The sequence below is a fragment of the Bidens hawaiensis genome, unplaced genomic scaffold, assembly GCF_021521415.1.
Source record: "Bidens hawaiensis isolate Kalapana, Puna unplaced genomic scaffold, B.hawaiensis_p1.1 tig00008566_1, whole genome shotgun sequence".
Taxonomy (NCBI): Eukaryota; Viridiplantae; Streptophyta; class Magnoliopsida; order Asterales; family Asteraceae; genus Bidens; species Bidens hawaiensis.
In genome coordinates, this window is record NW_027491617.1 from 164,372 (window position 1) to 235,408 (window position 71,037).

The following is a 71,037-nucleotide window of genomic DNA, read 5'->3' on the forward strand; positions in this document are numbered from 1 at the left end:
TTCTAGTCCTTTCATTTTACACATTTGCTTTATCTTTCTTTAACCTTTAACCTACTTGAATATATAACCAAAGCTAGCCTCCATCACCTAAAAACACTTAGAAACCCTTCATATGTTTGGTTTTGGACAAACACAAAATATTAAACCACAGCTTTAGCTTTTTCTGATCAAACAAACATCACAAATTACTTTCCCAAAGCACTTATTATTATTTTCAAGTGGGGTTTGTTTGCAATCTTTGTCTAGTGGAAGGAGAACAAGACCTTTGCTTTCTTGCAGAGTTTAGTAGCAGAAGTAGAAAGACTAGTGTTGTTCATAGATCTCTCTAGATCTTTCTGTGCTAATGGCTACAACACAGAAAGATTCAACTGTTGTTACAAATGTTATCAAGAATCTTTGTTCTTCTTATGGATGGTCTTATGGGGTTTTCTGGAGCTTTGACCAGTCAAATTCCATGTATAACTCATTACTTCTCTTTCTCTCTCTCTCTCTCTCTCTCTCTCTCTCTCTCATGTACACACGCATAGATTGATAGATATATACAATATAGATGTATATACATGCACATACATATATATATGTTTGTGTGAGTTAACTGTTAACCATTCATCCAAAGATCATAGTTTCATCATTTATGTAAATTTTCTTGTTTTTTTTAATTAATTATTTTTTAGGGGGGGGGGGGGGGGGGGGGGTTGTTAGCATCATGACATAATGTGGTTGAACATGGTGAATCCATACATTAATTCTAATAAGTGAATATTGCTCAACTTAACTGTTAATAAATTCACTTTTTTTCAAATTAATTTTACTTTTTGAATTGATTTCATTAAATAAATTTGTATATTCTCTAATAATAGTGTTAATTATATATTTAAACTTATCTTTATATATTTTCTTTGGTTTTGTTACCAGATTGTTGACTATACAAGATGCTTACTTTGAAGACCACATAAAAGGTCTAATTGATGATTTACTTTTACAATCACCTATTTTTGGAGGAGGGTAAGCTCATTTTCTTTAATCTTTGTGTAAAACAACAATAATAATATTAATACTTTCTTTAAATTTTTATAAGGTTAATTGGACAAGCTGCTTTAACTAAAAAGCACCTATGGATAACCTCAAAAGATAATTACATGGGACAAAATTCGTCAGGATCAATCTGGGATATGTTTCAGGTATTTAATTTGTTCGTCTATTTAATCTACGAATGCTTGTTATAAACTTAAAATGTACCTAAATTAACATGTTTTTTTTTTAATTTTCAGGATGATTCGAAAATTTTTCGACAATTTTCTTCGGGTATAGAGGTAATTTTTTTTTATTTAATTTCAACTTAAAGATGGTACCACCATGGTTGCACCTTGTGGGCCTATTTTTGTGATCTTGATTCATGACATAAACTTTTCTTTTACTTTAATCTTGCAGACAATTGCAGCAATCCCTGTGGAACCACAAGGTGTGATACAATTTGGGTCCACTAATATGGTTAGTAAGCAAAGTATAAAAAAATGCACAACTTTTATTTCTATGTTAACTTAGTATGTGTAGATCTAATGAACTGCTTTTGTTGTTGTTGTTCAGATTGTGGAGAATATTGAGTTTATAAATCATACAAAAAGAATCTTTAATGAAATTGTTAATGGAAATGTAAGAAATGTAACAAATGTACCAACAAGTTCATCTTTGATATCGTCAGAAGATCGGTTTTCGGTTAACCAAACTTCTTTTGGTTTTCCACAACAATCTCAATCTATGTTTCTTGATCATAATCAGTCTGATATGTTTGACATGTCAACGGATTTCGGTATCATGGATAACTTTTTCCAAGCAGGCGATTTCGATATCTCTCAATGGTGCCCTCTTGATGAACAAGTCAAACCTTTGACTTTTTCTAGTACAGATGTTGACTTGTTTGGAAATACCGGAGATTCAGGAGATATTATAACACCAGTCATAAATGGAAATGGTTCCGGTTTTGGCTTCGGTTATGATTCATACATATCGGGGTCAAAGTCAACTCAAAGTATCGAAAATGGCGTAAATGACTTGCTTACTCTACCTCCAAAGAAAGGGTTGTTCTCCAATCTTGGGATCAAGGAGCTTTTCGAGGGCGTTTCTGGTACTTCAACATCTTGTGTTGAGGATCAAGGGCTGTCATGTTCGAAAAGAAGGAAAACCGGGAATCCTTTACGGGAAACGGGCTCGTTACAGCCAGTTTTGTATAACAAGAGTTTTGGGCAGAAAAGCGAGCCCATTTTTAAGTCAGAGCCATGGTTGGGTGACGGTTATAGCATGGATGGTTCAAGCACTATATCGCAAGCTAAAAAGCCGGTCGAGCCCACAAAGCCCACTAAGAAAAAGGCCAAACCAGGCACTCGGCCCAGGCCCAAAGACCGACAAATGATCTTGGACCGTATGGCTGAGTTAAGAGAACTCATTCCAAATGGTGCAAAGGTAACATTAAAAAAAGTTAAACACACACAATATTATAAGTTTAAGTATATATAATATATCTATAGTTTTATACTCTTTACTAATTGTTTGATTATACAGATGAGCATCGACTGTTTGTTGGACCGAACGATAAAACATATGCTGTTCTTGCAAAGTGTAACTCAACATGCTGACAGAATCAAACAAGTTGATGAACCAAAGGTGAATAACTGAATACACTTCTTGTCTTTACAAACATCTTAATTTTAAAGTGTCGGTTTTCTTAAAACGATGAATCTTTGCAGCATATTGGTGTCACTCAGAACGAGTATTTAAACGATCCAAGCAATAATAATGTGACATGGGCATGTGAATGGGAAAACCAAACTATGTTTTGTCCATTAAGAGTTGAGAACCTTAGTACTCCAGGACAAATGCTCATAGAGGTAAAACCGTTAAAGTAACACGCATATTATTGATTATGTATGTTTGTGAAGTTGAACGAACTCTAACCGCAAAATGTTGTGGTGTAGATGATCTGTGGAGAACACAGGTTTTTTCTTGAAATAGCAGACGTAATCCGGGGATTTGGTTTAACCATTTTGAAGGGTGTGATGGAAGCACGCGAGGAAAAGATATGGGCTCGGTTTATAGTTGAAGCCGAGGTAAATTTTTGTACCACAATCATTTATAAAATGTTTAAAAATGGGAAATTTTTTGAGTTTTTATATTTTTGTTTCATAGGCAAAAAGACATGTGTCAAGGCTTGAGATATCTGCAGCACTTGTTCAACTTCTACAAACATTGGGATCTAATGAAAACCGTCTTGATAACAAGATTATGCAAACCGGGAACTCTCTACTTAACGGTTTCCATCATTCCGATATGCAACTTCTTGTAAGTTTAGCAGACACAAGATATCGCGTGGACTTGTAACCTTATAACAATATAACATTGTTTATAAGGATACCATGAACATAGATATCCATGATTGGTATTTGGGTTTCTAGTAAGATTTGTTAGTGTCTTTTTAGTTGATTTCTTTTGGCAGTTTTTAGAATTGAAGTGTTGATAGTTTGAAACTAACATGAAGAACAAAGAACCAATATAATTTGTAGGCTGATAGCCACTTTGTGATTAATTGTAACATATGGGCTTTGATTGCTTTTAAATGTTGCCATTGGTTATTTATGATTTTAGTATCAAGTTATATTGGTTAATCTGATTTACTTGTAGACCAAATGAGAAGTCTTGGTACACATTGATACGACTCGGGAGGCGTGGAGCACATGTTTGTTCAATGTTGTTATGACATATGTATCTAAGGTGGGGCACCCCACTTAATTAGGGATTAGATCGGTGCTATACCAGTACCAAGCTTCTGGAAAAGTGGGTACCAAATACCATACTGAATTTATCAGTATGGTACTGGTTTGGGTACGATACAATATCGGTACTCGTTACAAAAATTCGATAATGTATGGTATCGAATATTATACCAGTACCAGCACCAAAAATATTGATACCGAGTTTCCGGGAGAGTGAGTACTGAACTCTGTACCAAACTTTTTAGTACGGTACTAGTTTGGTATGGGTACCGGTACTTGGTACCAAATGTTCATCCCTACGGCTAGCGACCGTTGTCAAGTTGATCACTCTAAAACACAATTTAACCTAAATAGAAATAGCTATGATACTTAGGATATTCATGGATCTTATTTTGAATTATAAGAAATAAAACACATGGATTTTATTCTGAATTAAATTAACATTAACCTAACGATAATCACGTTAGATAGACGAATAAAAGGCACACAAAAACACGAGACAAGTAACAAGCGATAACATACGGGTTAAGGGTGATAGCACAATATGTAAGCTTAATTAACTATACTAGAAAGTTACATAGACCTAACTTTGTGTAACACAACTAAATGATGGATAAATACTAAACACTGCAATTATATATATCAAATCTGTAACGAATAATACGAATGGAGTTAAGCAATTACCAAAGTATTAGCGTGACACTACAATAAGATATTTAATCAGTAACGAATGAAACCGATAGAGTTAGTATAGATTAAGTTATCCTAGTAAAATATGTCTTTCATAACCACATACACATGTCAAACACACGTCCATAATCAAATAAGTTGCAACAAAATTAACAAAAGGATAATGTTACACCTATCTGTTGTATGCGATCATCTCTAGTAGTCTCATGTTTTATTTTCTCTCTTAATTAATTTGATATGGACTGATTGGTTTAGTGGGCTTCTTGGGCCAGCCCATGAGTTAATTTCGTGCATAATTCTTCAATATATTAAATTCGGCCCACTCTAAAATTTAATTAATACCTCCTATTTCTAATTCCATATTCCACACCTCCTAGTTTTTATTAATACCATCACATTCAACAAAAATTTAATACATAAATACGAGTATCTGAAATGAACCGATCAACTTTCCGTCGGCAATGTGCCGGCAGGGTCAAGTGGTTCGGGCAATTTGCATGGAAATTTTCGATTAATAGTAGTCATAAGAAACACAACAAATCGGCATGGATGATGAAAATTTATATGGAAAATGATCTTCAAAAGCAGGGCCGTCTATGAGAATTTAAATACCTCGGTCGAGCAAATATAAAAAGGCCCGATGCCTTAACGAAAATTTTTTATTCGCTAGCGTACATGGATAAAACTTTTATCGACAGGTTTATTATAAGCAGAAACCATTATGTACATGTAATTATCTCATAAACCATTACAATTAACCTTATTTTTAACACCAAAAAACATATATATATATATATATATATATAATATATATATATATATATATATATGTAATATGTATAAAAAAGTTTAATCTCCCGAACCTTATGTCCCCGGCCGATGGTGCGGCTCGAACATCCTTCGAGCCTCCCCTGTTCAAAAGTTACTAGAAATAGGTAGCAAGTTACCATTAGTCGGTAGCAATTAACTTGGTTGCTAAAGCTAAAGGTCGGTGCCAACTTTGTTCATATGGTAAACAATTAGTATATAGATAGCTAATGAGCTAAGTACCAAACAAGGTGCGGTATCATATTGTACTCCAATAGTATATTAGAATTTTGGTAGCAACATATTTGGTACCGTGAGTTCCCGAAATACTTTGCTACTAATGCAATTGTAGTGGTTGCATCTTAAATGCCAAAACTGTTTATGTAACGTCGCAACTTTCATTCTGACCATTGTATTGGTTCGACACCTATTAAAAAAAACATTTTGGTCTGATTTCGTACAACCAGTTTCATAAAAGAGAACTCTTGTTTTTTGAAAGAACATTTTATGTTTTATCTGATTATTAATTTCGTTACACGCAAGATAGTTTGATTTAAACCTTATGCTTCCAAGCAAGGTTTGATATGTGTTGGCCACAAGCATGACCTAATTTGGCATATCAATGACAATCTCGTTTTTTAAGTATCGATCTGCATTTTGAACACGTCACGGCCTTGTCGCAAAGCTCTCCCCAAAGAAAAGGCAAACCCAATACAATTTGAATTCAGTAACTATTATATGCACTTTTTTTTTGGTCTAAAATTAGTATATTTTTACTAAGCACAGTTAACAGAATTAGGTAAACGCGTTTAATACCCATATTACTAGAGGAAAAAAAATGTTTATAACCGAAATCAATAGGTTATGAAATTATCAAAACAAAAGTACATGACTCGGTCCAAACAAACCTATGTGACCGCCCTCCATCTGGGAGCCCAAAACTCAATGGTAACAATTATAGCGATGGCCTAGTACGTAGTAAGCGTTTAAGTCCCTTTAGCAGACATCTCAGGTCCGAATCAACATTCATTGTGTTATGCATTTAGTTCCTTGAAACCTACAAAAACTATGTTTTATTTAATCACATTGGTTAGCATGGTATTAGTTCACATCATGAAGTTAAAGGACATATATACATGGTTAATTATGTTATCGCCAGTTAACATCTTTGGATTGAGTTAAGATAACATATGGGCGAGCGTGTCATAGGTAGACCCGTCTGCCAATATTCATTTACCAAGCGACTCATGTTTAGATATAATTAAAAAATCATAAGTACTGATCATTTATCTAAACATCTAAATGTAAAATACAAGGTAGACGTGTTATACAAGCAACCAAAAATATCAAGTGATAAGAAATAGACCCCTCTACCAGAGTTATGCAGAAAGAACTAATTAACTTTACATGTGTGTTGTGTTTTTTCCAGGTGTAACTTTTATAAAATCCAGTGCTTTGGTGACAAAACATACTCAAATATGTCCAAAGAAACTCAAGAAAAAAAGTTTAAACTTTATATATATATATATGGGTCTAGTTTACCTGGTATACCCATCAAACATCACATCAAAATGTTTAAATTTTTTTATCTTTTCTTCATTTATTTTTTATTAGAAGTTATTAGATTTGTGTTTTTTTTAAAACGGTGACTTTCTTGTATTAGACTTGTGTTATTATTTGATTATTATATATGGTTATAATAATAATAAAAACAATAATAACAATATTAATAAAGACAAAGCATTGGTTGTTGGTGTATTTTCAGTTTGATAATTTCAGAAGGAAGTATAACTACATGGCCATTTGTATATTTCGGAGGCTTCGTGTGACTAATAAAACCTGTAAATAGGGCGATACCCGTTTAATTTGTAGTTACGATCGTTCATGAATAAAAAGCACCTTTGACTCTAACTCTCATAAGTGAAATTGCGTGTATGAATAGATCATAAACCTATTGTGGGATGAGTAAATCACAAATGGAAAAAGAGAGAGAAGGTAAACGTGAAATTACTAAAGCTATTAAGCCTCGAACCAATAACCTCACATGTGAGGTTGGAAATGTGTTACCAGTTCTTGCATCACTACTTTTTGTGATTAAATCATGAACATAACATTAAATAACAATTATCTTATGCATGACAGGATATAAAGAAAGTTTACCCACCTAAATTTTGTGAACAAGTAAAAGCAACACCAATAATGAACATTCATTTTTGGAACTAAAGAACTGAGGGGTGTAAAAACAATGATAATTTGTATATTTTTGTACTTGGAGACTTTTTTGAAACTATATATGAACCACAAGCCACTTGTATGACTTATTCAAAGAATCAAAATGATATGATATCTTTATATTAAAAGTGAAAATGCAAGATCATACCCACTATGGATGTAGACAGGACAAAGGTACAAAACCATATTCTCTCTTCACATTGGTGATATAGATATAATGCTAAGTTGCTAACATATATAAAATTAAAGGTGGAAACATGTGAAAAAGACATTACTTAAGATATTCAAGGGATAAAAGAGTGTGTGAAAAGTGGAAGACTTGCTTTTGAGCAAACTATAACTATGGGCTTGTACTCAATTTACATGTTAACTCCACTAAGAATTTATATTTTGACTCTTTTATCCAAAATCAACTATTATATCGAGTTCGGTCTCGGACATTGTTAATTGTGAATGCGTCCAGGGTGCTTTTCAGCTTCCGTTTATTACGAAGTAAGACTTTGTGTAGTGGGGTGACGCCCTATGACCTCACTCACATTTCATCTCTCACTCCATTACGGAATTACGTAACCTAATTACATGGACGCCAAAAGGGAAGGAGACCCCTTGGCCGCTAACCAGATAATTAGATAATTGTGCTGCTAGTTAAACCATTAGGTGTTCTTAATGGAAAAGCTAATGAGAGCCCATATGCCTATGTAGTAGTAACGCGGGAGTTCCGTTTTGCATATGTGTAGTTTACCTGTGTGCAATTTTTTTAATTTGATATATACTTTATGGTCATTTTCAATCAAATAAACTTGCAAGTTGAGCATAAGTCTAGGGGTGAAATATAAGTTCAATGTTGCTTTTGATATTTGGGTTTGCCTTTCAAGTTAGTGCATAAAAGTGAGATAAGTGCTCTTCCCATTCCTTAGTGAAGAGGCTAAACAAACCAATGACATTAATTCTTTACATTTACAAAATTTGGTTAAAAGTAACCTTGCCATTCATGGCCTAATTAATTCGTTTCCTTTTCAAATAAATCCAAAATTGACTTGCATTTTTCTATTGAATGAGATCAAATACAATATTGCTAGTCCACAAGTGTAAATAAAATTATACGCACTACTAAAAAAAAGGGTCCAATACTATAGAAATTTGTGACTGTTAACACTGTCGATTTCCTAGGAAAATTTGGAGGAAAAAATTGCTACTCATTTTCGTGCCATATACACGTGTTAACACCTGAAACACCACCTCGCTCCAAGCAAAGGAGGGTATTAAAGGGGGTGGATTCGTTAACATATAAATGGCTTGAATTGCAAAATCTATTGAGGTCCATCCTCAAATGTACCAATCAAAGTTTTTTTTTTTTTTTTTTATTATTTTAAACCCTAATTAACCCACAACATGATAGTCAAAGAGTTGGTTAGTTAAAACTCATTGTCTACGTGAAAATGACGTGACGGGACGTTATGCACTTTTTAGTTAACACATAGCCTAAAAGGGAAGAAAATGGGCTAATTCCGAAAGGGCATAAGCTTACCCTTCCTGCCCTCCGACTTTCGAAGTTTGTTTCTTTATTTTTTCTTTCATAAGTACAACGTCTGCATTCTGTCAATTTTTTCTTACAATATTTTAAGTCACCCTACAAAAGCAAGACGAATGTAATGGTTTGTGATTGAATCTGATATCTACTTTGTTATGAGATCGTTTTTTAGTTATTGTATTGGGAAAAAATACGATAGCCTCCTTTGCATGTATCACAAAAGATAAAATCTGGATCATGTTTACAAGGGAATTGTCACCATTACAAATGAAGATCGCTATTATTGACGTCTTATAAAACCTGATCAAGATTTTACTCTACGCATTAAAAATGTCCCCCATCCTATTTCAAGAACTAGTTTTATTGACATCTTATAAAACCTGATCAAGATTTTACTCAACGCATTAAAAATTGTCCCCAAATCCTATTTCAAGAACTAGTTTTCTTTTTGAAGTTTTCTTGAACAAAGTATGTTGGTAAGAAACCAACTAGCTTCTAGTATGTAGTTATGAATGAAATAAACTCCATCTAGGATCCCATTAACCCTTTAAAATATACCTAATCCAATTAGAGCTTAACCTGTAAGCCATGGACAAGAAAAAAATAGGTACAAGTGTCTTGAAAGAACATAAGTTATGCTAATTAGTAATTATCACATTTTACACGAAATTTAAGCTCCGTGTGAACGTGTCATCAACATGCGACATTACCTAATGACATGTAGAATATATGAAATTCAACCAATGTAAATGATCAGCTTAATTAATATATCCCATCCTCTAAAGAACTAAAAGCAGGCCATTTAGTGCATTAATTACGTAAGGAAACAACATTGATCTATAGTGCTTTGTGACTGTTGGGCATTGTTATTACTTATATGAGAGAATGTGACATATGTATGTCATGCACCCTATCTTGACCTACTTAACCAGAATATATGATGCGACATTATATTATCTAGCCATCTAAATTAATTAAAGCTAGTTTAATTTCTTCTTTTTATAATATTTGTTCTACATATAGAAAGTGGTCACACCAAATCTTGGGTATAAATACACTAGATGTCCCATAGCAAATCAACAAAAAGCATAGCTTAATTATCTAGCATTTGACACCATTCTCTATAGTCATATGCTTTTGTAACAATGTCTAACAAGAATGGAGTTGAGTGGAGTATCAGGGTGGGTGATGGATCATCAATGGTGCTAGAGACCGAGCACACGCATGGAGTGACAAGATTATGGGACCGATTGAAAGGTTTGGTGGTTCGCTTTGTGATGAGAGTGTGGATGTTTTTAAAGAAGGCATGGGATTTAGGGGTTGATGACCCTAGAAAATTCTTCCATTGTCTAAAAGTTGGGGTGGCTTTAATGGTTGTTTCTTTGTTTTACTACATGAGACCTTTGTATGATGGTGTTGGTGTAAGTGCCATTTGGGCTGTTATGACCGTTGTCGTCGTTTTTGAATATACCGTTGGTAGGTTATTTTAATTTGAAACCAATCTTACTTTACTTCAAGAAAAACATTCTAATGTGTAGTTATATTGTAATAGGTGGAACATTGTACAAGTGTTTGAACCGAATTTGTGCCACTTTTCTTGCTGGATTTCTTGCACTTGGGATTCATTGGATTGCTAGTCATACTGGCCACCAATTTGAGCCATATATTATGGGCATTTCTCTCTTCATACTAGTAACTTCAACAAATCATATCATGAAAATTTGCTTATTAAACAAACATATATGATATATCCTAAGTTAAGTTTCACCAACTAATGATAACTTTCTTAACTATAACAGCTTCCGCTACAACGTTCTCAAGATTCATCCCCGTAGTGAAAGCTAGATACGATTATGGTTGCACCATCTTCATTCTTACGTACAGCCTAGTCTCGGTCTCAGGGTACCGTGTTGATCATCTCCTACACATGGCTCATGAAAGGTTATCAACCATAATCATAGGGACTTGTTTGTGCATTATAACTAGCATGGTTGTTTTTCCTGTTTGGGCTGGTTTAGAGCTTCATCTTCTCGTCCCTCGTAACATGGATAAACTCGCAAAATCTCTAGATTGTAAGTACTAACATCATCCAACTTTCATAGTTATATTATATGACCAACTTTTAATTATCATTTTTATCTTGTAAAGGTTGTGTAGATGATTATTTTGGGCACGGTGACGAAGAAACTAAGAAAAGTTTACAAAGTTATAAATGCGTGTTGAATTCAAAAGCCTCCGAAGAATCCATGGCAAACTTTGCTAGATGGGAGCCCGCACATGGGCGTTTCAATTTCCGACATCCATGGAAAAAATACCTTAAGATTGGCGCATCATCGCGTAGTTGTGTTTATTGCATTGAAACACTCACAAGTTGCTTGGCTTCTAAGAATCAGGTGAATACTAAATCCTTATTAACTCAAGTCTTATCACTTTTGATACACGAAATTGGATATTAATCAAAGAAGCTTTCATTGTTCTTAAACAGGTTCCGGAATCAATAAAGAACCATCTTGAATCAGCATGCATGAATCTAAGCTCAAGTTCATCAAATGTTATAAGAGAACTAGCAACAACAGTGAGCACAATGACAAGACCAGTTAAGATAAACATAGCGGTTAAAGATATGAAAAATGCGGTTAGGGAACTACAAAATGACTTGAAATCACTTTCGGATTTGCTGATCCAACCAAATGATCATGAGGAGAAAAATGAGCCGAAGGACATTACAATAATGCCGTTGCTAGATGTCATTCCGCTAGTGAGTTTTGCATCTTTATTAGAAACCGCTTCTAGGATAGAGGAAAATATGGTGAAAGAAGTGGAAGAGTTGGCAGAATCGGCTCAGTTTAAGCAACCAGAAGATGAAGTAAAACTCAAAAAGATTGTCTCTGATGAAGAAAATGCGATCGCCCTTCAACGAGTATAAGTACATACACATTGGTGACGTATTTTTCGAAGAAACTTAATGATATGATAACATAAAAACATTCTGATGCACCTAGTGTAGGCAGTTCCTTGTTATTTTAGTTCCATTTTCATTCTTATTGCACTCATTTTGTGTACATGTGTTACAATCTTACAATTCAGTGGAAACTTACCAAATTTTTGAATGAAGTGTATAACTGAAATTAGGAGAAATATATATAAAAGTACACAAGTAATTCATACGAACAACTAGCTGACGATTATAACTAGTTATCAACTCGCTGTCTGACGTTAATAACAATTACGGATTTTTCAAGTTCATTGCACTTGATTAAATCGGTTTAGACATGTTCATCCAACCTCAAGTAAAGCTAGAAAAAATAATGATAATATCATATACAAATAAAATCCTGACTAATTACTAACTAATATTAAACCTTCTCTAATGTTAAACTACTGTCTAAATCATCTCCAAACATATATCTAATCTCACTAAACACCATATGTAACTAATTAAACTAAAAGGTTATTTGAAACCTAAACTAAACTAACTACACTAAATTATAAATTACTAAAACACTTAAAACCTAAATTATATACTTAACCCATCCTTTGTACAAAGATTTTTACACCACTATGAGATCACATCATTTCTAGCCACATATGAAAAATACGCAAGAGTTATTTAATATTTTTCCTTCCATTTAATTCTACTTCTATGAACCGGCTCTCAAACCCTTTTCTTTTTCAATCTTTTTATTTACTAATTGACCATAGAGCACCACCAATCATATGCCACACTACTTAGAAATATCATTCCACACTACCAACTAGACTCACCTTCCCCTCTTTGTTTTATTTAGATATACTTCCCCATTTCTTTTGACCAAATTCCCCGGCCTCGGCCCCATCCCCATATAAATTCATCACCAACTTCTCATTTCAAAACCCCACTTCACTTGGTATTTTACCATACTTGGTGTTTGCATGTGATCCAGGGTCGACCCAACTATCTTGGGAACCTAAAGCGATATAGAAAATCAGGCCCTTGTGGCAGGGCTGACAATTGGGTACCGGTTTAAGACACGATAAGACTTGTTAATCAAAAAAGTACGGTATGCGATTTTTTTTTTATTTCTTAAACAACTGAAATTAGTAGGCTAGACTCCATCACTTTTCTTTATTGGCATTGGTAGACCCAAAAAATTTTTTCTTGGTGGCGGAGTTTTTTGAAGTTAGTCTGAGTATCACTATTAATGATTTTTTCGGTCCTTACCAGGTTGGATCGAGACGATCCTTGTGACATAATAAAAAGATAAGACTAAATTAAGTTTTACATACATGACAAAAGCATATCAATCGTCATTAAAAAGGCTTAAATGTTTATTTATTGTATAGCTTTGAGCTTAATTATTTATATACGATGTTTTATGTTTATATATACGTGGTGGCGGCCGAAGCAATAGATTTTAACCCAAAGTTCGCAATATAATTTTCTTTGGTATTTAGACCATGCTCTCCTTTTTAACTCCATAAAATATATGTAGTACTGTTATTATATTTATGAAACGGAAAAAAAACAAATAAACAAAATCCAAATAAAACATAGCAATAAAATAATACAAAATAAAAAAACACAACACATGGTAATCAAACAAAATAAAGAATGTATGATATTTTTTTTTATTGAATTAACAAACTTAATGAAACGTTTATAACTTAGGTTATAATATAATTATTTATATTTATTAGTGAAGCATGGACTTTTAAATTACTATATATCATCATAGGCCCAATATTATTATGTCATATAGTTTTTTTATTTTTTAAGCTTTATTTGGGCTTTATTTTAAAAAGCCCATCTGATATTAAATAAATTCCATATTAACCCTAGCTGTAAACGTATTTTCTTCTTCTACATCCTCCTTACATCCTAACAGATATGCAGCAAAGAAACCACCATGTGCCGCCATTATTCGCCGGAATATTCTATTTTCTATCATGTTTAGGGGGGAATAGAGAGGCTTAATCAAAATTTTAAAGAGGGGGGGGGGGGGGGGGGGGGGGCAATTAGGATTTTTGTGAAAAGTTATACCAAAAATATTTTTTAAGGGGGCGGTTGCCCCCCTTAATATATGCCTCGGTCCGCCTCTGTTTATTGGTATATGAAACTTAAAACTGTCTTATAGTCATGCTAAATAAAGTAGTTAAACGAGTCGTATTCATGTTTGATACTTGTTAAGCGCGCCACTTCAAACATGTTAAGACACGAATTGTCGGCCCTGCCCTTTTGGTTGAAAAAAGGGTTTTCAGCCTACAGAATTTAAATATAACTAATGTGAATTTTCTAGTAAGTGCACTTAAAATGTTGAAAAATGTATGTCATATGTATAAATGATGAATTATCATACGTAGGAGTGTAGGGTAAAGCTAATTTCTTCCTTTCTATGGTACCAAAGCGGGACATCACCCCATGTGTGTAGTACCGGAATCAATAAAGAACCATCTTGAATCAGCATGCATGAATCTAAGCACAGCTTCATCAAATGTTATAAGAGAACTAGCAACAAGTGTGAGCACAATGACAAAATCAGTGAAGATAAACATAACGGTTAAAGATATGAAAAATGTGGTTAGGGAACTACAAAATGACTTAAATCCCTTCTAGATTTGTTGATCCAACCACATGATCACGGGAAGAAAAATTAGCCAGTAATGCCACTTTTTGAAGTCATCCCGCTAATGAGTTTTGCATCTTTATTAATTGAAACACTTGATCATATTTTATTGTAGGCGGCACCCTTTTGTCTAATGAAAGCCTTGGACAACAATCAAGTTATGTTGCAACCAATAGTATCATACGGGATCGTGCTAACCTGGTTAAGAAAATGGGTCGTGAGAGCTAAAACCAAAACTTGTTTTTTCCATGTTGTGCTCTGGTATTGTATGTTTGTTTTGATCGATTGTAGGTTTAAGGACCATAACTGTAAGATAAGAAATGATAGAATAGTTAGTTATTTGATATAAAAGTTCTGTTATACGAACATCCATTTTAGAAAAGAAACACTTGTAAATTTCTTAATTGACCCGTTAGATGGAAATCCAACTCTTAGATCAGCTGATATTTTGGTCTCTGAATGGATATGGAGAAACACGCATGTTAGATCTAACAAGGGTTTCCCCTTTTATGGGCTTGGGTAGTTGTGTCTTCACAGTGGTTCAGGTTAGGCTACATCAAAAGTTGTTTCATGCAAGGTGACCAAACACAAGGAAGTATGTCTTGACAACACTATGTGTTTTTACCCTTCGCATTTGATACTATTGGTTTCCTAGCGAATGAGGTTGTAAAAATACTTAGTCATATCCAAAGGGTCAAGAATTATAATGTTATAACCTCCACATTCTATGAATGCTATTATTCAATGACTTACTTTTGCTATCTAGAAAGGGCTAGCGGCGCAGATTGTGACCCGTTTGCCTTTTGTATCAATATAAACACTACTTTTTAATGAAATAAAATCTGTGTAAAAATAAAAGAAATAACTAATGGGTTTTAAAAACAATGGCAATTCTTATACTTTTTTTATTAATAATTAAGAAACTATTTTAAAGTAGTATACTTTTTCCACTTGAGACTATTTTAAAAGTGTATGTTAACCACCAGCCATTTGTATAAATTATTCAAAGTGATTTGATATGTTTATATTTTTAGTGAAAGTGCGAAATTATACCCACTATGGATGTATAAAGGACAGAGGTACAAAACCTTATTCTCTATTCACATTTGTGATATTAATATAATGATAACATATATTGAAGGTGTAAACATGCGAAAAGGACATACATTAAGAGTGTGTCAAAAGTTGAAGATTTTCTTTTGAGCAAACTATGACTTTGGCTTGTATTTAATTTAGATGTGTATAGTCCACCAAGAAGTTCTTTCTGCGTACTCTTCTATTCGAAATCAGCTATTTTATCTAGGCTTGGTATCTTGTTTGGCTTTCTGAAATGATGGAAAAGATCATATCATTGGCCTATCTTTTTATTAAAATAGATCATCGTACAAAACTTTGTTTTGGAATTATTAGTGTGTTTTTCTACTTTTAAGTTGTGTTTGTTATTTTGACTTCTTACGTCTTGTTGGTTGTACTGTTTTTAATAAAAGTTGTCATACGAAATAAATAAATAAAACAAAGATGGCGGGTGCATATTATACTTTTCTATTGTTTTCATTAGGTATTTTATGGTTGAAGTAAAGCTTGCAGATTGAGCATAAGTCTAGGGACGAAATATTAGGTTTACTCTTGCTTTTTATTTTTGGATTTGCCTTTCAAGTTGGTGCATGCATAAAAGTGAGATAAGTGTTCTTCCCACTCCATAGTGAACAGGCTAGACAAACCAATAAAATTAGTTCTTTACAGTTACAAATTTGGTTAAAAAGTACACTTGTCATTTATGTCCTAATTAATTCCGTTACATATAAATCATAAATTTTTATTTATTTTTTTTCACAAAAATTGTATATTAATTTATTAATTCAAACATAGTGATTACAATAAAACAGAATTCAAGCGGACAACATGCTGCGTCACAACCCAGTTTTTTTAATTGCAAAACTCAGTCTTTTAAAAGCTACATTATCTATAACTATAAATTAAATATAATAATGCACAAATGTAAATAAATCTTCATGTTCACTGTTGCAATAAAAAATTGTGAAATAAACGGAAAAAGAAAAAAAAACACGATTTTCAATGAATATCTTTAAGGAAAAACATCTCGTATTTTAAATGAAATCTCAGTTTTCTAGTAATGACAACAATTACTATTGTGAGAACTAAGAGCATATTTGTGTGAAATCAATAATAGAATTTTCGAGAGCTGGAATCCATTAGTAACTATATCGCAACTAACGAGCTTTGTAAAATAATGGAGTATGTGACGGGCAGAAATCCGTTGCTAATAGCGAGCTGAAATTCATTGACATTTTCAATTGTTTAATAACCGTGAAATTTGTCAAAACTGGTCATTAGTTTGGTTTTATGGTCATTTTTTTATTTTACTTTTCTTAACGCCTCATTTTCTTATCGTTGTGTTTCACTAACGTTGCGTTTTCTTAACGATGTGTTTTCTTAACATTTAGTTTTCTAAACGCTGGGTTTCTTATCGGCGCGTTTTCTTGACGTTGCGTTTTCTTATTGCCACATTTTCTTCATGCTTTAACACAGAGTTTTCTTAACACTGCATTTTCTTAACACTACGTTCTCTTAACGCTACACTTTTGTCAAACCCCAACCTATGAAGAAAATATCGGGGCGCGAATTGATTGCTCACAGCTTAAAAGACACTATCATATAATATTTATGACCACATCTAAATTATTTTATTAAAGCAACCACGTACAAACACAACATATCTTCACTTCAACCATGTATATAATCTGCAATCTGTGTACAAAATACAATAGATTTGACAACATAAAGTTGAGCAAGTAATCAGCAGTTGATAATAAATATAATATATGAGAAAGATGCAAATCAATATTATGAGTGTATGTTTATAATACCGGTGTAGGAACAAATAGCATATGTACTTTATGCAGGTTTATCATTACAGTGTAGGCTAATCATAACATCGTAGGAACACGTTGCAACTATGTAGGCTCAACATAAATTAGTGTAGGTCATCCTGTTATGTTTACATGTGTATGAGAGTTTGCATATCACATTGTGTAGGAGCTTGTGTAGGTTGTCAACTGGTATAGCATTTCAAAGTAAGTGTAAGTCTTTTTTCATTGTGTAGGAGTCTGTATACACAAAACTACAATAGTGTTTTTGTAAACTGGTATAAACTATGTATTTATTTCGAAGTCAATAGGATTCTCTTTAACATTTATGAGTTTCTATATTTGTTATAACAAGAAAATTACAACATCCTTTTTATTAAAACCTAATAAAAAACAGTTTTCAATTATTACAAAAATGTCATAAACGTTGTAGGCCTTAGATCAATCTAAATCAAAGGTTATATATCATTTCTCGCATTTCTGGCGCTAAGTTATTATATATATATATAATTTAGAGACTTTTATAAAGTTATATACTTTCTTGAGTTTCTTCCACTTAAGAGACTATTTAAAACTGTGTGTTCACCACAAGCCATTTATATAATTTATTCAAAGTGATATCTTTATATATTAAGTGAAAATGCAAGATCATACCCACTACGGATGTAGACAGGACAGAAATACAAAACCTTATTGGCTTATTCTCTTTTCACGATGGTGATATCAATGTAATGATAAATTTATTAAAGGTTGAAACATGGGTAAATGACATTAGTTAACAATATTCTTGGAATGAAGAGTGTGTCAAAAGTGGAAGATTTGCTGAGCAAACTATAACTTTGGCTTTGTACTTAATTAAGACGTTTATAGGGCACCTAGAGCTTCTTTTCTGAGTACTCTTCTATGAGAAATCAACTATTTTATCTTGATTTGGTCTCTGACATTCGCGATTGCGTGCCTTGAGGGCATTTTCGATATGTTCGTTATAAACGAAGAATAAGAAAGATGAAGATATATAAAAACAAAGATGGCTGTGTGGGTACGTGCACGTTTATTTTTCTGTTATTATTATTAGGTATTTTATGGTCGAAGTAAGCTTGCGGATTGAGCATAAGTCTAGGGACGAATTATTAAATTTACTCTTGCTTTTTAATTTTGGGTTGGTGTATAAAGGAGAGATAAGTGCTCTTCCCACTCCATAGTGATTTAAGTGAAGAGTCTAAACAAACCAAAGAAATCAATTTTTTACATTTTACAAATTTGGTTAAAAGGTAGACTTGCCAATTTGCCATTCATGTCCTAATTAAGTCCTTTTCAAATAAATAAAAAAGTAAACACTTGCACAAGTGTAAATAAAACTTTGTGTGCACTTTTGCTATAGAATTTGTGACTTAAAAGAACATAGAAAATGCCGATTTTCTATGAAAATCTCAGGAAATTTCAAGATCTTGAAACCCCTAATTTGGCAATCAAGTTTCGAAAAGAACCGAGAAACATTATCTATCCATTTCCAACAATATTTGGCATAGAAAATTAAATGACTTAGTTTCTAGTAGTGATAACCATTAATATTACGAGGACTGGCCGGGGACTAAGAGAAGAGATGTGTGAAATCAACGATGGAATTTTCACTAGCCGGAATCCATTAATAATTATGGCAACTAACCAGTTGTGTAAAACAACGGAGCTTGTGATGGGCATAAATTAATCCCTAGTTATATAGCAACTATTTCTATTACACGTTTATTTCCGTCGCACATATTTTCACTTTTTATTTTATGTTTTATGTTAATGGAGTTGATTCGAGAGGTAACATAATCTTATTTGGATCAACTAGTGAGAGTAAATGAGGCAAATCAAGGGCTTTATGCGAAATAGCATAAGCTTCTCCGTCATACCGAGGCTATCTTCTCTCGACTTTCATACTATTTTATTCTTTGATATTATTATATGTGTTTTTTGAAAAAAAAATTTATTTGGGGTACCCTCCTTTTGTATGCATCACAATAAGGGCCGTCATCATTGCCATTGCCATTGCCATTTGCCAGCTACTTAGCTAGGCGTTTATTTATTTTTGTACTGCATGAGTTATGCCACCTATCCAATTACAATTTTTGAAGTTTTCTTGATCAATTTCTGTTGGTTAGAAACCAATTAGCTTCTAGCATGTAGTTTTGGATGAAATAAACTCCTAGGGTCTAGTAAGACCAAGAGTAGTTAGAATGAGTTTAGTTAACCAAAAATAATGTCATGTAGGAACTGGGATATTAACTAACTAAATAACTCATAAATCATGTATAGTGTAGGGGCTTTAACTAACCAAGTTTATAATCAAATTGCTTTTTATAAATTTACGAATGAATGATTCCGATTGGTTGAAGTTGATTGTGGTCCCACTGCTTTGAGCCTCTTTGCTTGTTAAGGCATTAGCGCCCCAAGACCTCCGAAGGTTGTAGTGATGGTGGCGTTATTCCTTAGTGATGTGGCGGGAACATAGGTTTTGGCACCCACAACACTCAGAGGTTAAAATGTAAGTCTTGGACATCAATAAATATATGTATTTAAGAAGGAACATGCAGGTTCAGGTGTCTTGAAAGAACATAAGTTACCGCATATGACCTTACCGATATGTAAATGATCGACTTAGTTAAAATATCTCATGCTAGCTAAAAGCAATATTGATCTGTATTGTGCTTTGTGACTATGTTGAGCATTGCTATTTGAGATCGAGAAAGTGACATATGTATGCCATGCGCCCTATATTGACTTATCTAACCAGAAAATATGATGCCACATTATATTATGTAGCCACTTATTCTGCATATACAAAGTGGTCACTAAATCTTGGTTATAAATACACTAAATGTCATATAGCAAATCAATAAAGGCATAGCTTAATTATCTAGAACATTATTAGCCGTATTCTCTTCAGGGTCTTGTACTCTTGTTCTTGTTCTCCACACTTAATAATGGCTAACAAGAATGGAGTTGAGTGGAGTATTAGAGTGGACGATGGATCAACAATGGTGCTTGAGCACGAGCACAAGCATGGAGGGATGCGATTAAAGAGTTTGATTGTTCGGTTTGTGACGAGAGTGTGGATGTTTGTGAAGAAGGCATGGGATTTAGGGGTTGATGACCCTAGAAAAATTTTCCATTGCCTTAAAGTTGGGGTGGCTTTAATGGTTGTTTCTTTGTTTTGTTACATGAGACCTTTGTATGATGGTGTTGGTGGAAGTGCCATTTGGGCGGTTATGACCGTTGTCGTCGTCTTCGAATATACTGTTGGTAGGTATTTGATTCAAAACCAATATACTTTAAGAGAAACATGCTAATGTGTATAAACATTGTAGGTGGAACTTTGTACAAGTGTTTGAACAGAACTTGTGCCACTTCTCTTGCTGCACTTGGGATTCATTGGATTGCTAGTCACACTAGCCACCAACTTGAGCCATATATTATGGGGATTTCCCTCTTCATATTAGGTAACTTACAAAAGTCATATTATAAAATTTTGTCTATCAATAAACATATATCCTAAGTTTAGGGGCTGTTTGGTTAATTCAGATCTGAATAAGTCAAATCTGTATGAGCATCTGTCACATTCAGCAACAACAATAAGTCTGAATGATTCAAACCTAATTTTAACCATTCAAATGTTTTTCTGTTTGAAACCAAACAGTCTGAAGTCTGAAGGAAACATCTGAATGGTTCCATTCAAATGTAAACAAACAGCCCCTTAGTTTCACAAACTAATGATTTTCTTAACAGCTTCCGCTACAACGTTTTCAAGATTTATCCCAGTAGTGAAAGCTAGGTTCGACTATGGATGCACCATCTTCATTCTTACATACAGCCTAGTCGCATTGTCGGGGTACCGTGTTGATCATCTCCTACACATGGCTCATGAAAGGTTATCAACCATAATCATAGGGACTTGTTTGTGCATTATAACTAGCATGGTTGTTTTTCCTGTTTGGGCGGGTTTAGAGCTCCATCGTCTTGTCTCGCATAACATGGATATGCTTGCAAAATCCCTAGATTGTAAGTACTTCAAACATGCATGCAAATAACATCATTACAAGTTACATGATTTTAGTCTTTTACCATCTCTTAAACAACATTATTTTCTTATGAAGGCTGTGTAGCTGATTATTTTTGTTGCGGTGACGAGGAATCTAAGAAAAGTTTACAAAGTTATAAATGTGTGTTGAATTCAAAAGCCTCCGAAGAATCCATGGCAAACTTTGCTCGATGGGAGCCCGCACATGGGCGTTTCAATTTCCGACACCCATGGAAAAATTACCTTAAAATAGGCGCATCGTCACGTAGTTGTGCTTATTGCATTGAAACATTAACTAGTTGCTTGGCATCCAAGAATCAGGTGAATCCTTATATCTGATCTATTCAAATATTGTCACCTTTTATACACGAAGCCGAATATTAATAAACACATAAACACGCTTTCATGGTTGTAAACATAGGTCCCGGAATTAATAAAGAACCATCTTGAAACATCATGCATGAATCTAAGCACAACTTCATCGAATGTCATAAGAGAACTAGCAACAACTGTAAGCACGATGACAAGATCGGCAAAGATAAACATGATGGCTAAAGATATGAACCACACAGTTCGTGAACTACAAAGTGACTTAAACTCCCTTCTAGATTTGCTAATCCAACCACATTATCATGAAGAGAAAAATGAGCTGAGTGAAATTATAGTAATGCCAGAAGTCATACCGCTAATGAGTTTTGCATCTTTATTAATTGAAACCGCTTCTAGGATAGAAGAACATATGATGAAAGCAGTGGAAGAGTTGGCAGAAAAGGCTCGGTTTAAACAACCAGAAAATGAAGTAAAACTCTAAAAAAATATCATATAGCTAACAAGATTGTGTTAGTCGATCAACTCATTACATCGAGTGGGTTCGTTTATTTTATGTTTTTCGTTACTTGTCTAGTTCTTGAATAATGGCGTTGAGCTTTGTTACATTTGTGATATGCATTGAATAACCATAGCCTTGTTACTATGCAAGTTACTTAAAAATGTTAATGATAATCATTTTGATAGTTATCAAATATCCAAGAGTCGCGTCTGTTAGTTTCGTTTATATAAACGCAATTTCATATCAGTTTCAATAAAGTTTGAAGAACAATTACATAGTTTAAATGTGATTACATTTACAACTATGGTGTCCAAGAGCAAATACTGGATTATCATTCGATCAGAAAGCATTCGATCAAGAACCGGCCAAGAGATTGTTTCCAGTGAAGAACATGTGATCGTTTTTCGACGAGTATAAGTATATACAACCTTGATGACATGTTTTCTGATGTAATTTAATAATTTTATAACATAAATACATCCTGATACACCCAACATAGGCAGTTCCTTGTTATTTTAGTTCCATTTTTATTCTTCTTATGGCAAGAGTATTAATTTCGTTTTATATATACATACTTTTAATCGAAGATTAATTTATAATGTAACATCCCGAAATTTTTAATTAAATATATTTGGAGAATTAACTACGAATGTTTTGTTTTAGATGTAGCAAGAATATGTGAGAATGAGAGGGAGTATTATGTGTTGATAAATGCTAAGAGCATTTTCAGTCCGTTCTTTATAAATATATGTAAGTGTGGGTTTTGTAGATTATATGGTACATCGTCTTTCAACGAGCATAAGTATATATACAATGGTTATGTATTTCCTTATAGAAGTTAATAAGTTGGTAACATAATTAAACACGCCATGATGCACCTAGCGCAGGCAACTCCTCGTTGCTTTAGTTTCGTTTTTGTTCTTATATAGATAGTTGTGTACTGATTTTGTATATATACATGTGTTACAAACTTACAATTAAGTGAAAACTTATTAGTTTTGAAAGTAGTATATAAATATGAATATGAATATGAATCTGTCATATGAGCAACTAGCAAATGCTTATAAGTATAACTAAACGTAGCACATACAAGGACATGTTCTAAATAATTTCTCTACATAATTAAGTCTAGTTAGATAATTAAACACATATGTAAGCTCACTGCTACTTGAAGCATTTGAAATCAAAGTTTTATTGCTAATGGATCAAGAATAGTAATTTTAGTCATGTTCAACAGGTCATGAATAGTAATGTTATCATCCCACTTTTATGAATGTTATTTCTAAACGACTTACTTTTGCTATCTAAAAAGGGCTAGCGACGTAGTTTGTTGTCCGTTTGCCTTCTGGTCATTGATTATTAATGGACGATGCACAATTTACTAGCCCATCAAATTTAACTCAAGCCCAGTGGATTGTAGTTGTAGCCCGTGATATACGATTTACTTCTTTACTTGGTATTGCTAGATTTCAACAATCATTAATTTTGAGATTTTTTTCATTTTTTATTCTTAGATTTTACTTCACAAATCACCCATTTGTCTCAAATCTATTGATATAAAGCTTTGAAGTTTGAACTTCACTATACTACAAGCCCATAAACATTAGGCTTGATCGATAAGGATGCAAAATGTGTGTGTCTAACCTTCCTAACTTCGTTAACTTTGTGCATACTCTTTCTTTTTTACATCAACGTCAAATCTCTTTCCCTAAATAAAAATTTTATTATTTTATATATAGAGGTTACATTAACCTTGAGAACTTGCATATCATCTTCATCTTCCTTTGGCTTCATTAGCCAGAGAAAGTCGTACTCCCTCTAGTGACGGATAGTCGGATGAAAAATTTATTATAGGTATATATATGTTAAAATTCCAATCGACCACGATGAAATTTTGACGTCAAACTTCTTTCGACCCATGTGAATTTTTTTCCTGTGTCCATCACTGCTCCATCCTCCCCTTCCCTATCTCGCACACCCATCAAGAGAATTGTCACATAGGCCTTCCCTTCTCCATCTTTCAACTCCTTGCAGCCAAATAATAAAAGTGTATTTATAAGTTTTAACACTAAACAAATATTTGAGTGAGTTTTACTTTAAACGTGTAGAAATAATATAAAGTGGTTTCAAATTTAAAAAATTAAGAAAACCAATTTGGCTCTCATTTTGAAACCAAGCTAAATTCAAAAGCTAGTTTTGAAAAGAAAGTAAATTTAATAACAAAATTCAAATTTTTCGGAGCCGTCCATGAATGCATGATGGTGATGGGATTGGGCCTTAACATAATAAAATTCAATTAAATTTTACTTTATTCATTTGAATTATTCAAATAATTGTAAATTGGTGATATTGATATTTATCTCTCACTGGTACCCCAAATTGAAAATATTAAACACACATTTTTTATGTATTAAAGTCATTTTATGCGTGGTTTTTAAGAGCCATTATTTGGGAAGTATTCTTACTTTAATTAACGTTGTTAAGACCCTATGTGACATATCGCTAAACTTAACTTATCCAATTAACGTTGTTAGGGTATTTGGAGCCAAGCAAATACCTTACCAAATTCACATGCCACCTACTAAAATATGCAAACCGAATGGCCAAACCAAATCAATAGAGATGGAAGCCGAATGAACACGTAAAAGCCGATTAAACATTCACAATTGGTTCCACCAAACCAATTCTCCAACTTGAGGTGTCACGGCGCTTTTGACGAGCAACCAGATCAAACCGAAGCCCCTTGCAGATGCCGCCCTTAGCACCCTTATATCAACATGCCATTCTTTTTAAAACAAGCAGTGCCCACATAGATGATAAAATTACTATTTATGTATTAAAAAGCAACTTTTACACTATCACATAATTACAATTCATTTTTTTATCTAAATTTTGTTCGTATTTTAACGTCTTAACTTGCGAGTCAACGTGTCCAACATGCATGAACAGTTTAAATGTTTTCAAATTTGTTTGTGATACGTGGTAACAATCCCATCATAAAGTACGATTTAGAATGCTAGTTAGACTATGTGTAGTGAATGGGCTACAAAATGGGGTCATTTTATGCCATGTGACGCTCAATCAGTAAATAGTGAGTTTTTGTTTTAACGGTGTAATGATGTTGTAGCCCTATATACATACATACATACATACATACATAGGGTTGTTCACGAGTTGAGCCCGAGTTGAGCCAGGGTGATTTCGAGCTCGGACTTGAAATTAAACGTGGCAACTCAACTAAGACTCTAGCTCGATTTTGAAGTTAAACGAGATTAAGATCGATCCAACGAGCCGAGCCATGATCGAGCCGATCCTAGGTCAATTTTGGCTCGGTTACAAAAATGAGTCAACTCACCTCAGGATGTTTCAAATCAAGTTTTTTTCGCTAGTTTTATTCGAGCTTTTATCGAGCGAGCCACGAGCCCGAGCTTCGAGACTCGAGCTTTTTGAATAGCCCTATATATATCACACACATAATATATATAATAATAATAAAAACAAAACACAAACCGGCGACAAATTTTAGTCGCCCTCCTCATTATCGCCGGTTTTATCATCCCGGGACGGTGTTGTCGCCCCTCATCGCCCTAGATTTACCGCACGCTACATATAATCTTAAGGGGGAGGGGTGGTGGATGTGATGCAATTTCTCATCACACACCCCACCCAATCAAATGGTGCCACATCACCAACATCAAATCCATCACGTACATGTGATGGATTTTTACTAGGGGTGGTGTGTGATAGGAATATTTTTGTTTTTGTTTTGTTATTTTGTTTTTTTGCAACTTTAAAAAATAAAACAATATTTTACTAGAACTTAAGAAATAAAAACAATAATTTACTAAAACATAATTCAACTTAAAAATTATAAATAAAAATTAAAAGTTACAATAAACATTTACCCCATCCCATCTGAAATATAACTTGAAAACAAGAAGAAAAAAAATTGTATTTTACTCTAATGTTATTTATTGTAACTATTTACCTACTCCATTCACTTCCTCCACGTGGTAATGAAGTACATCATTCGTGTTCAAAATTTAAACAATGTTGACATGTTGTTAGGTTAGGTGGCTCTTCATCAAATATTCAAATCCTCTATTTCTATTTTATATTATATTCTCTTCATTTCATATTATTTTCCCTCCATAATAATAATATCTCCAATGGAACACAATCCCTCCGATGCCATCCATGTTCCACTTCTGTTGTCGTCCTACTCGTCCTCTGAGCCACCAGAGGACGACAACTCACCTATAGAACAGGTCGCGTTGACCGTACCTACAACAGACGACACAACACTCCCAGTACTCACATTCCGCATGTGGGTACTGGGAACGTTGTCCTGCGTCATGTTGTCGTTCCTGAACCAATTCTTCTGGTTCAGGACCGAACCACTCAGCATCACCGCGATCTCTGTCCAGATCGCGGTGGTGCCACTTGGCCGCCTAATGGAGGCCAAGATAACCGACCGTGTGTTCTTTAAAGGCACACGGTGGGAGTTTACTATGAACCCTGGGCCGTTTAATGTTAAGGAGCATGTGTTGATCACGATATTTGCGAATTCAGGTGCGGTTACGGTGTATGCGATTCATGTGGTTACGGGTGTGAAGATTTTTTATAAACAACATGTGAGTTTCTTTGTGTCACTCATTGTTGTTCTCACAACTCAGGTAAATTTCATTTTTATTAAATACGAATATCGTGAGAATCAAATAGAGTAATTATATAGTAATTATGTAATTAAATCATAGAGTAATTATGTTAATTACTTGATTTTCACAATTAGCACGTTAATTTCATTTGTATGCTAACTTTCACCTAAGTTTTCAAATGTTAGGAGTGTGCATGCAATCGAAAATATCAATATGAAATAGCCGACCCGAAGGTTATGTTTTCGTAAAAACTAAACTTTCGGTTTCGGTTTTATGTGTAGCTAAAACCCAAAAAATTCGAATTGAACCGAACTAATAAATTTTTGTTTTTATTTTAAATTTTAAATAATTTGTAATAGTGTAATTTATAGTTTAACCCAAATAAATTAACTACTTGCTAATAAAAATCTTTTTTGTACAATTGTTCAAATGGCAAAACCCAAAAATCCGAAATCAAACCGGACCCAAACAAAAACGGAAGACCGAAACTGAATGGTTTTAAATAACTTATAACCTAAGATTTCGGTTTTTGGTTTGGTTCTAGCCCAAAACCGAACCATGCACAATTGCACACTCCTGTTAAGTCTGGCTCATAGAGATCAATGGTTAATCGGTTATTCAGTTTTTTTAATTTTGCAACGGGTGTGGTGATGATGTGACGGTTTAAATGTGGTAGCTGCTAGGGTTTGGTTGGGCTGGAATATCCAGAAGGTATCTAGTGGAGCCAGCTGAGATGTGGTGGCCATCCAATCTTGTTCAAGTTTCTTTGTTTAGGTAACTACATATTTTTATTTTTATTTTTTTCAAAAAATTCAAATTCATTTTCAAAAATTCTATTTTTCAAAATAATGTTTTGTGAATGTATCTAAAGTAACCAATAATGTTTTTTTTTAAATGATACCAAAGACCAAACCAAAAAGATGTTTGTCACCTTGTTGGCCCACTACATGTTTCACGTGTAATACATAATGTGTCAAATTTGTGACATCATTAATATTCTCTCTTTTTATATTAAGAAACAAAAACATCTCGACTTGATGTTTTATGGAAAGGGCACAATGATTTAACAAGATGATATGTGTTTAGTCAAGAGAGGGTCTTGAAGTAAATGGAAAGGTTGCTGCTTTATAACCTATTGATCTTAAGGTCATGGGTTTAAGCCTTGAAAATAACTTATTGCACAAAAATGCAGGGTAAGACTGCATATAATAGATCGCAAAGCTAGTGCACACGCCCTTTATATATATGTTTGGCCAACCCAAAATTAAGTAGTTTTTTTTTTTCATTTATTTTCCTCTCACCAAATATGATTAAAAATTAGAGAATCAAGTAAAAGAGAATGGTTGATTTCATTTATTTTCCTCACATTTATTAGATTTTTTTCATATAATATAATATGAACTAGTTATAATTTTGGATACTAGTTGCATGTAGACAAGCTATGACATGTGTAATATTTTTTCCTTTAAAATACTAAATGATATTGGTTGCATGTAGACAGGCTTTGTAGTTTGTAATTTTTTTGTTTGCGAAAAAAGTCATTTAAGTATTTAACTTCTTGGAAAAAAATTTAAATTCTTGGAAAAGAAAATGTAAAGTTTTATTTATGTAAAGCTTTAAAAGTTTATATTCATTATTTTGGTTAAAATGATAAATGTGCAATAAACAATGCAAAAATAGTTAACGAAGATATCAATAATATTGTAATTAATTGTAATTTGTTATATAAATTTAGTAAAAACTGAATACTACAATTTATTTATTTTTTTAACAAAACAAGCTTTTTTTTAAAATTAAATCACCTTGTTCAGGTTTGAACCTAAGTTCTCACAACCCGATCACGAAACTAATTATGTGATGTACTCGAACAGGGCATTGCACGAGAAAGAAAAACGACCCAAAGGCGGATTGACACGAACCCAATTCTTTCTAATCGCATTCACATGTAGTTTTGCATACTACATTTTCCCGGGTTACCTTTTCCAAATGTTAACCTCACTCTCATGGGTCTGCTGGATCTTCCCATCATCAATCATGGCCCAAAAAATCGGGTCGGGGCTTCACGGGCTCGGTATAGGTGCTATTGGGCTAGACTGGTCCAGCATTTCTGCTTACCTTGGAAGCCCATTAGCAAGCCCATGGTTTGCCACAGCCAATGTTGCTGCTGGCTTCTTCTTGGTTATGTATGTGATCACTCCCCTTGCTTATTGGTTCAATGCATATAATGCGAAAAACTTCCCGATTTTTTCGGATGGCTTGTTCACAGCCGATGGCCAGGAGTATAATATTACAACGATCGTTGACTCGAATTTTCACTTTGATAATGATGCTTATCAACAACAAGGGCCTTTGTATCTTAGCACGTTTTTCGCTATGACTTATGGGGTTGGCTTTGCGGCTCTTTCGTCCATGGTGGTTCATGTGTTTCTCTTCCATGGAAGGTATGTTAAACTTCACATGTGAACTATATCAAGAATTTCTTTAAAAATTGGTACTTTAAAATAATGTGATTACATAGGACTATAGGAGTATTATTTTGAAACATTTTTATAAAGACAGAATTACATATTTTGTCCTTTAAACATACACGATTTATGGACCAGGTCCTTTAAAAAGTTTATTTGCATGTGGTGTCATTAACATGGCATGTTTGTTTGATTTTCGTCCTTTTGACTAACGGCATCCAAAACCCCCGTTAAGTCTCAGCATGCGATGACATTTAAGTCTTTTTTATGCATACTATTTAAGTATTTATAATTTAAAAACAAATTAAATATTATTATTAAAAAAAACTAAATAAAAATATGTTAAACAAAAACCCCGTTAAGTCTTGACATGTTTGGATTTAACTGAGTTTTTGAATGACGGTTAGTGTAAAGGACAAAAAACAAACGTATATTGTCATATACCCGAAAATAAACTTTTTAAAGGGCATTATCCATAAATCGCATATATTTAAATGACAAAATTTGTAATTCTGTCTTTTATAAATAGAAGGTGGCATACAACTTTTTTTTAGTTTTCATTTAACATTTAATTTAATTTTCTCAAATACCATGTAGTATATCTAATGTATTTAGTAAATCTAAATACAACTTTTTTTTTATTATTATAAAATGTGTTGTAAAATGTTTCAAAAGGTACCCCATGTAATCGTATTCTTTCAACTTTATACATCTATTAACAACAAATAATGAAATAAATCCTATATGAAGTTAACGAGTCGATTTGGGTGTGTTTTACCTCAAACGAGTCATAGTAACCGTTGAACCCGAACTCAACTAGTTTGTTTGTGTGGCATATATTGTAGGGAGATATGGGAGCAAAGCAAGTCAAGTTTCAAAGAGAAAAAAGTGGACATACACACTAGACTAATGAGCAAGTATAAGCAAGTGCCCGAATGGTGGTTTTGGTGCATACTTTTTGTAAACATATCATTAACGATATTCACGTGTGAATATTACAACGAGCAACTTCAGTTGCCATGGTGGGGTGTCGTTTTAGCTTGTGCGATCGCAGTATTCTTCACTCTCCCTATCGGCGTTCTCACCGCCATCACTAACCAAGTAATATTAAATATTCATCTTTTTTAAATAAATTTGTTAGCTTATAAAATTCTAAATTAACTATAAGGTGTGATTTTAATCATTTTAGGCCCCGGGTTTGAACATTATAACCGAATATATAATCGGGTACATATATCCGGGATATCCGGTTGCTAACATGTGCTTCAAGGTGTATGGTTACATTAGCATGACACAAGCAATTACTTTCCTTCAAGATTTCAAGCTTGGTCATTACATGAAGATACCGCCTCGATCAATGTTCATGGCACAAATAGTTGGAACCATAATTGCGGCTCTAGTGTACTTGTGCACCGCGTGGTGGTTATTGGAGACGATTCCAAACATATGTGACTCGTCATCTGACGTCTGGACATGTCCCGGGGACCATGTGTTCTATGATGCATCGGTTATTTGGGGTTTGATTGGGCCTCGAAAGATCTTTGGAGATCAAGGAACTTATACCATGATCAATTGGGCTTTTCTTATAGGAGCGATAGCTCCTGTGTTGGTCTGGCTAGCCCATAGGGCTTTCCCTGACCAACATTGGATCACACTGATAAATATGCCAGTGTTGATTGGTGCTACGGGGAATATGCCGCCGGCTACAGCTGTGAATTACACGGCTTGGATATTTGTTGGGTTTTTATCGGGATTTGTGATGTTTCGATATAGGCCTGAGTTATGGCAAAGGCATAATTATGTGTTGTCGGGTGCGTTGGATGCAGGGTTGGCGTTTATGGGTGTGTTGTTGTACCTTTGTTTGGGTTTGGAGGATATTGGTTTGTATTGGTGGGGGAATGATCTTGACGGGTGCCCTTACGCGTCTTGTCCTACGGCTCCTGGGGTTTTCGTCGAGGGTTGTCCCGCTTTGGCATTTTGAATCCGTTTGCCTTTTACTTTTATATAAAGAGTGACGCTGGTAAAAATTTTGGATCCGTCACTGATTTTGTGGTTGGATTTTCTTGCTCAACCGCATACGTTACTTTATATTAAAACACATGGTCGATGTGGCTGCTCACCACCATCATGTTTCTAAGATTCTGTGTTGCTTGTATGTCGTTATTTCCTGTCTAAGGCTTCGATTGTTTCGATTCTGTTTTGGTTAGTTTATGATTCTTGTATTACTCAGCTGCTTGCTGGCTTGTTTCTCTACATTAATTCATATATATATATATATATCTTGTTAACAAACTTTTTTTAAGTAGACTCACTAATTCTTGATTTCAAGATTGAAATATGATGTGTAGGCTATTGAAGTGAATAAAAAAAAATCAATAATAGACAACAAATGGAAACTTATTGTAATGTTTTATATAGATTGCCAATCCAGTATTAATTACTTATAGCTAAAATTAGAGGTGTGAAAAATGGAGGTGCCAATCCAGTATTAATTACACTGGGTGGGTATCGGTTTCAGATTTGGTCAACAAAATCAATAACCGGGTCGGAGCCAGTTCCAGATTTGGTCAACAAAGCAAAAAACCGGGTCAAGTGGGAACTGCCTTCGGCTATGGTCGGATTTTTTACTGGTTATGTCAGATTTTTATCGTTGTTTGGCCGGGCAGGTCAGGGTTTTGACCTGGCAAAGGGGGAAGTGTGTTGTAAAAATTCCGATTAATCGCTAGTCTCAACGCCAACGACTTGTCACCAATTAATCCCGATTTACCAAAAAGCGTTCAAAATTTATACATAAATTTGGAATTTATAATATTTGAAAATTTACTTATAAATTCCAAACCGATTAATCGATAGTCCCTACTCCCTACCCCATCGTCCAACTAGCGGGCGATTTCTAAGGTGGAACTATTCCTGGGTGTGTCGTGTGTACAGTTTCTCTAGGGAACTGAAACATGGTTTGTACCCGTGGGTCAGATACATCAAGTCCCCGGTTCCAGGTCGAGTACAGAACCAGGTTTTATGCCCAAGTCTAACTAAAATCAGATAAAAATAGAAAACAGTCAAGCATGTTGTTTCTATGCATGTTACCCCAAAATTGTAAAATTGGTTAAAACTAATTTTCTTACAGTTATTTACAAAGCTGTTAAAATCAAAGTAAACCTTCTTTATTTGTGAGATACAACAATGCAGAGCCAGTGAATCTTAATGACAACCCAAATGTTGCATTTTACTTATTAATGTTAACAAAACAAAGAAACACTACAACATAAAATTACTCACTCCAATACTTCTCATCACTATCTTTATCATTATTATCTTCTTCTTCATTACACACCATTGATTCCATCTTAAACTTCTTCACATCTTCCACACAAGCACTCCTAAACAACCCTATATCGACCGTCCCGGAGATCATGTGATACCCGCGTGACCTCATGTCTTCCGGCTTGTCATGTGGCATCGCGAACCCAGACAGATACGCTCCACTTTCCTTCCCCATCGTCTTCAACACCCCCTTCTCCGCCGTCCTTAACATCTCCTTCACTTTCTTATTCCCCGGGTCCCATAAATACCCCATGCTCGCGCTCAAATCCAACGGGCCCATTTGCACGCAGTCGACCCCATCAACGGCTGCGATCTCGTCGATTTTCTTCACTCCCTCTTCGGATTCCACCTGGCACATGATTAGTAACTCGTCTTCGTAGTTACTTAAATATCCGTTGTCGATTCCGTAATCGGAAGCACGAACGACGGTGTGTGCAGAGCCGAGAACTCCGTTTGGCGGGAATTTACAATAGGAGACGGCCTTTTTCGCCATTTTCTGGCTCTCGATCATCGGGAACATGATACCTTATTAGACACAATATAATTAGTAAATATTAGTTTTATCTAAATATGAGTCAAGTATGTTACGGGATAACACTCTGTCTTGTAAAACCTACGGGCGTGTATGAAATTGAAATAACCAAACCGAAACAAACCCAACAGTTTGGTTTTATGTTTTCATAAAAAACTTCGGGTTTGGGTGTAACTAAAACCGAAAAAACTGAACCGTAACAAAAACCAACAGTTTAGTTTCAGTTTTGGGTGTAACTAAAACAAAAAAAACGAATTGAAACAAAAACCAACGGTTTGGTTTTAAGCTTTTTTAAAAGCCGAACTTTCAGTTCAATTTTAGTTTCAGTTTAGCATGCAACTAAAACCGAAAACATCAAACCGAACTTATAGATTTTTTTTAAAATTCTAAAAAATTTACTAATAGATTAATTACTAACAAAATAAATTTAGATCCAAATTCAATCATTAATTTTTCGCCAACGTTTTCTTCCCCAAAATTTTCAAGCCAAAATAGTAAAACTGAAACACGAACGTTTTCAAAAACTAAGAACTGGCATTTCAGTTTTTGGTTCGGCTTTAACCCAAAACCGAAACCCGAATCAAACTCAAACCAAAAAAACCCAAAACAGTTTTCCATGGAACGAAAAAACCGATATTTCTTATTTTAACCCAAAACCAGTGGCTGAGTGGCGTAGCCAAAAATTTTTCCTATGGGTTCAGAAAATTTCGAGGGACGGATGACCAATTGTTAACCACTTAGATTTGGGTTAATAACGGGTTCAATGTCAAAATACACTAATATATAACACTAAAACAAAATTTTGTACGGGTTAGGCCGAACCCGTTCCCCTAAACCTTCAGAAACTAAAAAAAACCTACATTTCGGTTTTTGGTTCAGTTTTAACCCAAAACCAAACCAAACCAACCCGACCCGACCTATGCACACACCCTAGCAACTTCGTAACTAACAATTATCAATATTCAATACAATACAATACAATACACATTTAAACTTTTACACGCATCATTAACATACAAACTTAAAAAGCCTTTAACTTTACCTTGGGGCCCAAGATCAAGGGCCTTTTTAGGTTATTTGGTTTGGGTTTGGTAAACTTAAAAAGTCTGGAAGGAGTCTGTTATTTGGTTTGGGTTTGGTTCGATTCTACCCAAAAACCCAACTGAACCAACACGCTCCAAGCACACCCGAGTAACTTCCTAACTAACAATTATTTCCAATACAATCCAATCCACATTTACACACATCAGTAGCACAAACACTTACTAGTCAAACCCGAACCAAGAACCAAAACCGCACACTTTTCAAAAACTAAAAAAAAACTACATTTCAGTTTGTGGTTCGGTTTATACCAAAACCGAACCGACCCGACCCTTGTACACCCCTAGACTAAAAGCCCCTAATTAACATCATGGTTTAAAAAGGCGTTCCGAGGCGCGCCTCGAGGCTTACGCCTCGGCAGCCTCGGTAGAAAAACGCCTTAGAGGCTTAGCCTCATAAGGGTATACTGGAACCTAAGCCTCGACCTTTGTGAGGCGGTCCGAGGCGGTGAGGCGGCGAGGCGAGGCAGTGAGGCTTAAGCCTCACTAGAAGTTGTAAAATATGCCAAAAAAATTTATTTCTTGGACTTTTTTTTTGTTGAATATGGTATTAAATTATTAATAGAGCTACAAGGCACTTCTCGACTTCCGACGGCTGATTCCGGCGCCGGAAACCTACCGAAATTAAAAAGAGTGGCTGCAGGAATAAGTAGAAGCTGCGTGAAGAAGCGTTTTAGCCTTTTAGGTTTAATAAAGTATTGGTATTTTAAAATTTAACCTTCTATCTAACAAAAATTTACATTTAGTCTCTAAAAGTTGTAAATTTTTACATAAAAAGTGTAAAATTAGTGTGTGTATCTTAACATTTAGCCCGTTTATGTTCACTAGTTTATATTCGATCCACAAACTTATAAACTTTTACATAAAATTTATAAAACTAACATTATTTATTTAGATTATATATACATTTTTTATTTTTTAATATTAAAAGTGTGATTTTTATAGATTATATATTTTTTTTAATTATGTTTCGAGGCTTACGCCTCGGTCCGCCTCGAGGCTTACGCCTCTAGAGTCTAACAGAAAACGCCTCGAGGCTCGTTTCCGCCTTTTTAAACCTTGATTAACATTAACATTAGCAATCATCAATAACACAAACTTAAAAAAAATTAAAACTTTACCGCAATTTAACCCTCTATCTAGTATTAACAAATTATTAATAGTTCAATACACATTTACACGTATCATTAACACAAAACCGAACCCAAACCAAAAACCAAATAACAGACATTTCGGCCAAAATCACTAATTTTAGCCCAAATGTATAATAATCAGTTAAGTTTTATCTAAAAACTTTATGCCCAAATTCATTAATTTTAGCCAACTTTTTTCTAATCTACCGAAATTGTAAAACCAAATCGAACCCAAAAAATCGAAACCGAACACTTTTCAAAAACTAAACGACTGGCATTTCAGTTTTTGGTTTGGTTTGGTTTGGTTTTCAACCGAAACCGGACGGTTTTCAAAAACGAAAAAACCGGCATTTCGTGTTTTAACCTAAAACCGAAACCCAAACAAAATAATAATAATAATAATAATAATAATAATAATAATAATAATAATAATAATAATAAAACCGTCATTTTTTGTTTTAACCGAAAACCAAAACCCTACCGAACCCAGATTGAAAAAACCGATACCGAACATTTTTTAAAAACTAAAAAAAAACCACATTTCGGATTTTGATTCGATTCTAACCCAAAACCCAACCGAACTAAACCGACCCAAGTACCCCATAGTAACTTCGTAACTAACAATATACATTTAAACTTAAGAAGAGTTAAAACTTTACCTTGGGGCCCAAGATCAAGGGCCTTTTTGGCCCACGCCGGATCCGTATCCGGCAACCTAATAATCGCCGGCGTACGCGCCGCCGCAAGCGCGTGAAGACACGACAAAGCTTCAGGGATCCCACCGGGGCCGTGTTCCATATCAACGACGACGAAATCGTAGCCGGAGAGAGCAGCAATCTCGGCGAGAGTGGGAGAGAATGATAGTAAGAACATCCCGTACAGTGTTTCACCATTTTGGAGGCGTGACTTTAGGGTTTGTGTGGTGGTTGAAATGGTGGTGGTGGATGATTTGATTGGTGTTATTGAGGGTTTGTGAGTGATTAGAAAGTTGAAATTGGGGGTTTTGTGGAGGTTAATTAGGGTTTGAAATAAAGGATGTGAAGTGGGTTTTGAGTTTGGTGGTGTGATTTGGGGTTTGGAGTGGAGTGATGAAGATGAGAATGAAAGAGTTGCCATTGAAGACTACTGTTGTGATGATGCACCTTGTTGTGTTGTTACATTTGGATCTATAAAGCAGTAGTGTAGGTGTTTTGAGTGGCAAGTGACAGTGTACATTTGAAATTTGCATATACAGCTCGTATAGGCCAACAAGGGAATACCGAAATACCTTATACGAAAGACTAACAAGTATACGAAGGGGGAAAAACAGTTTTCTTTGCAATTATATGATCGTATAGACTTATATAAGTTGTATAGGTATTTACCTGCTCGTATAGCATGTGGTACACCACAAAACCTATACAGGTTGTATACGGCTATACGACCGTATAGAAAGCTTTTGTAGAAAAAGGTTATAATATAATCTTAAACGAAGATTTTCTGGGTACAACATTCACATCTGATCCATCAAAATATGTGAGTGGATTTTTTATAATGTAGGGAATGGTTTAGAGTGTTGTGAGTGGAGAAGAGATAAATACAGTGATTGTTATGTATATTACTATATTTGAAAAGTTACTTTTTATGTCATATAATTTTTTAATATATTTTGAAAGTCGTTGTGAGTGAAAGAAAGAGAATTGGAAAAGATAAAGGCATAAAAAAATATTATTTAACTGTAAAAGAGATAAAAAAATAGATGGATTTTTTAGTGTAATTTTGGATTTTAAGATAAGAGATTGAATGAGAATGCTCTTAGCCAAGTATGTTAAGTAAATTTAAATTTAATTTATCATATTGTATAATTCAATATTTCAATATTTACTCATCGTGTAAGTTTTTATGTAAATATAACCTCGTAAGGCAGTGTATATACACGCTCTCTACCACCTCACAGAATAAGGATAACAAAACACATTATAAAAGTGTCTAAATTATTTAATTTAAAAAAATGTTTATACGGTCCGTATAGGACTATACGAGGCACCAAAACCAATGACTAAGAACGTCTGACACAACTCAGATGTTATACGGCCCGTATAGCCCTATACGAGCCGTATAGGCAAAAAGATGGTGTGTGAGAATCCATACTGGTGTATGAGGATCCTAAGCCTTAAACAAATACAACTTGACCAAACGTGTTGGCACACATTTGAAGGGGAAAACACCCCAAACACCGCCTCCCGAGACGCTATAAGGGGCTTGGGGGGGAGGAAGAGGAATTTGGATTAGGCGTTTAGTGCATAGTGTCACTAATTCACCACTCTCATACAAAATTTGTTCAAGACAATTGAGTGGAGGTGGGGGCGTTATACTCCTTCACCACTACACATGGTCTTAGTTTTTATGTGAATGGCGTGGCATAAACACATGTCGAAGAAAATCAAAGTAGATTGGATTAGATAGTGTAAGTTCGACGTTTTATGCTTGTAAGCTAAGACTCTTGTTTTCTGGGTGTAGTTGTTGCTAGCATACGTTGAAAATATAATACCGTCATTCAAAAAGAAAGTTTGTCTTAAAATAATTACAATTACAATACTTTTAAAGAATTAAGTATGGTTAATTATAGTTTTAAAATTATGCTAAGTTCAAGTTAGGGATGTAGACGAGCCAAGCCGAGCCATGTCCAAGCTCAGTAAGGCTCGAGCTCGACTCGTTTTAAATTAAGAGGACTCAAGCACAGCACGTATAGAGTTCTATCTCTGGAGCTCGTGTTAAACTCGTGAGTAGTTTTTCAAGCTTGAACTCAATATGTGAAGCTCGAGCTCGAGCTTGTTTATTACATTATCAATAAGCCTATACGGTTTCGGAAAAACTAGCTACTTCATACTAAACAGATTGATATTAAGGAAAAGAATTAAGAAAGATACTAAAGAACATGTTGAAACTACTTCTTGTGACTGTTAACTCAAGTGAGATAATCAAATATTTGCATGTAGAAAACAAAGATGATTTTAACATACACTTGACACATAAAGTTGTCTATAAAACATCAACAAAAAAAGTATATATACTACCCACTACTAAAGCAATAACTTACTGCACAAACTAGATATGTAATACTACTTGAATAAAGATAACTAGCCACATGGGTCAAAGTTACCAAAACAAACCGATGATGGTGACAAACTTCAATAGTGAACATGTAAATATTTAAAAACAAGTGACGTGAATATACGAGGTTGATTCATGAAAAACGATGATGTCGTTAAATCTCACAAAGTTTGAACACCAATATGTTCAAACAAAAATAGGGGTTTAAGTAGAGTTATTGTCATGATACACAAAATCAGAAAATGAGACTAGTTTGTAATTGTCACACAGCTTAAAGCTTTAGGCTACCTTTGGCCATAGCAAGTGCACCCTCATAGGTTTGATTGCCGCCAATAAAGCCGCTCATATGCACAAAAACACATCCTGGGATCCCAGCTTCCTTGGACAAATCATCATCTCTTAAACCTCTCCATTGAGCTGGAAGAGCCTTGCGGCTCTCAAAGCTATCAGGCGATTTTGCCATCGCCTGCACCCTCCAGCTTTTACTCCTTTCATCCTATCGTTACAAAAAAATAATAATTATTATTATATTATTATAAAAATGTTTCACGGTTGTTAACAACAAATATACAAATACCTGGTAAAGAACATATTTGATAGATGGTTCGATTTTCAGCTCCTGTTCTAGCTCAAATAAGTGAAGCTTCCACTGTCAACACGAAAATCAAATTAAATCAGCAGCAAAACAGGGGAAAGTGTGTGTGTGTGTGTATATATATATATAGGGACAGGTTCAAGAGGGAACTCAAAAAAAGTGGGGAACTGGGGAACTCTTCATTTTACATGTAAAAAAACAATATAAAGCTCGATTTCACATGAAAAAAATTAGTTTAACATAAACTTTTTAAGACTTTTTTGCTTATAAACACATGTAGAAGACATTCCAATGAAAAAACAAATTTTGTAAAAAAAAAAATACGTTTTTTAAACTGAAATTTTGAAATTTTTTTTTTTTTGAAAAAAGGCCATGTGTTTATATATAAAAAGCTCTAAAAAAGATTATGTAAAAATGTATTTTTATATGGAAAATTAATTTTTTTAGTATTTTACATGTAAAATGAAGAGTTCCCAAGTTCCCCACTTTTTTTGAGTTCCCTCTTGAACCTGTCCCTATATATATATATATATATATGAATCACTAATTAAGTTATAAAACTTACAGGGCAAAATCTATCCAAAACCATGATTTCTCCACTAGGGTCAATATTAGTTCTTGCTGCAAGACATTCCATGACAATTGAGCGAGCCGGGAGCCATGACTTTACATGAAACCGAACACTCTGTGTACACCACAAGTTAGATCTAACCAACTAGAAACTAACTTTATATTAAAAGTTAAAACTTACTTCTAAAAACTCAGTGCCGGCTAGAGCCATTGCACGTTGGAAGGCTGCGTTTTCCTTCTCAGAAGACTGGTCGGGATCGGTCCAATCCAAATTGAGCCTTCCAACTCTTGCTGACAAGTGAGTATTGTTGACGTATTTTGGAGGTTGATCGGTGTCGTATCGACTTATTCCATTATCAGTTGCATCGATTGCCTGTTTCACAAGAAAACAAAGACTAGTTTTTGAGAAAAAATAGCAGAAAAAAAAAACAAATAATTGTAATATAATCTTCACCGATTTACCTCCATGAAGCTTTTATAAATGGCTAAATATAACCGAGTCACATCCGGATGACCTTCATCAACTTGAAGCTCTTTTGCAATTATCTCTGTTCCAAAATGCTATAAAAGAAAACCACATATTAGACACTTGCTAGGTTTGTAAACGAACCGAACGAACAAATATAAAGCATGTTCATGTTCGTTTGTTTAACTCTAACTGAACAAACGATCTAACACGAGCAATTAGACGAACAGGGTTTTCTTGTTCATGTGCGTTCATTACGGAAATGAGCATGTTCATGTCCGTTGGCGTTCGTACTTTAACAGTATAAACGAACGTGAAAATTCACAAACGTAAACACCCATAGATAAATGAATATAACTGAATACCTGAAGTAAAACCGAACGAACAGGAATAGAGCATGTTAGTGTTCGTTTGTTTAACTCTAACCTAACCAACGACCAAACACGGGCAATTAAACAAACATGGTTTTCTTTTTCATATCCATTCATTAATAAAATCATCATGTTCATGGTTATTTACATTCGAACTTCAACAGTGTAAACTAACGGTTCACGGACGTAAACAAAGAAGGCAAACAACTATAACGGAACCAAAACCAAACGAACATGAATAGAGCATGTTAGTGCTCATGTGTTCAACTCTAACCGAACAAACGATCGAACACGGACAACTAAACAAACAGTGTTTTTAATAGAAACCGGAAAACTAAAGTACTAAAATTAAGATAATAGCCACATTCGAGATAGGCTGGATCTCCAATTACAAGGTTAAAGAACCCTAATTTTGATAAACATAAACATCCATATCTTACAAAGGAAAAACAAAGCAATTAATACTAATCTTAAAACGGTTACTAGAAACTAATAAAAACTTCCCCACTACTTTCCCTCCATTATATTCTTTTAATTTATATTGTTTAGGCGGGAACTTGAATATGTGACTTGACCCGTTTACTATTATGGGTATAGACCCGAACCAGGTTCCTATCAGTTTTCTTGTTAGTGTCTGTTCACAAAGAAAACAAGCATGTTCATGTTCATTCGTTAACGGTATAAACGAACTGTTCATGAACGTAAACGGGCATAACTAAACTAAAACCTGTTAAAAGTAATGTAAAGACTAAAGAACAATGTGTTTGGCCTAAAAATTTACTAAAACTAAACTAAATTGTAATTGGCCAAAAATACTTAAAATGAATACGTTAAACAACGTAAACAAACATAGATGAAGGTATATAACTGAACTAAACCGAACGAACATAAACAGAGAATGTTAATGTTCTTTTGCTTAACTCTTACCGAACAAACAATTAAACACGAGTAATTAACCGAACATGGTTTTCTTATTCACATCCGTTCATTAACAAAATGACCATGTCCATCAGTCCATGTCTATTTTCATGTTCATCCGTTAAAAGCATAAACAAACGGTTCACGAACATAGCTTAACACAGACGAACGAATAAAACTAAACTAAAACCTGTTAAAAGTAATGTGAAGAACAATGTGTTGGGCCTAAAGTTTTATTAAAATTAAACTAAGTTGTAAATGACCAAAAATATTCAAACAAATATATTAACGAACGTACACGAACCAGAACTTAATCGTAAACCAACGAACGAATTAACAACTTTATATTAAGTACCTTGTAAACAAGACCAGCACTACTAAGCTTAGTAGTAAACCCATGTCCAAACACCTCATCAAACCCCTTCTGATGATGATCATACCGATCCCGACTCGGGTCATACACTCCACCCACATCAAGAACAGCATCAAGACCCTCCAACACCTGAAACCCAACAATACCCAACACCCAATTTCCATCAAAAACTCAATTTTTTAACTAAAACACATTTTTTTCCAGTTGGGCATTTTATCAAACACTTGGTGTGCATACCTGAGAGTCTCTTGTTCGAACAATTTCAGCTCCGGAAAACTTGTTGGTGAGGCGTATCATGAAGCACCCGAGTGCTTCGTCACAGTGGAAGCTTCCGTTGTGGGTTCCGACCCGTTTAGAAGGTGAGTTTGTGGAGAATGTAGTGGCGGCCATTAGTGAGAATGTGAAGGATTTGTTGGAAATGAAGAGTTTATTAGGAGAGAATAATAGTTTTGTAGAGAGGGTAAACATGTTTTGAATTTATTTATTATTTGCTATGTGAATTATAAGATGACTTATGGAGTTACGGTGGAACCGTATCCGAGAAAAATACCCGGAACGGTGTTTCTATATCTGGGCCGAACTCGTACTCGACCCTACCCGTAGGGTATGGATAGATATGGTATGCATGTCAGTATCAAAACCTGTACCCGATTTATACCTGGTAATACCCGAAAACCGGAACCGGGTTTTATAAATACCTAAAATTGGGTTTTTCAAATACCCGAAATTTCCCCAAAAAAAACCTAAAAAATACCCCAGAATACTCCAAAAAATTCAATTTCTTAATAAATTCAATTTATACCCAAAAAATACCTAGAAAAAAAACCCCAAAAAAACCCAAAAACAGGTTTTTTTTTCAAAACCCGAAAATAGGGTATCCAAATACCCAGTTTTAGAATACCCGGTTCTATACCCGACCCGAACCCGATACATAGGGTACGGTTTTTAGAGACAATACCTGGACCCGAACCAGTATTGCCAATACCCGATTTTTCAATACATGGTTCCATACCCGAACCTGGGTATTTGAAAAACCAATTTGTGCACCTCTAGTGTAAACGAGCTGAGTTGAGCATGAGCCTAAGCCTGAGTTGACTAGGCTTAAGCTCGTGTTATTTAACTTACAAAGAGAGATTGGCTCGTTATTAGATTTTCAAGCTTGAGCTCGACTTATTTATTATTTTTGTCTCTCATTTTGTGTCTCATATGCACTAAAAATTTAGTGTGGTAATTGTATAATACGTGTTTTTATATAACAGATTTCTACAACGTACGCGACCAGATACACAAAAATGAAAATATTTTATATGGAGGCATAATCTCTGGCCGTACACCACAAGGGACAAAACCTTGGTTTGTTACACAAAGTGGGAGATCTCCAACCATTTGGCGATCTCTAAAACCCCAACTAGGCTTATAAGTATGTTGTCAAAACGTCAACTCAAAAGGAAAGTTGCATAGAAAAGCAAGTAAATTTTAGCTGAAATGGCGACTAGTCATGCAAAAGTTGTATAAAAAACACAGATATCGCCAAATCGTTTTGACTAACCTGGCATATTATTATTTATTTAGAATTTATTAACAAAGTTTGTTAAATTTAAAGAAATTTTATTTAAATTATATCCCAATTTTATTTGATGATCAAAATGATTTTGGTTTAAAAGCAATAAAACTTTTTCTTTCAAGGAAAATAACAAGTCATATAATTTACTTTTATATTAATATATTAACCCAATAATAAAACAAATAAAATATAAAAGAAAATAATGCAAATTTGTCTTCACCAATTGGCTAACCACCATAAAATAGCAAGTCACTTATCCACATAACATGGCAACCACACTCACTCCCATCGCTGCTGCAAATACTCCATTTCACTCAACATTGAACCCTCTTTCATATCCTTCATTGGCCATCAAATGCAGCAAGCCCATTAATATCAATGGTGTTAGTGATACAAAAAACTTGAAAGCCCGTAAAAACGGTGTCGGTCGGGTTCTATTAGATGAATTCGATAAAGCCAAACCGAAAAATGAATCGACCGAAATCAAGAAACAAGAAACCGAAGCCAGGAAGACGATGGAATACATCAACCAGCTTGAATCTGAGGTAAGTTTTGAGTTTTCTTCTTTATTTAACTCGAACGACCGTCCACAAAACACTCGAAATGCCGTTTTGACCGAAAAAGTCAAACTTTTTAAATTATTGGTCAAAACTCAAAACCCCATTTGAACAATATCCGGATGGCCGTTGACCATAGTCAAACTCTTAAAATTATTAGTCAGAGCGGCCGTTACGGTCAAACTTTGAAATCTTTTGGTCAAAGCGGTCACCTGGCCTCAATCCAGATGGCCGTTTAAAACGGTGTGTGTATAGCTGGCTCCATAAGGACCATAACATATGTTGGTTTCCATTGAAGATTGCACGACTTCGGAAACAAGTATCGGAAACTGAGATTCGAGAAACCGAAACAAATCCCATGAAGGAAAAACTGGAATCTGTAAAAGCTGCATGCATATCCGCCATGGTTGGCACCTTAGCAAGCTTACCCATTTCATTAACTCATGTTATCGACACGTACGATCTAACAGTTTCAACTGCAATCATCATAGTCACCTGTGCATTGTACGGTGCAACTTACCGTTATATTATTCGAAGAGATGTGGATGATTTTCATCTCAAAACCGGAGCTTCTGCGGCTTTGGCATTGTCAAAGGTATTTAACGTTTTTGCATTTTAACATTTACTAGCCTTCAAATGATCAAATTAAACTATACATATACACCTAAAATGTTGAATTTATGATGTAGGAGTTGCTACATTGGATGGGCAATCGTCGATGGATGCGTTAAGCGGTGCGGTTTGTGTTTATGAGAATGTTATAATCTTTCTTTTAGTTGCTGCTGGTTTAGATATATGTTATAAGATGGGGATTTTGAGTCCATTTCCACTTGAAACAAGAACTAAAATGTAACAAAGCATATTTGTTTATAATAGAGACCATATGGCTTTCTGGGATTGAGTTTGTACATTCACCAAAACATGTCACAAGATTCTGGATACAACATTGTCATATGCTGGAATCTTTGATTTTTTTAGGGGTGTGCAACAAAACCGAAAAAAACAATCTGAAACTGAAAAGATAGAAAAATCCAAACCGAAACAAAAACCGCTGGTTTGGTTTTATGTTTTTGTAAAATCCGCACTAACGTTTTGGTTTTGGTTTTGCATGTAAAAAAAACCAAAAAAACCGAATCGAACCGAATTCCTAAATTTTTGTTTTTATATATTTTATATTAAGTAATTTATAAGAATTTAATAAATATGTAGCTCCAATATTTTTGATCAAATGTATAATAGCCTATTATTTTACAATTAACAAAATTATTTAAAACCTAAATTCATTATTTTTTGTCAACTTTTTTTTGGCCTAAAATTTTCAAGCTAAAATGGCAAAAACCGAAAAAAACCGAAACCGAACCGAAACGAAATCCGGAAAACTGGAACCGAAAATACCGAAACCGAACGGTTTCAAAAACTCCAAAAACTCCAAAAACCAAAGTTATGGTTTTCGGTTTGGTTTTAGCCAAAAACCACACCGAACCGCCAAACCACACACCCTTAATTTTTTTAGTACAGAAACTGTTTTTTTTAGGTCAGTTGACATTGGTGGCGCCGGCTATGAAAGAAACCGACAGCAGATCGAAAGAAACTCGCAAAGGTAACTGTAAGCAACCTTTTTCTGTAAGTGTTTTAAGCGGTTATTTAAGGCAATACTCGGTGTCTAAACTTACTGACTTAAGTAGCCAACTCAAAGATTGAATTAAACAGATCAACGTGACACACGAATGGTGTTTCACATATGATATGTTTCAGCCAAGACTAACGGATTAAAGTCAGGTATACGAGTCAAACTAGATATGTGGCATCATATATGCAATAGTAAAATGACTACATTTGTGGTATTTAAACAATTTGCCGGTTTGAGCTTTGAAGAGTTATGTGTCTAATTAATGCATTGATGAATCAAACTGAGACTTAAATTCAAAACCATTTTAGTATGGATGAAATCACCTATTCCGCTTTATCTTCCTCTTGTTCTTCATCCAAATGGTCAACTTGTCGAGTGCGTTTTTTAGGGATTCCCCAATTCCTAAGCTTATTTCTCAGTTCGTCATTTGCAGAAGGTAGGTTTTGTTCATCTTTTCTCGTCTCCTAATAAACCAAAACCGTTACACCCGTGAATCCATGATCATAACCATAACCGAGCTTTGCAATATATTATCAGATTTAACTTGTAAGTAGTACCTGTTCCGAGATTCTATTATCTTTCTTCCCACCCAGTAACGGAAAGTTCTGAATATCTCCGTTCTTGATGCTGGCTTCCAACTGCCAATGATGTACAATGTAGTCACATTAACAACTCAATACACAATTGGTCAGTTGGATGTGATGAGCGATTATATTACCTGAATGTGAAGAATGCAGAGAAGAATGCTGGCAATTGGCAACCAGCTATCATCAGGTGAAATTGACAAGTTTGACCTGCAATAACAGCCAGTGATCATGTCAGAATTTGAAAATTATGAATATGCACAAGTGTAATATAGTTTTGGAAACCTTAAGTAAGGAGCTAAGTAAACTATGGCGTATACAGCGTAACGTCTATCCCCTGTATCCATCCAAGCAAACACCCAACTCTACATAATACAGTAAACCACAATTAATCAGCAAAACCGATCTTAGTGCAAACGAGCCGAGCTGCTCATGAGCTACTCAAGTTCGGATCGATAAAAAGCTCGAAACAAATTGAGCAGAGCTTGAGCCTCAAATAAAGCTAATCTAGTTATCGAGCCCAAGCTCTTGCCTTGTATGGGAAGATATTTCATGCTTGTCAAGCCTTAATGAGCCTAGTAAATTTTTACATTTTTGAACCTTATCGAGCCCGCGCGAAGGTCGTTTTGGCTCGTCGAGCCTTAACAAGCCTAATGTATTTTTATGGGAAGGTCGCTTTGGCTCTCGACTCTCGAGCCTTAACAGGCGTAGTGTATTTTTAAGTTTTTACTACGAGTGCAAACGAGCCAAGTCGCTCGCGAGCTACTCGAGCACAGATTGATAAAAAGCTCAAAACAAGCCTTGTATGGGAAACTCGTTTAGCTCGGAGAGCCTTTACGAACCACTGGTGTGTTTTTAAGTTTTACCTATTTTAGACGCCTATGTACTAGTTTTACAATACCCACTCGAGCCGAGCACAAGCCAAGCTTAGGGTCATTTAAAGTTTTCTCAAAATATATAAAAATAATTAAAAGCGTATTTAAACTATTTATTAATAAATATATAATAAACGAGTCAAGCCCGAGCTTAAAAGACAACCGAAGAGCCAACTCAAGCTCGTTTACACCCCTAGCTTTTACACTTTTGGACTTCTATGTATTAATTTCACACCGCAAACCCGAGCTAGAGTCAAGCTAAAATTAAAAACATATTTAACTTAGTTAACAAATAATAAACAAAATGAGATAAACTCGAGCTTTAGACTCGAAACCAGCAGAGCTCGGGCTCAGCTCGCTTACGCCGCATTCATATTTAAAAAGAGCTCGAAATAAGCCGAGCCCGAGCTCGAGCTCTCGTAAGTCAAAACGAGCCGAGCTCTGCTTAGTACTGCTTAGTCAAGCTCAGACTCCTTAAAAGTTTTCTCAAATATATAAAAAAGGAGCTCGAAAGGAACTGAGCTCGAGCTCTCTTAAATCAAAATGAGCCGAGCTCTGCTTATTACTGCTTAGTCGAGCTCAGACACCTTAAAAGTTCTCTCAAATATATATAAAAAACAGCTTGAAATGAGCCGAGCTCGAGCTCGAGCTCGAGCTCTCTTAAATCGAAACAAACCGAGCTCTGCTTACTGCCTGGTCAAGCTCAGGCACCTTAAAGTTTTCTCAAATATATATAAAAAAAAGCTCAAAATGAGATGAGCTCGAGCTCTCTTAAACAAAACGACTGCTTATTACCGCTTAGTCGAGCTCAGGCTCCTTAAAGTTTTCTTAAACATATAAAGAAGGAGCTCGAAACGAGCCGAGCTCGGGCTCAGCTCGGCTCGTTTATTAACCATATCAATCAGATAGATTAATGATTCATAATTAATCTCACCATCCAATTAAAATAAGGTATGAAGCTAATAATCCCCATAACCGCAAACCTCGCATCCGCGGAATCAATAACCGAACTACTTTCCTCATCATCATTCGGTCCCATAGGTAACGGAAACACCAGCGAGTTTAACACACACGCGCCCATTGCAATCACAAACGGCGCGTCGTAAGGTATCACCGCCGTACACCCAATTCTCCTCTTCTGTTTTAAATTAAAATCCAACGATGACGTCATCGATAATAATAATACTCCGTAATAATAATAATAATAATTAGAAAAGAGAGATGAGATGACCTGGTTAACGTGTTTATGGAAGTGATGATGAAGTGAAAGTGAGTATACGTGTTGTTCGAGCTGTGGAAGCTTACGGGCGGTGGTGAACGGAGTGATAGAGAGTGAGCTCATTTCCGGCCGGAGAAGATAACGACGACGGCGGTTGACGGTGGCTGACGGTGGCGTGAGTAAAGGTTGAAGGATTAGGTGGTATAATAGTATAAGTGTGTGCGTTTCACGTGATAATATTCGAATGCAACTTGTGACTATTAATTATTAATTATTAATTAATGAATGTTTATATAAAGGTAAGTTTGATTGTAATTATCTGATTATGGGATTATTAAATATAGTGGAACGTTAACGTACAAATGAAATTAATGTGTTAAACGTGAGAATCAAGTAATGATATATACAAGTAGAGTAATTATGTAAGATGTAATTGCATAATTACTTTACTTGTATATATAATACTTGATTATCACGTTTAGCACATTAATTTAATTTGTATTTGATCCAAACCCATTAAATATAAATACTTAGCTTTTGGTAATTTATACTTGTTTATTTTACTTATATTGGGATAACAACTAGCTTGTCTAGTAGGTATTGGCAAAAGTATATGTCTTACAATCAAATTGTTATGGATTCTAATCACAGTTAAGACATATAACGAAATATGAAATAAAAGAATTAGTTGTTCCGAAAAAAAAAAAACTTATTGGACCACCCCATGAAAACTTGCCACTTTGCGGCGGCATAGCGACATTATTTGGTTGGGGTATGTTAAGTTCATTATGGCACTGACACTAAAATAAATAGTATAAAAATAAAGATTTGTAAAGGCCCGAAACATAACAATATAATCTATAAACGAGCTGCAAACCGATCTCTTTGTATGAAAAACGAATCAAAAAAATAGCTTTCCCACGACCCAGACTTTGGCGTTTAAAGTTCGGGAATTCTTCAAACAAAAACTTATTAATACACAAGTTGAGGAAGATCATCCAATTTTCTTGATTGCAAGCACCACTATCAATTGCAGTTGCAATTAGAATATATTCATATATTCAACACTTATTTAATTTTCTAAAAAGTTAAGAATACGTTAATTTACCATAATATACATCACGCCGCGAGGATAGCACTATCAAGCATCAGCATTACTGGTAATAGCTTCAACTCGCTCTTGTAACTGAAAACATTAACCGATTTAACGTCTCGTGTAATTATAATAATATAATTAAAGGAAATACAAAATCTAAACCGACTCACTTGTAAATATTTTAACTTTTCAGTGGTCAACTCCTCAGTCAAGCTTGTTAACCTGTATACGAATGAAAAGTCAAAATAATAATAATAATAATTTGACTTTTGATTGAATTTAACGCGGAATGTATTCAATAACCTGGATTGTAACTCGGAAACCTTGGTAAGCAGCAAACGCTCTCTATCCGAAACTTCAACCTGAAAGATTGAAATGTAACAAAATTACCAAATAAATGTATATATGTGTTTAGTAATTATGTGAAAATACATACGTATCCATTATTCTCAGAGGTGCGAGGTAACGGCAGCAACTTCCGGTTTTGAGAAGCTGAAACAAAATTAAAAAACAAAAAATTAATCCAAAACTCGTTAAACAATAAGATACAATGAAGATATTAATATATTATCATGTTAACTCACCCTCTGACACATCAGATAGTTGTAAGCTATTAACCAAATTTAAGATAAGATCCTGTGAAACAAAACACGCGAGATTCATTTACTAGAAACATCATTAATTTTATATTTGTAATTCTGTATTTTACCTGTTGAAGTGTTGTCTGTTGAAAAAGGTTTTTGAGTACTGATGCCGGTAAAATGTTATGTACAGAGCTGCTATTAATATCTTTAGGTGTCGGCTGTCGAGCAGTTAATTAAGATTTCAGCATCACATAAGTTTATGAAGCTAAAAAAATATGTTATGACTCGATTACCAACCGTTTTATTTGAATCAAGTATCCAACTAGCAGACTTTCTCAATGATGCCTCCTAAGTTACATAATTAAAGAATTGGATTAAAAAAATAATAATAATAAATAGTTGTTTGCAAAATGCAGTTTACCTTTACAAAATCAAGATCTTCGGATGTTACAGAAAACCGTCCTTTTATTTGTACTAAATTCGCTTTCGATTTCTCATCCAACGAATCTGTGTGATATGGCTGAGGGCATCTTCTTCAGAGCTAGTTGTGCAGCATCTTTAATCTGTCTGCACGTATTTCAGAGTTATTATTTTTTTTAAGATACATGGGCCAGTTAAGTTAGGATTGCATACCTGGAGATCTTTCACACGATGCCACAGTGGCGGTAAGTCAGCAAATAGTTTCTTCACAGAGAGCTCGGGTGGTTTAGCTTGTTTAAAAAACACGTGTTTTAACAACTTCTCAGCAGTTGGTCTTTTTGTTTGATCTTTGACCAAGCACATAGCAACCAACTCTTTAAAAGACTGTTAAAAACTGAAATTCATTAGTTACCAATTCATTTCCATCTCAATTTCTCGTTTTATGTAAAAACATGACACCTTAGAAAACCTAATCAAGTCCAGGGGGTGCGTTTTGTATGGTCATCAAGAGAACCTGAGACATGAAAGCAACAAAATAGTTGAAGAAACACAAAACTAATAACAGGTGTGAATATATTCAATATTTTATTAAGTTACTAACCTTCATTGGAGGGTAGTTTGAAAAAGGGGCATGGCCATGAGCCAACTCCAGTGCAGTGATTCCAAATGACCAAATGTCAGCCCTGTATATGATGATTATGATGTTTTGATACGAAATTGTAATAATTTTTGCAAAATATCAAACATGTATACTTCAACGATAACATGTTAATAAAAAGATAATTATATTATCTATACTCACTTAAAGTCATATCCACTTCCTGGCTGCAACACCTCTGGTGCCATCCTGTATATATTAGAATCAAAAATCGTAAGTGACGATGACAACCTCCCCCCCCTGACTAAGTTCGTAAACCGAACTGAACGTACAGGACAAGTTCGTGTTCGTTTGTTTAACTTTAACCGAACAAGCGGTCGAACACAAACAAGAAAACGAACATGGTTTTCTTGTTGATGTTCGAACACAAAATGAGTGTGTCCGAACACAAAAATGAACTGTTCATGAACATAACCGAGCGAACACCAATAAAAATAGTGTGAACATCAATATGTCAAGCCTAAGAAATTAATAAAACCAGACTGAATTGTAGTGGGTCTACAAAATTTAACTGAATATATAAACGAACAAACTTAAGCACGTGCAAACTAATGAACATAAATTAACGTAAATGAACAAGCATAAACGAACGTTCACAAACATAAATGAACGAAACGAGACATGTCATGTTCGTTTATTAAATGAACAAAAAATTATGTTCATGTTCGTTCATTTATTATAAGCGAACTTTCTACCGAATGGTTCATCGAACGTTTGGTTTGCAGTTCGCTTACATGCCTTTCACCAATAAAATTTTGTAAAAAGCTAGTTGAGCATGTACTAACCAGCAAGGAGTTCCTACAAATGTATTTCTAGAGCGTTTTCTATCACCGCTATCAAACACACAAGCCGACACACCGAAGTCCCCAAGCTTTATATCTCCATTAGTATCAAGAAGTATATTTCCAGCCTGACCCAGTTTTAACGTTGAGAATTATAACAAATAAAACGAAATAAAAAACATATAGCAAGAATACTAAAATTCTAGTGACCTTAATGAAGAAACATGAAATGAATCTGACCTGATCCAAGACGATGTTCCTCGGTGTTCGAGATAAACGAACCACGACTTCATCTTCTTCTCCGGTAGTTCGAGACCTGCCATAGAAATATGGGGGTGTGGAGGTGACTGCTAAGAAATCTCGAGGATCTCTTGTTTACAGACACAAAAATGGTTATGGTGGTGGCTCTTATTGAGGACAACAACAACCCTTAATAAGGAGGTAGAGACCTCCTTATATAGGGAGCCTCATGGCCACCATCATGGTACCCTAATGGGCCTAACCCAGTTAGGGTTACCTCCACAAAACCCCCTCAGCCCAATAATATTGTATTAGTCCATATAATAAAATAAGCCAGACATAATAAATTAAGGTCGTAAGCCGGGTTTAATACCATACCCCTACAAGCCCCCCAAGTCCAGTGTTGCTCCTAGGCGTGCAAGCGTTTAGGTGGAGCGCTGGACTTCATAAGGTGTGTTAGGATATGAGGCGGTTTTTTCCCCCTTTCTTCGGCCTTGTCTTTGTTGTCTTTGAGTTTTAAGAGGTTTTCTCCATGATGGTGACATGTTGTGATCCTTATGATAATAATGGTGCACTGGCATGCATCATAACAATAGTGGCGCGGGGCCTGATAAAAGATAGAGTGCGCATCTCGATAATAATGTAATGCAACTTGCGCGCGAGGCAGCTTACGAGCTATAAAAATAATGAAGCTTGCGCGCGAGGCGACTTACGAGCTATAAAATAATGAAGCTTGCGCGCGAGGCGACTTACGAGCTATAAAAATAATGAAGCTTGCGCGCGAGGCGACTTACGAGCTATAAAATAATGAAGCATGCGCGAGTTGCGGCTTATGAGCTATAATATAATGATAATGACTGGCCCACAAGGGCCTCTTCTACACAGGATGACTATCCCAACTTGTTTTCAAAATAATAATGGAGGCACAAACGGCCAGATAATAATAATAATGTCATAGGTGCTTGTGCAACTCGTAGTCGAACCTGCAAAAACATATCAACTAAAAGTGGATGTATTACAAGGTTCCCATCCTCGGGCAAATTATGAGGTGTGCCCAACCTACGTTGGCGCGTGGCCGTTTGGGATATTATTAGGCTCCCGACCTTTATGTTTGGCGCGTGGCCGTTTGGGATATTATTAGGCTCCCGGCCTTTATGTTTGGCGCGTGGCCGTTTGGGATATTATTAGGCTCCCGACCTTTATGTTTGGCGCGTGGCCATGTGGGATATTATTAGGCTCCCGACCTTTATGTTTGGCGCGTGGCCATGTGGATATTATTAGGCTCCCGACCTAAGATTCGGATGTCTTCCATCGCGATAATGTAGTGGTGGTATACCACGATAGTACCCCAGTTCATTGCTGCTAAATAATGTTAGGAGCATTGAACTTGTAATAATAAACTTGTTAATAAAGTTTTAATCACATGGGCGGATGAGGGGCTGTTATGAAAAATTGGAAATAATTCCTTCCTCTTTTAAAAAGTGTACCATCATTGCACACGACATGTGCTTTGCTTACGCATCTGCACATGTGTATGTATATATATATATATATATATATATATCGAGAGATATAAAGAGTTAACTCATACATCAAGAAAACACCTTCATTCGTCATACGAAAGACATCCAGATCGCTTCTTCAGTCCCCGATGATGGTGGTAGTAAATTTCATCTATGCGGAAGCGTGACGAGCCCTGGTAGTAACCCGCAAAAGTTGTTTACGGACGCGGAATGGCGAGAATCAACCCGCTATGGAACTCTCGTGATCTGCGGGAGCCAGAAATGACCCGCGATACATCCATGATGGCTAAAGTTAACTTGTGGGAGTGCGCATGCGGCTCTTTGTGGTTGCTAGTTGATCCTCGTGAGTGCCCAGATGACACGCCGTTAGTGTTTCATGGTGGCACGGTGTCGGGGCTGGAATATCTGAGCGCTTATGTCACCCGCGGGAGCGGCTGTCACGTCTTCCAGTCCGCGTATATGACCTGCCACGAACGGCTTTTAGCACGTCTACTCACATGTGACTGGTGGTGGAGTTGGTCTACTAGAGGGAGTATGGAGCACGCATAATGCCTGCGGGAGTTGAGCGCGCATGCATGGCGGAGAGTTGAGCGCGCATGCATGGCGGGAGTTGAGCGCGCATGCATGGCGGGGAGTTGAGCGCGCATGCATGGCGTTGGAATCTTTCATAGGTGGAATGTTGATCCGCGGCTGCATGCATGCATGGCGGGGTAGTGCATTATCCGCGGCCCGCGCATGCATGATGGTGGAAAGCTCATCCGCGGGGACGCATGCATGCATCGTGGCGAAGTCTTCCACAGGTGATGGAGTGTTGATCTGTGGCTGCACGCATCATGGCGGCGAAGTGTTGACGAGCGGCTGCGCGCATGATGTATGAAGGCGTAGTGCACTATCAGCAGCGGCGCCAAGCATGTCGGTGGAGTGCAACATGTGCATGGCGGCGGATTGTTCATCTGCGGAAGCGCACGCATGGCGGCGTAGAGTTGATCAGCGGGACACGCATGCATGCACGGTGACGCGATGATCCTTAGCTCGCATGCATGGTGACGTATTGTTGAAACCCATCGGCGCACATGAACGGTGGTCGGGTGCTTACCTGCGGAGATTGCAGGTGACCCGCCTTGGTCAGAGTTTGTTATGTCGGAGCACGGCGCACATGAATGGTATCGTCTTCCAAGCTCATATTGTACTATTTTTGACCCACATGGGGTCGTCTTCCAACCCGCATGGGGTTTTGATCCGCGGTGCGCATGCATGGCGGCGGAGCGGTTACTCGCGGGTGCGCATGCATTGAGGCGGAGTCTTCTGCGTAAAACCGAAGGCATGGAGTCGTCTTCCGACCCACATGGTGGTTTCCGCGGGCGCGCATGCATGGCGACGGAGTAATGACTCGCGGGCGCGCATGCGTCATGGCGGAGCATGGATATTTCCGCGGTGGCGGAGTTTTTCCGAGACTGTTAACTTTAGTTGCTCCGGCGGTGATGGAGGAGCACCGATATGCGTGTGTGGGGTACTCTTTTCTTCATCACATAAAGGCAAAATTTTTGGAATGATTAAAAGCTGGAGTGTTGTTTAGCGATGCGCATGCACGGTGGCGAGGTGTTGGATCGCGGTGATGCGGTGCTCGGCGCCAGCGCGTATGCGTGATGGCGCGCTGCTGCTTCATAGTGGTGGGACTCATGCATGGTGGCATGCACCATGGCGGCCAGATGGTTATCCGCAGTGGCGTGTACGCGTGGTGGCGCAATGACATTACCCGGTGGCGAGGTTTACTTGTCGTGGCACGCATGAATGTTGGCATTGTATTGAACCACGGCAAGCGCATGCGCGGTGGCGGAGCGTTGTGCCACGGTGATCATCACAACTTGCGGCTTGCTTGCCGGAGCAGGAGGCTGCGTGGACTCTAATTGCCCGCCATGTTTTTATTTTTTCCGGTGATAGGTTTTTCAATGAAATTCTTGGATGATGATAAAAAAATTGGAAACTGGACCCACCGGGTATTTAGGATCCTACCTTCACTAGTCCCCCTAGTCCAGTGCTGCTCCTGGGCGTGCAAGCGGTTAGTTGGAGTTCTGGACTTATTAGGAATGCTTGTACGGTTTTTCCGATCCGGTGCTTCCCAAATGTACTTTTTTGCTTATATTTCTACTTTGCTTCGGGTTGTAAGATTGCCCTGCTGGCGGTGCACGCATATAATGTATTTATGTGTGAACTCTCGGGTGGGCAAAAGTAAAATTGCACTAATTTTGACGTTATTTTACCAATCTTGTGAAAATAACGTTAAAAGTGGGGGAAGGTTATTCAGGCATCATGTGGTGGCGTTGATAGCCGAAAGACAAGGGCACATGCACCAATCAGCCGGTGTCCCGATGATTGAGTGCTATGTGCCTTATGTCCAAGGCTTGATGCAAAACTACTATCGAGCCGGGGGTCTCATCGGAAGCAGCCTCTCTATCCCTATGGGGTAGAGGTAAGGTTGTCTACATCTTACCCTCCTCAGACCCTACCATAGCATTGCTATTGGTGGGATATACTGAGTACGATGATGATGATGATGCTTCGGGTTGTAAGAGGTTTTAATCATGATGGCGCGTTGAGCGAAGCGGAGCACGTCCGGTATACGGAGCGTGCCCAGCCTTGTATTCGGCGCGAGGCCGTATGGGTTTATAAGGATTCACAACCTTTAAGTATGGCGCGTAGCCGTATGGGTTTGAGGATTCCCAACATAAAACTTTTTATTGAAATCAAGCTTTGTTAAACAAATATGAAACAAGAGATGTAACAATTTTTTAAGAAGTTATTTTCTCACTTCTAAAACAATGATAATGAAATTAATTTTCTCAAGTATTATTGAATATAATGATATTAAAAACATCAATTTAAGTTTTGCATACGTTTTTTATGTAAAAATCAATTTTTTAAGAAGTTATTTTCTCACTTCAAAAACAATGATAATGAAATTAATTTTCTATTGATAAAATGCATTTCCTACATAACCCATTACGAAAGTAATCATTAAACAATTTACATTCTCAATTTTTTTTCTTCAACTTAGAAACTTCTCCCTCCATTGACTCTTTCGTGTTCATGTTGCCCCCTTCCACCCACATGTAATAAAAGTCCTATAAAGAATAATATAAACTATTAGCATTCATTTTTGAATTAAATAAGATGCTCAACCAAATTTAGAGTTTTTAAAATATGGTACCTGTTCGGTCTTCAGATCCTCTTTAACTTTCTTAAAAGCCAACTCCTGAGACACCTTGCGCTGGAGTGAAAACCAAAAACACATTAAAAATAAAACAATAACTTACGTCTTCCAATAGTGATTTGGAAACTAACCGACCATGAAGTTCCTCATGGCTATTTTTGAGTGTTTCGCAAATGGCATCAGATATTCCAAATGCCCTTTCCATAGAAAAACCAGAGGATTCCAAAATCTTAACCTGCAATTAGTAACGAATAATTAATTTCCAAAAGAATAAAGCTATATGTTAATAAACAGAGCAGGTAATGAAGAAAGAAAAACTCAAAATCCAAAAACTAAAAGGTGATGAAAAAATAAAAAGTCAAAATCAAAAAGTAAAAAACAGAGCAGCATATGGATGGATTAAACATGTATAATTTAAAAGGGTATTGGTTTTTAATACTCCCAACTTTCACCCGTTGGTTGATACCACTCTTAACTTTCGATTTGTTACTCACCACTCCCAACTTTCACTCTATTTGTTTCTGGCACTCCCGAACTTAACGAACCATAACTCTGTTAGTTTTTTTGCTGACATGGCATTTTTTTTGCTCATGTGGCAGTTTATAGTAAAATAATAATAAAAACTAACAATAATAATAATAATAATAATAATAATAATAATAATCTCATCTCCTCCCTCACTTTCTCTCCTTCGTCTCCCTCACCCTAACCACCATAATAATTGAATTCTTCAACTTTAAGAAGCTTCTCAACACCATAATATCAGTATCCAAATAAACCCCACTAGAATTATACAACAAAAAGCCTAATCAAGCAGTTATTGAAGCTGGAGTTCAACCAGGAGACAATTAGGCGGAACTAGAAGATGACTAAGCACTAGTTGAACACGTATTAAGCTTCTATTGGAGTTTTGAAGTCCGATGGGAGATGGGGACTGCATAATCGACCTTCAAGTTTCAAATCTTGTCTCCTTGAACATCGATTGGGCACCGATTCAACAAGCAAAAACGTGAGGCGTATGGTGGTGCGGTGTCAGTGAGGAGTTATACAGCGGTGGCGGTCTGTGGGGTATCTTGTCGGCCAGATGGTGGTGGCACACGTGTGTATTGAGGGTGGTGGTTGGGGCGAGGGAGACGAAGGGGAGAAAGAGAAATTGAAGGTGGAGATGAGATTATTATTATTATTATTATTATTATTATTATTATTATTATTATTATTTTGTTAGTTTTTATTATTCTTTTACTATAAACTGCCACATGAGCAAGAAAAATGCCATGTCACTAAGAACAATGCCATGTCAGCAAAAAAACTAACGGAGTTAAGGTTTGTTAAGTTCGGAAGTGCCAGAAACAAATAGAGTGAAAGTTGGGAGTGGTGAGTAACAAATCCAAAATTGGGAGTGGTATCAACCAACGGATGAAAGTTGAGAGTATTAAAAACCAATATCCCTAATTTAAAACAGGAAACTAATCTAATCACAAACAGAACAGATAGATATATAGATAGAATGAACCATTCATATGAACATCACATAATACAATAATAATAATAATCAAAATAGAAAAGAAGAAACTCAATCACAAATAATAATCATCATACATAAAAAAGACCCGCAGATGGATGAATTAAACATATATAATTTAAAACAGAAAACTAATCTAATAAAAAACATAACATATAAATAGATAGACATATAAATATATATATATATATATATATATATATATATACATGGTTTAAATAAGCGTTCCGAGGCGTGCCTCGAGGCTTACGCCTCGGCAGCTGTGACACTCGTCAATTTCAGGTTAACTCCGTTAACTCAAACTCCGTCAATTCAAACTTAAGATCACTTGATCTATAACGCACATCTCATTTCATTTAAAATAGAGTTTTAAATGACGCTTGACAATTACTACATGTGTAGTCTTTCGGGATTGCACCGAAACGCAAACGAGTTGACGCAAACCATTGGTGAATAAACGAAAAACATCCAAACAATAGTTATGTGATAATTATGTGTTAGGCTTATGTGTTATTTGATAATATCATTTAGAACACTAACTCAAGATGCAAACAAGTTATTTTATGCTAGGAAAGAAATAATTAGAAGTTGAGGGGCCTTGATGTAACATATTATTATTTAATAATAACAAACCCTAACTCTCTTTCTCCCTCTCTCACACCCGATCGGCAGCCCCCCCTCCCCTCTCTCTTGCGATCGGCAGCCACACCCACACCTATATCACCTTCGTTTTGATCTTGTTCTTCATAATCGGAGCATCCCACACTCGTTTCTAAGCATCTCTCACATTTCTCTTGGTTGTTTCTGCGTTTTTAAGGTATAAACATGAAACCCTAACTTTGTAAATTATGTATTAAGTGTTTATATGCTTGATTTTGATTAAAGGATGATTAATTATGTGTTGGTTAATGATATTGATGATCATATGTGATTTTGAATGGTGAAAGAATGTTAAATCATTGATTGATTGTAAACCCTAGAGGGTTACTATTGATTTGTATGATTAATGATGTTTATTGCATGTTGGAGTTATGTCGTATGCTTAGGATGCATGTTAGACGATTGTTTGTGCTTGCTGAGTTTTGACAGCAGAGATTCTTAAACTTGAACGACATGTAACTTGTTAAATATAAAAGCAAACTGAGCTATTTATGAGTCTAAAGGTAGTACTCTGAGTCTAGTTTCCAGAAACCCCAACCACGCCTAATTTGGAGGTGTTTTGGTTGTTCAAACGATTTAAATGTGATTAAAGGTCAAAACTGGTACTGGACAGATTGTAAGTTATGTTTAGATAACTGTAACTAAATGTTAATGTGGAAATTGGTCGAGGTTGTTAACACTACAAGGTGCTATGTTGAGTCTAGTTTCTATGAAGTCCAAAATTGTAATTTTTGGACGAGTAAAAGTTAACTTTTATTATTTTACAAAACTGAAGTGCAAATCTGAATTGTGAGACCTGCTGTTAGGTTGTTTTGTAAATATCATATCTCATGAACTACAAGACCAAATGGGTTGGTTCTACTTCTGGAAGTTAACTTGTTGAGTTAAGAACCTAACCCAATTGGTCTTGCATTAGTTGGATTTTTCATTTAACGGGAATAACAAATAACATTCTGTTGCGCATGATTTTGACTGCTGTGAGTTTGCTGTAATGTTTTGATCATTGTGAGTAAATTATGTGGAATAAAAATACAATAAAAATAGTTCTGGAAACCTAACTCATGTATGCTTTTGTGAAGATTTTTGGTGAATTAATTGAGATGCTATGATCTGTTGAATAGAGTAATCTTTTAAGTAGAATTCTGTCTTGATGAAACTAGCTGCTGAACTTTGTGAAAATACATGAAACGTGCTAAGTACTAGATAATTGTTATGTTTTGACCAAATTGCCCTTGCGGTGAATAATTGCTAGTAATGTACAATATTAATACATGATATGTAAATAGTTGTTCACACATGTAACGTATCATCAATGTGCTTGTTGAGACACACACAATTCACAAACGAAACACGAAACGTATTTTATGCATAGGAATTATGTGCCGAGTCTAGAGACTCGATAATAGTTCCAACACTTAGAAAATCTCCTTGTTGTTTTAGAACGCTAGTGAGGGTTTTCTGTGACGCGCATCACTTGGGTGACTTGTTTTTGGAATTCTTCGCAAACAGTGAGTTTCACTTTTCCCCTTTTAACTCTTTTAAACGCTTTTCACTTGGGGGAGAATACATACTCCGAAACGCTTTTAGATTTTGTTATTAGATTATATATCACTTGTAAAGGCTAAGTGGCAAACGAAACAACTGAAGTCCTACACATCGAACCGTTTAGTATTGGATAATAGCGAGTCACTGTTGAGTAGTACTACTGGGTTTGACAAACCCCACCCAACGCTAAGCTCGACTGGAGGTCGAGTGGGTGTAATTTTGGCTAACACATTACCATGGTCGGGATAGACCTGGTGGCAAGGCACATGATAAACAGTCAGCTTCAGTGTCGAACACTTAGTAATACTTGTTTTATAGGCTAGCTACCTATAGATATATAATTGATTTAACACTATCTGGTAACGCTAAACGCAAAACGCTAAACGCAAACGTAAACGCAAACGCTTTATTGTATATAAACTTGTGAACTCACCAACCCCGTGTTGACACTTTTAGTATGTTATTCTCAGGTAGCCGAGGCGGGCGCGCGGTATAGGATCATGCATTACTTTGAACGCTATTGTTTATGCAAACTGTTTTAAACTATTATTAGTTGGGTTTATAAGTCGTCCTGCGTGACGCAACTTTTGGTTAAAGGTTTTACGCTTTCGCATTTATTTACACTTAAACGTTTTCGTGGTTGAAAACTTTATTTATGGTTTGATTATAACTAATGATTCCGATCCTGTTAGTTCACACTATATGACGATAAAACTCCGTTAGTGGATTTTGAGGGTGTGACAGCAGCCTCGGTAGAAAAACGCCTTAGAGGCTTAGCCTCATAAAGGTATACTGAAACCTAAACCTCAACCTTTGTGAGGCGGTCCGAGGCGGTGAGGCGTTGAGGCTTAAGCCTCACTAGAAGTTGTAAACTATGCCAAATTTTTTTATTTCTTGGACCTTTTTTGTTGAATGTGGTATTAAAAGAGCTACAAGGCACTTCTCGACTTCCGACGGAAACCTACCGGAAACTAAAAAGAGTGGCTGCGGAAATAAGTAGAAGTTGCGTGAAGAAGCGTTTTAGCCTTTTTAGGTTTAATAAAGTAACAGTATTTTAAAATTTAACCTTCTAACAAACACAAGTTTACACATAGTCTCTAAAAGTTGTAAACTTTTACATAAAAAGTGTAAAATTAGTGTGTACCTTAACATTTAGCCCGTTTATCTTCACTAGTTTATATTCGATCCATAAACTTAAAAACTTTTACATAAAATTTATAAAACTAAGATTACTTATTTAGATTATAAATACATTTTTAATTTTTTAATATTAAAAGTGTGATTTTTATAGATTATATATATTTTTTAATTTTTTAAATTTTTTTAATTAGGTGGTTATGATTAAATACAATTGTTCCCACACATAACTTGTTGACCTCAAACTTCAACGTGCGGAGTGTAGCTGTAACGTGTGATTCAAACCCGTGAATGTTTTTATTAAAGACGCAATCATCCTGTTTATAAATATTTAAAAAACTGTCAATATATACAAATAAACAAACTAGTTTTCAGATCTTAGTTCAAAACAACCCTAACCCGCACCCACTTAAATTCGTGTGATCCAAGCGCTACCCTTTATCTAAACTAGCCAAAACGAAAAACATGTAACATGTTTAGTGTTCGGTAGGAGTATATTATATCTTTTGTTTAAAAATAAAATGAAGCACCGAGTATTTCTAATTTATTTGTTATTACAAATTCATTTAAGCAATTTAGCACCTCTTCATATTTGAACAAGATTAAAACATACAATATATTTATCTTCGAATTTTTTTGTGTTTATTCGTTTAAGAAATGATTTTGTTTGTGTCACTCGTTAATGTCATAAGCAAACACAAACAATTATAAACGAACACATACAAATATACATTAACAAACGTAAATGAACAAACATCAACAAACACATTTGTTGAACAAGAACTTCTGTTCGTTTACAAATAATAAAAAACATAAAACTTTTTATTGAAATCAATCTTTGTTAAACAAATATGAAACAAGAGATGTAACAATTTTTTAAGAAGTTAATTTCTCACTTCAAAAACAATGATAATGAAATTAATTTTCTTAAATATCTATATATTCTAATAAAAGTCTGCTTAATTTTGTCACTTGTCAATCTCTTAGTCTTCCTCTTCTTTTTTCAACATATATGTGATTCTTTATCTTTAAGTTATATTAATATATGAATTCAAGTTTATTTTTATTAATCGTAATTGATTCATACATTAACATTAATTGTGAAATAAGAAAATAAGGAAATTTCAACATTAATGTTGCAGGTCTTTTAGAATAAAGTTTTCAAGTCACATGTAATTGCATATTAAAGAAAATAAAGAAGCATCATTGTTTAAGAATTTGGATTTGTATGGTAATAAACTACAAATTGTTTTTAAACTGTATTCGAGCAATAGAGCATAATATTTTGTATAAGATTGTTTTCAGATTTTGATTTAAAATTTTCACATATGCATTTGAACTTAGAAAAATGTGTATTTTCTTAATTTTCTCCGAACATTTTGTACAAAATTTCAAACATGAAGAATATCTATTACATAAATCTTGGTGTTTAGTTTTAATTAATTCATTGACTTTTTGTCAAATATAAATGATTTTAGCAATAAGAAAATCAATATTTAGTTTTCAATATTTTCTTCCATAACTTATACCAAAATGTTTCAAAACATATTTTTTTTTACTTGATTTATACTTTTTTATACATTTAAATATTTTTAATTTAATATGCCTTATAATACAAATTACTTAATTAAAAGCATTCAAATTCAAAATTGTAAACCAAAAAATCTGTTATATAAAAAAAATTTCACATCATTGTCTAAAAAATTTGGATTTGTATGGTAATAAACTACAGATTGTTTGTAAACTGGGATATCGAGCAATAGTGTGTAATATTTATATAAGATTGGTTTCAGATTTTGATTTAAAATTTTCTCATATGCACTTGAACTAAGGAAAGTTGTGTATTTTCTTAATTTTCTCTGAACATTTTATATAAATATTGCAAACATGGAGAATACCTATGACATAAATCTTGGTGCTTAGTTTTAATTAAGTCATTGACTTTTTGTGTAATATAAAGAGTTTTAGCAATAAGAAAATAAATATTTAGTTTTTAATATTTTCTTCCATACTCAGACCAAAATGTTTCAAAACATATATGTTATAACTTAATTTATACTTTTATATACATTTCAATATATCTAATTTATTATGCCTTAAAAATACAAATTACTTAATTAATAGCATTCAAATTCAATTTTAAACCAAAAAATCTGTTTCAATCCCATCCATTATTTTCGCTTTCCAAAAATCATTTATAATATTGAAACCTAGATTCGTATAATATCGTTTTCGTTAGGTTTTTACATAATTTCAATATTATATTAACTTATTAATTTTATTTCTATACAAATACAACGAATTGGGGTTATGTTAGTGTATTCTGTTGGTTAGTATATAATTAAAGTGTTTATTATTGTTTATATTCAGAATAATAAAGTTGTACGTAAAATTTTAAAAACATTACAGGCATAACATTTATTTATTATTCAAATATGTTATAAAAATTCATTAAGATTCACACCATAATAATAATGTAACTTAATAAAAATATTTATTACTTTTCTTAATATTTATAACTTGATCATGTTCCTCATTATATTTTAAGGATATTCTATTTTCATATTAATTGTAAAAAAAATAGTTAATCAGGCTAAAAGTCATTTACCATGCCTTCATAAAATCGAAAAACTTTGCTTTTTCTTCTTTCCTTTTTTTATCTTTGTAAATTGTTAATATATATATATATATATATATATATATATATATATATATCGATTAATTAAGTATTCCAACAATTTTCCATAATATTAACTAATAAGTAATAACACGATATTAGTATTCAAAATTTAAACATTCATTATCCAATACTTTCATTTATTTTAAATAAAAATCGTTACATTCATTTTATGCAACTTTAAATATTCTAATATTTTGCTAGCTCAGAATAATCATTGTTATTTGAACAATGATTTTAAGGTTAGTACGTTTTTGTCTTTTTCCTGTGAATTACATTCTTATGAAATAAAACAAATCGTTTTATTATATTTTAATTTTCAGTTATATATGTTGCTTGATTATACAACTTTTAATTGTAAAATATAAAATCAATTAAAATTTTGTCATATACCAGACTTTATCATGATCAATCAATTTCAGATTCTAAAAATTGTTAGGAAGATTATATCATCAAAGTTCAGATAATCTGTTTTTGGGATAATCATGTTTTTCGGTTAAACATGAACTGATGATATCAAATGACATAATATTAATTGTTTAAAAGATATGATATTTTATGTGTATGAATATTTTTTTTGTTAGTTTCATAGATATATTAATCATTATTTAGGGGTGGTAATTTGGTATGTACTTGAAAGAACCTTATTTGTCACACGGACAACTATATTTTGTTACATCAAAAGTTATAAGCAAACTTATATGTTACCTTATCAAGAGTTAGAGAAACTCCAATGCCATGTTTAGTTATAAATATCCATTGAAGGTAAAGTTCAGTTTAAAGCATATCCACAAAAATGAACGAAAACTAACATGATAAGTGAGTCAAATGTAATTAATTTTCAACTTTCATTTAAATTTTGAAACCAATTTCAACCTCCACTTTAACTAGCTTTCATTTTGAATTAAAAAATAAATTTTTTTTGTTGGTTTTTACTTTAAAGGTACAAATATTATTTGTTTCTAAGCATACATACCAACGGTAACCTTTTTAACTCTTTTTTTGAAAGCTAATAACCATCTATAGATATTTAAATAATATGAAATAAAAATAATAAGATACGTATAAAAGTATTTTAGTTTATAGAAAGAAAATGTAGAAGTGAGTGTTTATGTGGAATAGAGGGGTGTTTAAAAGTGGATGCAGTGTTGGAGAAGAAATAAGAGCTTTTGGCGTTTGAAAGTGAATAAGTGGAAATCTAATGTGACAGCTGATGTGACGCGTTTAGTTTCTTTTACTCATCCACCATTGTGGATGCTCTACAGACAAGGACTAAAGATTTTGATTTTTGATAAACAATGTATACCAACCAATACCTTAAAGAGCCACCTCTTGAGACACCTTACTCTGGAGTGAAAATCAAAAACACATTAAAAAATAAAATGTCAAAAATAAAAATTAAAACATAACTTACGTCTTCCAATTGAGATTTGAAAACTAATCGATCTTGTAGTTCCTCATGGCTATTGTTTAGTGTTTCGAAGATGACGTTTGATATTCCAAACGCATTTTCCAAAGGAAAACCAGAGGAGGGTCAATTTATAATAAGAAGTATGATCTTTGTAGACAGGATAAGAAGTAATCTAGATTATTAGTTTTGAATTTGAATAGTTGAGATTGATTTGGAGAAAAATTAAGTATAATATACGGAAAAGGGCAAAACAAGAATAACACATAATTGTTGACTTTTTCTTTTTATATGGAAGACACATATCAATTCCTTCATCATTTTAAATCATCTATAACTTTTTTATACGGCATCTTTTATTAAAAAAATCACCTTAATAATGAGCGTTTATTTATCTTTAATATGAGTACCATATTATTATAAAAATAGTAGATTTTTTATGCATTGTGTAATATATTATACATTGTTTTTTTCTTCATTTTGTTTATCCAAATATATATTTTCATAGTGTTTTTTTCCATGGTGCTATACAATTATGTTTTTCATTGTGTGTTTCTATAGTATTTTTTTTAAATTGTGTTTTTTATAGTGCTTTGCATTCTGTTTTTTTTTTCCGAAAATACAATCATTCTTAGCCTTCTTAGTAAAATCAAACTTCTTGTTTAAACATAACTCAACCAGAGGATTCCAGAATCTTAACATGCAATTAGTGACGAATAATTAATTTCTAAAAGAATGAATGTATATGTTAATAATCAAAGTAGTCGATGAAGAAAGAAAATGTCAAAATCCGAAAAGTAAAAAAGACACAGCAGATGGATGGTTTAAACATGTATAATTTAAAATATAAAGCTAATCTAACTAGAAACAGAATAGATATATAGATATTTAATCGATCTATCGATCTATCTATCTATCTATCTATAAATATAAATAACCATTCATATGAACAACCCATAATAATAATAATCAAAATAGAATAGAAGAGACTCAATAAATAATAATAATAATAATAATACTAATAATAATAATAATAATAATAATAATATAATATTATAAGAAGATGTAATAGATAAACCAGTTGGAACGAATCCATTAGGTTTGCCTTGGATCTTCCGGAAGGATAAGGATTCGGGTTCGGGTACGTCTAGAGGTTTTGTTGGCTACACGATCTCAGTGCCACCTGGAGACAACGCCTTGAAGAAGCCATTCGACGGCAGGTAGATAGGAAAGATCGAATATGATAATGTTTGTTAGGTGGAAAACTCAATTTTACAATTCCAGTCCCTCACCTTTTCATTTCACTCTCTTTATTTATTTATTCATCCTTCGTTTTACTTTTCGCTCAACAAACCTCCCTATCTTCAGTGGAGCCTCGGAGGGTGTGCGAACTGCATTATTGGCGGGGGCACATAAGTTTCGGGGCACAAACTTTTTCATACATATTAGATATATATAATTTTTGGTGTTAAAAATAAGGAATTTGCAATGGTTTATGAGATAATTACATGCTCAGAATGGTTTCTGCTTATAATAAATCGGTCGATAAAAGTTTTATCCATGTACATTAGCGAATAAAAAATTTTCGTTAAGGCCTACGGGCCTTTTTATTTTGGCTCGGCCAATGTATTTAAATTCTCAGAGATGGCCCTGCCTATCTTATATATTATTTCCTCGACTTATACATGTTAATGGTTAGGATAATAATATGAGGACTTCTAGCGCTATGTTACATGAAACTCATACTCACCGTAAAAGTTCGTATCTTGTTTTCTTGTTTCCTTGAAATGTAGTATAAAGAGTAAACTACGGTTTTCGTCCCTGTGGTTTGTCCAAATCTGCGGTTTTAGTCCAATAGTTTCAAACTTGTGATTTTCGTCCATGTGGTTTTATTTCACTTGCAATTAAACCCGAATTCATTAACCCCGTTAAGTTTGGTCATTAAACTCATCAGCATGCCCTTCACGTGATGGGCAGTTTTGTCATTTTTCTCCCCAAATAAGCCTCTCGTGGGGGGCTGGGGTGTATTTGGATAAAAACATAAACAAAACTGTCCTTCACGTGAAGGGCACACTGATGGGTTTAATTGCAAGAGAAATGAAACCACAAGGACGAAAATCACAAATTTAAAACTATTGGACTAAAACCGCATATTTGGACAAACCATATGGACGAAAACCACAGTTTACTCTAGTATAAAAGTACAAGATATTATGTTTATCTTGTATGAAAACTGTCTCGGTTTATATAAGTGAATAATTATTTCTTGCCAATCATATGTTGTCTTTGATAAATAATTAAATTCAATTATTATGTCTACTTTAAAAATACCTTTTAAATATGACTTGTATTCATGTAAAATAATATTACTTTCACATATGTTCCGTTTACGAGACATTAGAATACTAAGATTCAGACATGTTCTGTTGCCTGTTACAGCATTGCCATTGGAGGTTTAATTAATATTCTTTGAACTTTTTAACTAATACCTTTTAATTAATATTTTTTGTTTGTTACATTTTTTTTAAGATTTAATTATGGTTCTTGGTGGTAAGTGGATATGGGTCTTATTTACTTGGATTAAACAAGAAAACATATGAGCTAGCAGGAGGAGCAAGCTCACCGGGTACTTACAAAGAACCTGGTGTGGGCTGGATGACGGGCTACTCGTTTTGGTCTGTTTTATCGGTCTTTTCGTATTGATTCCACTTAGAAAGGTACATCATGTTTCAATCTTTCTGATACATCGTGTTTTAATCATAACAATTTTCGTCGGTTTTAACGGTCTTTTCATATTGGTTACAAAACACAACAGTCAACGCCAAAACACGTAACCAATTTCTTTTTTAATTCTAAAGAATAATGTACTGCAGTACTTCACTAAAAACAGAAAAATCTCGAAAATCTTGTCGAAGACCCTTGATGCATCGTTTTCATGCTTTGTTATGAAATCAAGAGGTGTCCTTATTTGTTTAAATATTTGATTTCATATAACTTGTAAAAAGTGAAAAAAAGATATGTTTTATAACACGAATAAGGTGATTATTTAATTAATAAAATTTAACAAAGTCTACAAATTAAAAGAGAAAAAACTCGAATAAACAAAAATAAATAAGTTAAATAAGAAAGTATAAAAAAATTATATTTTTATAAAATAAACAAGCTGATTAATTAATCGATAAAATGACGCCAAATCTATAATAAAAAAGTGGTAAAAAGAATATAAGAAAAAGAAAAAGATAAAGATAAAGAAAGCATAGTATTTATAATCTTAAACGCCCAAAACTGCTGACAAAAATAAACGGTAGTGGCTCATTCGTCCAAATTTCATTTTGAGCTATGGGACGTAAACTTTTTAACGGCTAACAAAGCTTTCAAATGGGATACTGGCTAAATAATTCACCTTATCATGTACCGATCCTGGGAAAACCCTCACTTAAGGTTAACGCCCGTGAACACTTTCCCGAAAGCATAGCAACGCAGTAAGATAAAACTCGTTCAGTTCAAGGATCCAACTAGTGAATGCTACCTACTCGCCTAGTCTCACATCATCACTCCGTGTCACATGAACTAAATGATAGTGGCATAAATGAACTTAGGTCATATGAAACACCAATTCGATCAATTAGCATTTCATCACCAGCTCCTGCTCCTGGGACAAACTGAGAGGATACCAGACAAAACAACAATTTAAGTTATAATAATAACAATAACAACAACAATATACTTTGTTAATGTTGTGTACCTGTCCCGAAGATCTCGCTACGACCTTTGATCGGTCACTTTCAAACAAAGCCTTGTCCTTTATTTTGTTTGATCCTATAGTTGCGTGGTCGTTTTCACTTTAACTATATAAAAGTGTAAACCCCTAGCCACTTCTTTTGTATCCTTTCCATCTCCAAGGCTTCACCTACCGGTAATCAACCGTTCTTAATGCATACAAACTATGTATTGTTCATATATACAAAGTTACAAACTAATCAAAGTTCCTCATATGTTGTTCATATGTAGTTTGTATGATTTTTTGTTCGGTTTTAAACTTTGTAGTTGGATTTAGATTTTATTAAAGTTAACCGGGTCGTGTCTCTAATTAGATTATGTTAATCGTGTTAAACATTTCGGGTCATGTAACATGTTTTATAAGCAGGTTACGTTAGAATAAATCGTACTTTATAACCATCTCTTATATGGGTTTCTTTATCATGATTTTTTTTGTGTTTGGATTTTTAGTTTATCAAGTGGCTAGGAAACTTAGTAAAACCCGACACAAGTCGAAAATTATAATTTATGTGGTTAGAAGCCGGAGAACCGAGAATATTAGTTTTGCCGGATATGTATACTTATGAAACTTTTGAGTCATGGGTTAAATTAAGAGGCATATCCTTTTCTTTCCGTACATACATGATACATATATAGTTTTGTTTTAATAGTTAGTATGGAGGTTGCGTTATAGTTTGAAAATCATTTTCTAAATTACTCATCATTTAATAATCTACTATTATAATAAACAAAAATAAGATTGTGCCACTTGGCACATATTTGGACAAATTAGACCACTTGGCAATTTTATGTTCATTAATCATTAAAATCAATTTTGCTATAATTAATTTTGTTTCCATATTTATTGGTCTTCCTCTACAATCACATGCATCCATGGATCTAAGTATCTAACAAGTTTTCACTAAATGAACCAAAATTCAGTTTTCATACCGACCAGTGTATAGAAAAAAATGATTTCCGTGCCTCCTTGATTACATAATCAAAATTGGGGCTCGATCGACGCTAGATTATCATCAGATTCGACCCTATTAACATTTGTTTAACTTTTTGTATGCTTCTTATCTCATTTTATAAATTTTAGACGATTTTAATTGTTTCCTATATGGCTTAAATAAAATATAAAGAGAGAATCATTTTAATAGTTAGCTAAAAAAACATACAAATTAGCTATAATTAGATGACTGAAGAAAAAACTATAAAAAATATAATAGGTTGGTTGAATAAATATAAAGCAAAAATGAGTTACAATAGACTATTAAAATAACTCATTTTAGAAAATAGTTTTAGAATCACCTATTTAAATAAATACTTTTTCCTCTCATTTCATTTTTAGAAAAAACTCACTTTTAGTCCCATT

General features: G+C 34.5%; 9 protein-coding genes across 9 annotated transcripts; 5 read left to right on the forward strand and 4 right to left on the reverse strand.

The window, feature by feature from the left end:
* Positions 1-107: 107 nt before the first annotated feature.
* Positions 108-3,375, forward strand: LOC143529501 (transcription factor bHLH157-like). Its single transcript, XM_077025279.1, has 10 exons — positions 108-456; positions 916-1,005; positions 1,079-1,181; positions 1,272-1,313; positions 1,432-1,491; positions 1,588-2,460; positions 2,560-2,661; positions 2,745-2,885; positions 2,973-3,104; positions 3,184-3,375. Exons 1-10 carry the CDS (start codon positions 344-346, stop codon positions 3,373-3,375), a joined length of 1,848 nt encoding a protein of 615 aa, XP_076881394.1. The 5' UTR covers positions 108-343.
* A 6,695-nt stretch (positions 3,376-10,070) lies between these two features.
* LOC143529502 (aluminum-activated malate transporter 10-like) lies at positions 10,071-11,953 on the forward strand. Its single transcript, XM_077025280.1, has 5 exons — positions 10,071-10,503; positions 10,580-10,718; positions 10,825-11,099; positions 11,176-11,420; positions 11,513-11,953. The coding sequence occupies exons 1-5, from the start codon at positions 10,173-10,175 to the stop codon at positions 11,951-11,953; spliced, it is 1,431 nt and encodes a 476-aa protein (XP_076881395.1). The 5' UTR covers positions 10,071-10,172.
* An 8,534-nt stretch (positions 11,954-20,487) lies between these two features.
* Positions 20,488-22,392, forward strand: LOC143529503 (aluminum-activated malate transporter 10-like). The gene is made up of 5 exons (XM_077025281.1): positions 20,488-20,806; positions 20,872-21,003; positions 21,290-21,562; positions 21,658-21,902; positions 22,003-22,392. Exons 1-5 carry the CDS (start codon positions 20,488-20,490, stop codon positions 22,390-22,392), a joined length of 1,359 nt encoding a protein of 452 aa, XP_076881396.1.
* A 4,196-nt stretch (positions 22,393-26,588) lies between these two features.
* Positions 26,589-31,611, forward strand: LOC143529504 (oligopeptide transporter 7-like). The gene is made up of 5 exons (XM_077025282.1): positions 26,589-27,086; positions 27,745-27,842; positions 28,940-29,509; positions 30,379-30,634; positions 30,723-31,611. Exons 1-5 carry the CDS (start codon positions 26,736-26,738, stop codon positions 31,512-31,514), a joined length of 2,067 nt encoding a protein of 688 aa, XP_076881397.1. The 5' UTR covers positions 26,589-26,735; the 3' UTR covers positions 31,515-31,611.
* A 1,094-nt stretch (positions 31,612-32,705) lies between these two features.
* Positions 32,706-36,738, reverse strand: LOC143529541 (uncharacterized). Its single transcript, XM_077025313.1, has 2 exons — positions 36,282-36,738; positions 32,706-33,382 (listed from the first exon to the last, which is right to left on the reverse strand). The coding sequence occupies exons 1-2, from the start codon at positions 36,736-36,738 to the stop codon at positions 32,805-32,807; spliced, it is 1,035 nt and encodes a 344-aa protein (XP_076881428.1). The 3' UTR covers positions 32,706-32,804.
* Positions 36,739-38,981: 2,243 nt separating this feature from the next.
* LOC143529540 (uncharacterized) lies at positions 38,982-42,484 on the reverse strand. The gene is made up of 7 exons (XM_077025312.1): positions 42,246-42,484; positions 41,991-42,137; positions 40,343-40,441; positions 40,062-40,253; positions 39,876-39,995; positions 39,293-39,364; positions 38,982-39,211 (listed from the first exon to the last, which is right to left on the reverse strand). Exons 1-7 carry the CDS (start codon positions 42,474-42,476, stop codon positions 38,987-38,989), a joined length of 1,086 nt encoding a protein of 361 aa, XP_076881427.1. The 5' UTR covers positions 42,477-42,484; the 3' UTR covers positions 38,982-38,986.
* A 1,337-nt stretch (positions 42,485-43,821) lies between these two features.
* Positions 43,822-45,076, forward strand: LOC143529505 (uncharacterized). The gene is made up of 3 exons (XM_077025283.1): positions 43,822-44,117; positions 44,428-44,724; positions 44,819-45,076. Exons 1-3 carry the CDS (start codon positions 43,839-43,841, stop codon positions 44,858-44,860), a joined length of 618 nt encoding a protein of 205 aa, XP_076881398.1. The 5' UTR covers positions 43,822-43,838; the 3' UTR covers positions 44,861-45,076.
* A 913-nt stretch (positions 45,077-45,989) lies between these two features.
* On the reverse strand, positions 45,990-48,602 carry LOC143529506 (uncharacterized). The gene is made up of 6 exons (XM_077025284.1): positions 48,450-48,602; positions 48,153-48,356; positions 46,629-46,708; positions 46,478-46,553; positions 46,317-46,397; positions 45,990-46,223 (listed from the first exon to the last, which is right to left on the reverse strand). Exons 1-6 carry the CDS (start codon positions 48,558-48,560, stop codon positions 46,083-46,085), a joined length of 693 nt encoding a protein of 230 aa, XP_076881399.1. The 5' UTR covers positions 48,561-48,602; the 3' UTR covers positions 45,990-46,082.
* Positions 48,603-49,284: 682 nt separating this feature from the next.
* On the reverse strand, positions 49,285-52,129 carry LOC143529555 (uncharacterized; the record flags this gene model as incomplete). Its single annotated transcript, XM_077025326.1, has 11 exons — positions 49,285-49,460; positions 49,546-49,623; positions 49,704-49,755; positions 49,837-49,895; positions 49,970-50,025; positions 50,118-50,169; positions 50,243-50,335; positions 51,013-51,051; positions 51,139-51,220; positions 51,340-51,384; positions 51,981-52,129. Coding segments are annotated over 10 exons (672 nt in total), but the record flags the coding sequence as incomplete, so codon positions are not given.
* Between the last annotated feature and the right edge of the window lie 18,908 nt (positions 52,130-71,037).

Bases quoted from the DNA above. Each gene is read 5' to 3' on its own strand.
- LOC143529501 (XM_077025279.1), top strand. From the start codon at position 344: ATGGCTACAACACAGAAAGATTCAACTGTTGTTACAAATGTTATCAAG. The intron at 1,006-1,078 runs GTAAGCTCATTT...AATTTTTATAAG, and splicing joins TCACCTATTTTTGGAGGAGG to GTTAATTGGACAAGCTGCTT. The intron at 3,105-3,183 runs GTAAATTTTTGT...TTTGTTTCATAG, and splicing joins GGTTTATAGTTGAAGCCGAG to GCAAAAAGACATGTGTCAAG.
- LOC143529502 (XM_077025280.1), top strand. From the start codon at position 10,173: ATGTCTAACAAGAATGGAGTTGAGTGGAGTATCAGGGTGGGTGATGGA. The intron at 10,719-10,824 runs AGTAACTTCAAC...CTTAACTATAAC, and splicing joins GGCATTTCTCTCTTCATACT to AGCTTCCGCTACAACGTTCT. The intron at 11,421-11,512 runs GTGAATACTAAA...GTTCTTAAACAG, and splicing joins GCTTGGCTTCTAAGAATCAG to GTTCCGGAATCAATAAAGAA.
- LOC143529503 (XM_077025281.1), top strand. From the start codon at position 20,488: ATGGCTAACAAGAATGGAGTTGAGTGGAGTATTAGAGTGGACGATGGA. The intron at 20,807-20,871 runs GTAGGTATTTGA...TAAACATTGTAG, and splicing joins CGTCTTCGAATATACTGTTG to GTGGAACTTTGTACAAGTGT. The intron at 21,903-22,002 runs GTGAATCCTTAT...TTGTAAACATAG, and splicing joins GCTTGGCATCCAAGAATCAG to GTCCCGGAATTAATAAAGAA.
- LOC143529504 (XM_077025282.1), top strand. From the start codon at position 26,736: ATGTGGGTACTGGGAACGTTGTCCTGCGTCATGTTGTCGTTCCTGAAC. The intron at 27,087-27,744 runs GTAAATTTCATT...TAAATGTGGTAG, and splicing joins TTGTTGTTCTCACAACTCAG to CTGCTAGGGTTTGGTTGGGC. The intron at 30,635-30,722 runs GTAATATTAAAT...TAATCATTTTAG, and splicing joins TCACCGCCATCACTAACCAA to GCCCCGGGTTTGAACATTAT.
- LOC143529541 (XM_077025313.1), bottom strand. From the start codon at position 36,738: ATGGCAACTCTTTCATTCTCATCTTCATCACTCCACTCCAAACCCCAA. The intron at 33,383-36,281 runs GTAAAGTTTTAA...GTGTCTAATAAG, and splicing joins CCTTGATCTTGGGCCCCAAG to GTATCATGTTCCCGATGATC.
- LOC143529540 (XM_077025312.1), bottom strand. From the start codon at position 42,476: ATGTTTACCCTCTCTACAAAACTATTATTCTCTCCTAATAAACTCTTC. The intron at 42,138-42,245 runs GTATGCACACCA...GTTGGGTTTCAG, and splicing joins TTCGAACAAGAGACTCTCAG to GTGTTGGAGGGTCTTGATGC. The intron at 40,442-41,990 runs GTACTTAATATA...TTTCTTTTATAG, and splicing joins GTGCTGGTCTTGTTTACAAG to CATTTTGGAACAGAGATAAT.
- LOC143529505 (XM_077025283.1), top strand. From the start codon at position 43,839: ATGGCAACCACACTCACTCCCATCGCTGCTGCAAATACTCCATTTCAC. The intron at 44,118-44,427 runs GTAAGTTTTGAG...TTTCCATTGAAG, and splicing joins TCAACCAGCTTGAATCTGAG to ATTGCACGACTTCGGAAACA. The intron at 44,725-44,818 runs GTATTTAACGTT...TTTATGATGTAG, and splicing joins CGGCTTTGGCATTGTCAAAG to GAGTTGCTACATTGGATGGG.
- LOC143529506 (XM_077025284.1), bottom strand. From the start codon at position 48,560: ATGAGCTCACTCTCTATCACTCCGTTCACCACCGCCCGTAAGCTTCCA. The intron at 48,357-48,449 runs GTCATCTCATCT...AATTTAAAACAG, and splicing joins TCCATAAACACGTTAACCAG to AAGAGGAGAATTGGGTGTAC. The intron at 46,224-46,316 runs GTACTACTTACA...TTGGTTTATTAG, and splicing joins ATAATAGAATCTCGGAACAG to GAGACGAGAAAAGATGAACA.